Source organism: Bubalus kerabau, chromosome 1, assembly GCF_029407905.1.
Source record: "Bubalus kerabau isolate K-KA32 ecotype Philippines breed swamp buffalo chromosome 1, PCC_UOA_SB_1v2, whole genome shotgun sequence".
NCBI classification, from domain to species: Eukaryota; Metazoa; Chordata; class Mammalia; order Artiodactyla; family Bovidae; genus Bubalus; species Bubalus kerabau.
In genome coordinates this window covers 256,066,975-256,139,063 of record NC_073624.1, presented here as the reverse complement: position 1 = coordinate 256,139,063, position 72,089 = coordinate 256,066,975, and the positions used below count along the sequence as shown (strand labels likewise).

Genomic DNA, 72,089 nt, shown 5'->3' with positions numbered 1-72,089 from the left:
GATGAAGGGCTCAATTTGGACTTGAAGTAATTGCAGTATTTGGGTTTGTGTTCAGGGAGAATATTTAGTTGGAGGAAATGAAAGGACAGAAATGATGCCACTTGCCTATGTGGAAGGTTGAGTGTTGAGAAGCTAGTGGTGAAACAATGTGTTTCTAGATATTGAGGAGGGTTACATGACAAGTGAAGGAACTTGACTTGATTCCTAGAGGAAGCAAGTTCTATGGCAGAAACTTTAACAGAAAAGGAGGGCTGCAAATGGTAAACAAGTTTAGTGTAGGATCATGGAAGCACGGAGACCAGTTAAGAAGTTACTGCAGACAAGAGATTCTGAAGCTAGATTCGAATCTGAGGCAGTGGGAATGAAGAGACAATGCTGAAGATGCACTAAGGTGCTATCAGAATATGGAATTTGTTGAAGAATTTTATTAATAATAGTATTCCAACTCTGTTCAGGTTCCTTAAGGCTTTGAATGATCAAACATCTACACAAAGTTTCCTTTGTTTTCTTCCCCAGATAAGAGCCATAGGTTCAAGTTGTGCTGACCATGGCTGTAAGTCAGGAGAGAAATTTAGTGACAGGAGACTGCATAACCCAGAGAAGTTCTAGGTAATCTAGAACCAGGTGAGTGATCTGCTAGGAAGGAAGAAGATATGGTAACAGAAACTAGCTACAGTCTTCCTTTTTTCTAGGATTGTTTTTTTCTCATACCTTCCACTGACAAGCTCAACTCTTGGCTTAGATGATCGAGTGTAGGAGCTGGCTCATTAGTATCCCCTTTACCCTCAAGAGAGACAAAGCAAGGAGAAAAGTTTGTGATTCTACACAGGTCTGGGAGCTGGATGTGACATGCAAGTGGACAAGCAGATGAAGGGCTCACACCTTCTCCCAGAGCCAGGGAACCAAACGGTTTAGTGTCCTTTCCTCTGTCTGGAAGTTTGAAAAGATAAAGAATTTTTAGAGTTTGCAGTTCCAGATTTGATGGGCTTTATACACACAGTTTACGTAAACCTGTGTGCTACAGCTGGTCTTCGGGACATCTATGTGGACAGTAACTTTCATGAGGAGGGCAGGAGGCTCTTCCATCATTCCCTTAGTAATAAGGACCTTTGCTACCCTAGCTTTTCTATCTTTATTGTGGTATAATGGAAAAATAAAAAGGTAATATTTAAGGTACACAATGTGATGTTTGGATGTACATTATAAAATACTGGGTTTCCCTGGTGACTCAGCTGCTAAAGTATCTGCCTGCAATTCAGGAGACCTGGGTTTGATCCCTGGGTCAGGAATATCCCCTGGAGAATAGAATGGCTATCCACTCAAGAATTCTTGTCTGGAGAATTCCCTGGACAGAGGAGCCTGGCAGGTTACAGTCCATGGGATCTCAAAGAGTTGGACATGACTGAGTGACTAACACACTTATAAAATGCTTACCACAATCAAGTTAACAAGCATACTTGTCACCTTACATTACCATTTGTGTGTATGTGTTGAAAACATTTAAGATATACTCTTTTAGCAAATTTCATGTATATAATAATTATTCTCAACTAAGGCAGAAAATGAAGAGGAACTAAAAAGCCTCTTGATGAAAGTGAAAGTGGAGAGTGAAAAAGTTGGCTTAAAGCTCAACATTCAAAAAACGAAGATCATGGCAATCGGTCCCACCACTTCATGGGAAATAGATGGGGAAACAATGGAAACAGTGCCAGACTTTATTTTTCGGGGCTCCAAAATCACTGCAGGTGGTGACTGCAGCCATGAAATTAAAAGACGCTTATTCCTTGGAAGGAAAGTTATGACCAACCTAGATAGCATATTCAAAAGCAGAGACATTACTTTGCCAAAAAGGTCCGTCTCGTCAAGGCTATGGTTTTTCGTGTGGTCATGTATGGATGTGAGAGTTGGACTGTGAAGAAGGCTGAGCACCAAAGAATTGATGCTTTTGAACTGTGGTGTTGGAGAAGACTCTTGAGAATCCCATGGACTGCAAGGAGATCCAACCAGTCCATTCTGAAGGAGATCAGCCCTGGGATTTCTTTGGAAGGAATGATGCTAAAGCTGAAACTCCAGTACTTTGGCCACCTCATGCAAAGAGTTGACTCATTGGAAAAGGCTCTGATGCTGGGAGGGATTGGGGGCAGGAGGAAAAGGGGACGACAGAGGATGAGATGGCTGGATGGCATCACTGACTCAATGGATGTGAGTCTGGGTGAACTCTGGGAGTTGGTGATGGACATGGAGGCCTGGTGTGCTGCGATTCATGGGGTTGCAAAGGTTGGACACGACTGAGTGACTGAACTGAACTGAACTATAGTTACCAAAAAAAAAAAACAAAAAAACTAGAGTTACCATGTGGCACATTAAATCTCTTGAAATATTCATTTTGCATAATTGAAACTGTATACCCTTTGAACAACATAAGCTCCATCCTCCAGCCCTGGTAACCACCATTCAACTCTGCTTCTATAAGTTTGACTGTTTCGGATTCCATGTATAAGTATTTATTTTTCTGTGCTTGCCTTATTTACCTGACTGATGTTCTTCCGGTTCATCCATGTCACAAATGACAGGATTTCCTTCTTTTTTAAGGGTGAATAATAGTTCTCTCTCCCGCCCCCCCCCCTTTCCCTCTTTCCTCTCCCCACCCTGTCTACGTATTTATCTCAAAATTTCTAAGTTCATCCATAAATAGACACTTTGGTTGATTCTATATCTTGGCAATCATGAATAACATTGCAATGAACATGAGTGTAGATATTTCTTTGGGATACTAATTTTATTACCTTTGGACATATACTCCAAAGTGGGATTGCTGGATCATATAGTAGGTGTATCTTTCTTTAATTTTTTTGAGGAATCTCCAAATTCTGCATTCTTCATTATTTCATTATTCAGTGTAAATGTAACTTCTTCCAACAACATTCCCCTAGCCACTCCATTATTCCCCCCTCCCACCAAATTTAAGCTAGATGACCCTGTAGGTACTCTCCATAGCTTGATGTGCCGTCCCGTTAAAGCACTTATCTCTGGAGTATTCTTGCCTGCTGATTTGTCTGTTATCTTTTTTAAGCTCTAATCTCTTACAGATGTTAATGTATAAAACAGGAATGATGATATCTACTTTGCATGGTGGTTATAATGACTGAATGCGGAGTACAGAACCTGGAATGTAGCAACTACTTAATAAATAGTAGATATTATGACTACCATCACTGCTCCTGAGATTTGCTGTTCGGTTCAGTTGTATATGGAGATTGTCCTGTCCCAGGAAATAGTGCAAGAGGATTTGGAAACAGAACGTAGAGAATGAGGAATAAAGAAATTAACTGAAATAAATGGAAGGGTTGGCTACGGATTCTTCAGCTGCTTCTTCCACACACTTCATTACCAGTTGATAGAATTCAGTGCAGCAAAAACCTTGTGTCCATCGGGATGCATCATTTGGAGATGTTGGGCTTTCCAGCCCAGCCTGATATGGATGTCTCACTCTTGCGTCATGCCTGTCCCCACCCCTGTTTAGAAACAAATCACTTCACGTTCTCTGGCTTTCTAACCTTGACATAGGAAATGATGGATGTAGGACAGAAGTGACCCACATACAATCACAAAGAGTAAGGCTGAGGATAACACTAGAGCGAGTAATTGAAAACAGTCCGGCTCCCTTGGAAACCATCCGCGGCCTCCCGTCTCCCTGGCCTCTTTATCTTGGCACTGTCAGTTGCTGGCGGCTCTTTCTGCCAGCTCACTTCGGCTGGCACTGGCACACCACGCATCTGGCAGTCTTTGTCCCCATTACAGAGCTCCTCTTCGGAGCTGCCAGGCTTCAGACAAATGCTGCAGGGGGCACTTTGAAGCCTTTCCAGACATTTGGGTTTTCAGTTGGGAAGTTGGGTTGTTATCATTTACACTTAATCTACTCCCCGCTCCCCGCCCCCCAGCCCCGACCTGCTGTATTCTTGTTGTTTTTACAATTTTATTGGGTTAAAAAATATTGTTTTGATCTGAAAAAAATATTTGTCCCTATGTCACACACTGATGTATATCCCTAAAAGGAATAAGGTGGGCATATGTAAAATAGATACAATTTTAGCTAGACATATCTCCTGAAACATTTAGGCAGAAAAGATTAAAACCAAATAGCAAAAATGTCTTGTTGTACATGTAGTTTCCTATTTGCAAGCTGGTTTACAAATGTTGTTTTAATGTTGTTTTCCACAGTTGTTTGGAAAATAAACCAGTAACTATTCTCTATAAATAACACAGTCTGCCTCATTCTCCACTGCTGGCTTAGTCCCAAATACACACCCTTTAGGACTGACAAGGGGAGAATCTGACTCAGGCAGAAAATTGAACTGGTAATCGCTATAGCACATAGCTAACTCCTTCCCTTTTGATGATTTTCCCTTGAGCCTGGGAGCCTAGTGCACAGCATGGCTGTCCAGAAGCAGTACTACCCAGAGGACAACTGGACTCAGCGCTTCCAAGCCCTCTCCCCTCTACACCCAACCAATGACCAACACCCTGGACCTCGCACTTATCAGCATTCTCATCCTCCACTCCTGAACCAAAGCCCCTTATCTTCCTGAGGGCTGCGGGCTTGGTTCTGTGTGTCAACCTATTTGTCAATGAGATGCCTCCACTCTCCTTAGAAATGTTATCTGGTCAATTTTGAAAATATTTCAGGTGGGTTTTTCTATGAGCCTGCTTTAGACAGCTTCTTCTTTGAGCCCAAGCAGTTTTCAGGTAGCCAACTTCCTCACAAGTCACAGATCAGTCTGGGGTAAATTTCCAGGCTTATTCCTTTCACATTTATAGTGCATTATGCCTGATTGTCACAGCATGGGGCATGATCTGTACACAATTGAGGCACTTATGAAAGCTGTTAGGGGTTGTTGGGTTTTCATTTTAACTGTACCAATGTAAGAGCGCACTTTCAGCAATTGTCATTTATCAATGATATGCTCTCTGTTATCACAGGACCCTGCATACTTTTCTATTTTTTTCTATTTTTTGTTTTGTAATTTATTGGTGTAAATAGAATGATAAACTCCTTGAAAATAGCGACTTCCTTTTTTCATTTTTATTTCTATAATGCTTGGCACAGAGTAGATGCATAATGAATTTTTGTTAAATGAATGATGAAAAGCACAGCAGCATGAAGCCCCAAATAAGATCCAAATGACATGACACAACAAGTCCTCCCAAAGAAATAAAATCAAGTCACCCACAGTTCTCTTATATACTTCACTCTGTGAATGTTAGTGTAGAGTCTGTTTTAAGAATGACTATAAACAACTCCCTGCTTTCATAATATTTTCTCATTATTTATAAGATGCAGCCCTAAACTTCTTAGCAGACTGTGAGTTATCTTTGTTTAAATTTCTGGCAACTTCTTTATGACTCTTCTTTTGCGGAACAATTGCTATTGGTTCTAAACTGGAAAGAAGATGAAAGAAAAACTGTCTGAAGTATAAAATAATTGATTTATGACTACCTCTAAGATTGATTGTAGTGGGGGAAAAAGCTTAAATTTATAGGAAACTGACTTAATTGTACTCTTTCACAAAGTTTAACAATCTAACAAATGGCATCATTACAGCACAGTGTTGCATTAAGCTTCCTTTACCCTCCAGAGCTGGCTGAGAGACCTCTGTAGAAAATGGGCTCCATGCAATAAATGTACAGATGCATTTAAACATAAGAACTGCATCTGTTCTAGGCAGAAATCTCTGTAACAGTAATTGGCATATATTTGGGACTGGAGTAGCAGATGTTGCTTTGCAGTTTGAGAAATCAGCTGTAAAATTTGCTGAAAACATGAACCTTACTGCAATGGCTGGACTTTAAGTACCTGGCCAGCTCAAATAGAATCTGAAAGCTCTGGTCCTCTTTTTAGGTCCATCCATATATCTCTAACAAGGCGGTAGTCTGTGGGAATGTGCTGTTCTTGGCCTACAGGGCTTTCAAACATAATGAAATTGACAAAATTTATTTTTATGTAAATGTGGGTAGGGTATGAAGATATAGCTTGATTGTCTCACCATCATCTCTGAATGAATAAAAACAGAGATCAATGTGATGCAATATAGAGATAACTCTAAAGACTACCAAAAAATTGTTAGAATAAACAAATTCAGTAAAGTTGCAGAATACAAAGTCAATAAACAGAAATCTGTGACATTTCTATGCACTAATAACAAGCTATCATAATGAGAAATTAGGAAAACAATGCCATTTAGAAATGAACATGTAAATATCATGTATGAAATGAGTTGCCAGTCCAGGTTCGATGCACGATACTGGATGCTTGGGGCTGGTGCACTGGGACGACCCAGAGGGATGGAATGGGGAGGGAGGAGGGAGGAGGGTTCAGGATGGGGAACACATGTATACCTGTGGCGGATTCATTTTGATATTTGGCAAATCTAATACAGTTATGTAAAGTTTAAAAATAAAATAAAATTTAAAAAAAAAAAAAAAAAAAAAAAAAAAAAAGAAAAAATAATAAAATATTTAGGAATAAATTTAACCAAGGAGGTGAAAGATGCTGAACCCTATAAGACATTGATGAAGAAATTGAAGAAGACACACATGAATAGACCATATTCACAGATTGGAAGAATCAATATGGTTAAAATGTATTGCCCAGAGCAACCTATAGATTCAATGAAATCCCTATCACAATGCCAATGACATAGTTAGCAGAGCTAGAACAAATACTTTTAAAATTTATAAAGAACCACAAAAGATTCTGAATAGCTAAGACAATCTTGAGAAAGAAGAACAAAGCTGGAGGTATCATGTTCCCTGATTTCAAACTATACCACAAAGCAACAGTAATCAAAACAGTTTGATACTGGCACAAAAAAGACATACAGATTAATGGAACAGAATCAAAAGTCCAGAAGTTAAAACACTTATATGTACAATTAATTTACAACAAAGGAGGAAAGAAGACATATTAGAGAAAAATAATCTCATCAATAAATGATATTTGGATAACTGAACTATCACATTCAAAAAAATGAAACCAAACCATTGTCTTACACATATCCAAAAATTAACTCAAAATTGACTTAGTACTTGATTGTCAGACTTGAAACCATAAAATTCTAGAAGAAACATAGGTAGTAATACACTGATGGACTTCCCAGGTGGTCCTGGTGGTAAAGAACCTGCCTGCCAATGCATAAGATGTAAGAGATGTGAATATGATCACTGGGTCAGGAAGACCCCCTGGAGGGGAGGGCGTGGCACCCACTCCAGTATTCTTGCCTGGAGACTCGCATGGACAGAGGAGACTGGTGGGCTATAGTCCATGGACCACAAACAGTCAGATATGACTGAAGCAACTTAGTACACATGCAACCACATCAATACCAGTTTTAGCAATGTTTTTGTGGCTCTGACTCCAAGCATAAGGGAACCAAAAGCAAAAATAAACATAGGATTGCCTTGAATTGAAAAGCTGCTGCACAGCAAAGGAAACTATAATAAACGTGAATGGGAGAAAATATTTGCAAATCACATATCCTAAAAGGATTAATATACAAAATATATAAAGACCTCATACAACTTAAAAATAGCAAAAGCAAAAGCATAATAAAAATGAACGGAAGATCTGAATAAAAATTTTTCCAATGAAGACATATATATCCCCAATAGAAACATGAAAAAATGTTCAGCATCACATATCATTCAGATCAGATCAGTTGCTCAGTCGTGCTTGACTCTTTGCAACCCCATGAATTGCACCACGCCAGGCCTCCCTGTCCATCACCAACTCCCTGAGTTCACCCAGACTCACGTCCATTGAGTCAGTGATGCCATCCAGCCATCTCATCCTCTGTTGTCCCCTTCTCCTCCTGTCTCCATTCCCTCCCAGCATCAGAGTCTTTTCCAATGAGTCAACTCTTTGCATGAGGTGGCCAAAGTACTGGAGTTTCAGCTTTAGCATCATTCCTTCCAAAGAAATCCCAGGGCTGATCTCCTTCAGAATGGACTGGTTGGATCTCCTTGCAGTCCAAGGGACTCTCAAGAGTCACCACAGTTCAAAAGCATCAATTCTTCGGCGCTCAGCTTTCTTCACAGTCCAACTCTCACATCCATATATGACCACAGGAAAAACCATAGCCTTGACGAGACGGACCTTTGTTGGCAAAGTAATGTCTCTGCTTTTGAATACGCTATCTAGGTTGGTCATAACTTTCCTTCCAAGGAGTAAGCGTCTTTTAATTTCATGGCTGCAGTCACCATCTGCAGTGATTTTGGAGCCCAAAAAAATAAAGTCTGATACTGTTTCCACTGTTTCTCCATCTATTTCCTATGAAGTGATGGGACCGGATGCCATGATCTTCATTTTCTGAATGTTGAGCTTTAAGCCAACTTTTTCACTCTCCTCTTTCACTTTCATCAAGAGGCTTTGTAGTTCCTCTTCACTTTCTGCCATAAGGGTGGTGTCATCTGCATATCTGAGGTTATTGATATTTCTCCCAGCAATCTTGATTCCAGCTTGTGTTTCTTCCAGTCCAGCGTTTCTCATGATGTACTCTGCATAGAAGTTAAATAAACAGGGTGACAATATACAGCCTTGACAAACTCCTTTTCCTATTTGGAACCAGTCCGTTGTTCCATGTCCAGTTCTAACTGTTGCTTCCTGACCTGCATACAAATTTCTCAAGAGGCAGATCAGGTTGTCTGGTATTCCCATCTCTTTCAGAATTTTCCACAGTTTATTGTGATCAACACAGTCAAAGGCTTTGGCAAGGTCAATAAAGCAGAAATAGATGTTTTCCTGGAACTCTCTTGCTTTTTCCATGATCCAGCGGATGTTGGCAATTTGATCTCTGGTTCCTCTGCCTTTTCTAAAACCAGCTTGAACATCTGGAAGTTCACCGTTCACATATTGCTGAAGCCTGGCTTGGAGAATTTTGAGCATTACTTTACTAGCATGTGAGATGAGTGCAATTGTGCAGTAGTTTGAGCATTCTTTGGCATTGCCTTTCTTTGGGATTGGAATGAAAACTGACCTTTTCTAGTCCTGTGGCCACTGCTGAGTTTTCCAAATTTGCTGGCATATTGAGTGCCCCACTTTCACAGCATCATCTTTCAGGATTTGGAATAGCTCAACTGGAATTCTATCACCTCCACTGGCTTTGTTCGTAGTGATGTTTTCTAAGGCCCACTTGACTTCACATTCCAGGTTGTCTGGCTCTAGGTCAGTGATCACACCATCATGATTATCTGGGTCGTGAAGATCTTTTTTGTACAGTTCTTCTGTGTATTCTTGCCATCTCTTCTTAATATCTTCTGCCTCTGTTAGGTCCCTACCGTTTCTGTCCTTTATCGAGCCCATCTTTGCATGAAATGTTCCTTTGGTATCTCTGATTTTCTTGAAGAGATCTCTAGTTTTTCCCATTGTGTTGTTTTCCTCTATTTCTTTGCATTGATCGCTGAAGAAGGCTTTCTTATCTCTTCTTGCTATTCTTTGGAACTCTGCATTCAGATGTTTATATCTTTCCTTTTCTCCTTTGCTTTTCGCTTCTCTTCTTTTCACAGCTATTTGTAAGGCCTCCCCAGGTAGCCATTTTGCTTTTTTGCATTTCTTTTCCATGGGGATGGTCTTGATCCCTGTCTCCTGTACAATGTCATGAACCTCCATCCATAGTTCATCAGGCACTCTATCTACCAGATCTAGGCCCTTAAATCTATTTCTCACTTCCACTGTACAATCATAAGGGATTTGATTTAGGTCATACCTGAATGGTCTAGTGGTTTTCCCTACTTTCTTCAGTTTCAGTCTGAATTTGGCAATAAAGAGTTCATGGTCTGAGCCACAGTCGGCTCCTGGTCTTGTTTTTGCTGACTGTATAGAGCTTCTCCATCTTTGGCTGCAAGGAATATAATCAATCTGATTTCGGTGTTGACCATCTGGTGATGTCCATGTATAGAGTCTTCTCTTGGGTTGTTGGAAGAGGGTGTTTGTTATGACCAGTGCACTTCCTTGGCAAAACTCTGTTAGTCTTTGCCCTACTTCATTCCATATTCCAAGGCCAAATTTGCCTGTTACTCCAGGTGTTTCTTGACTTCCTACTTTTGCATTCCAGTCCCCTATAATGAAAAGGACATCTCTTTTGGGTGTTTGTTCTAAAACGTCTTGTAGGTCTTCATAGAACTGTTCAACTTCAGCTTCTTCAGCGTTACTGGTTGGGGCATAGACTTGGATTACTGTGATATTGAATGGTTTGCCTTGGAAACAAACAGAGATCATTCTGTCATTTTTGAGATTGCATCCAAGTACTGCATTTCGGACTCTTTTGTTGACCATGATGGCCACTCCATTTCTTCTGAGGGATTCCTGCCCGCAGGAGTAGATATAATGGTCATCTGAGTTAAATTCCCCCATTCCAGTCCATTTCAGTTCGCTGATTCCTAGAATGTTGACATTCACTCTTGTCATCTCTTGTTTGACCACTTCCAATTTGCCTTGATTCATGGACCTGACATTCCAGGTTGCTATGCAATATTGCTCTTTACAGCATCGGACCTTGCTTCTATCACCAGTCACATCCACAGCTGGGTATTCTTTTTGCTTTGGCTCCATCTCTTCATTCTGTCTGGAGTTATTTCTCCACTGATCTCCAGTAGCATATTGGGCACCTACTGACCTGGGGAGTTTCTCTTTCAGTATCCTATCATTTTGCCTTTTCATACTGTTCATGGGGTTCTCAAGGCAAGAATACTGAAGTGGTTTGCCATTCCCTTCTCCAGTGGACCACATTCTGTCAGATGTCTCCACCATGACCTGCCACATATCATTAGGGAAATGCAAATCAAAACCACAGTGAAATATAACCTCACATATGTTAGAATGGTTATTATTGAAAAGACAACAAATAACACATGTTGGTAAGGACATGGGAAAAAGAGAACACTATTGTGGAAATTGGTACAGCCACTATGGAAAGCAGTATGAAGGTTCCTCAAAAAAGCTTAGAACTACTGTATGACCCAGCTATTCTGAGTATTGATCCAAAGAACATGAAACACTAATTTGAAAAGATACATGTGCCCCATGCAATCATATATTGCAGCATGTTTTATAATAGTCAAGATATGGAAACAACCTAAGTGTCCATCTGGGGATGAACGTATAAAGAAGATGTAGTATATACACGCACTAGAATATTAGTCAGTCATAAAAATAATGAAATTCTGCCAATTTTGACAACATGGATGGATCTTGAAGGCATTATGCTAAGTGAAATCTGCTAGATGGACAAAGATAAACATCATGTGATTTCACTCACACATGAAATCTAAAAAAAAAAAAAAGACAAAATAAAATAAAAACAAACTCATAGAAGCACAGGTCTGAATAGAGATTATCAGAGGGAAAGGTGGCTGGGGGGGAATGGGCAAAATGGGTGAAAAGTGTCAACTGTATCAACAAATGGTAAGTAGACTTGTGTGCCAATCACTTTGTGTTGTATAAGAATGAATTATGATACTGTACACCTAAAATTTATATCAACAATGACAAAAATGAGTTCAGGCAAGAATAATACACATTTCCTGCACCACTTTGGTTTTCTTCTTTCATCCAGAAATTAAACTTTTAAAAATATATTTTAAAGTTGCCTCTTATTCCCCAGAAAGTTTCCCTTTGCTTGCAGCACAGCACATAGGGTTCCAAAATGTTAACCTCACTGTGGGAGAGCTGTGGGATCAGCATTAAGGGTAAGAATCACAGGAGGCTTTTGCACAGCCCTGCCTGATAATGTCACTTGCCAGCACCTATGGGAGCTAGAGGTGGTTTGTCCAAAAGAAAGTTCCAGGCTATAAAACACCTCCACCATCATTCCTAAAGTGATACCACTAGGATGCTCACCTCCAGGTCATTATACTTTATTTGGGAAAAAAGACTAAGCTATCTGAAAAATGATTAAATATTGAATAATAGACATAGTAAACACATCAAATTCTATCATTTAACTCTCCAATATTCTCCTTTTACTTCAGTTCAGTTCAGTCGCTCAGTTGTGTCCGACTCTTTGCGACCCCATGAATCTCAGCACTCCAGGCCTCCCTGTCCATCACCAACTCCCAGAGTTCACTCAGACTCATGTTCTTCGAGTCAGTGATGCCATCCAGCCATCTCATCCTCTGTCGTCCCCTTTTCCTCCTGCCCCCAATCCCTCCCAGCATCAGAGTCTTTTCCAATGAGGTGGCCAAAGTACTTGAGTTTCAGCTGTAGCATCATTCCTTCCAAAGAATACCCAGAGCTGATCTCCTTGCAGTCCCAGGGACTCTCAAGAGTCTTATCCAACACCACAGTTCAAAAGCATCAATTCTTTGGCGCTCAGCTTTCTTCACAGTCCAACTCTCGCATCCATACATGACTACTGGAAAAACCATAGCCTTGACTATTTGGACCTTTGTTGGCAAAGTGATGTCTCGCTTTTCAGTGTGCTATCTAGGTCCTTTTACTTAGGTCCTCTAATTTTTTATTACATTTTCCCAAAGTGTTTTCATATGTATTATTAATTTTTGCAGTAGTCTCTAGAATTATTATTACTCTTTATGATGTCACCATTGACCAAAAATGTTAAGTGATTGTCTCAAGATCACACAGAAAAGCAACAGAATCAGAATAATAAATACAGACCTCTAATAATGTGTATTTACGTACCTTCTTCCTCATTTTCCTCAAAGTAAACAACTTTATTATATAAAATATTATAGATATTATATGTTTTATTATATCATTGTAAATATTTCTAATTGTCTCAGAGATGACAGATTTGAATTTGGCAAAAAATTAAAAACTTGAAAATTTCTAGGATCTATGTTATCTAAGTTCTCTGTTTCATTCCATTTCCTCCCCTCATTCCCACCCCCAAATATCTCCTCTTTGCCTGTAAACTATTATGCATTGATCAGATCTTCTGATCGACTGACAGTGTCTTTTTGCTGTTATGGAAAGATAAGACAGGAATTTTTACAAGAAACAAAGAGGATGAATGAATCACAAGAGGGGCACAAAGTTACCATTATACTCAACAGATTCCTTCTTTGTTTTAGAGATGATAGTCTTCAGTGTAGAATAAAACAGATAGGCAGAATACAGGAGAAATAATGATTGATATATGGTAACAATATCTCATTCTATGACACTCTGATTCCCAGAAGGACAAGTTGGCAGAAGTTAAAGTAGAATAAGAAAGTAGAGGATAACACTCCTGGGGTGGGATGGGGATGAGAAGGTGCCCAGGAGTAATCTGGGGATAAGGGCTTCAGAAAGAATATAAATCACTATGTAATTCTTACTCAGATATATATCTTAACTATATCTCCCTTTAGTGATGATAAAGGGCCAAACTGACCACCTTCTTTCTCTGTTCATGACTTTTTTCACGCTTCTATACTGCAGTAGTAAAGAATCAACACACAACGCAGGAGACACAGGAAATGTGGGTTCAATCCTTGGGTTGGGAAGATCCTCTGGAGAAGGGAATGGCTACTCTCTCCAATTTTTCTTGCCTGGAGAATTCCATGGGCAGAGGAACCTGGCGAGTTATAGTCCATGGAGTTGCAAAGAGTTGGACAGGACTGAGCACGCATGCACTCCCTTCCCTTTCTTCCATATCAGCACTGGAAGATTTTCCTGGGAATGATTAGGTCGTCTCTTTTGCTCCTGATCACAAGGTTGAATCTTCTTGATGCTTTTTATACTAAACAACTCTCCTCCCCGGGAGTGCAAAGATAGAAGTTGCCCCCGATCACCTGGAAATAATCATATTGTCATACATTTTGTTCTACCTCTAAACAGAGCCCAGTGGATAAATGAATAGAAGGACAGTGGGCTGTGATAGTGAACTATAGCTCTTTGCATCTTTTACTTGATGCATCATTACTTGTCATAAACCACTACTATAATGCAAATTCTATGTAGACAGAGGCATTATCTCTCATGTTTTCTGTATTATTTAATTATATATGAAAATTTCCATATTTTTAAACAAATGTATATTAAGTTACATAGTGATAAAATAATAATTATAATAGTTATTCTTATTATTCAGTACATAGCTCAATGCCCATCGGAGAATATGAGAGTAAATGAGTGAATGAATGACCAAGGAAAATAATATAATATTCTATGGGAAAAATTTATAAGGATCTGGGTCATTCATTCATTCATAATTATATGCCTTTCAACTTAGAGAAACATTTTTTCTATTAAGGATCACAGTTTTGTGACTAAGCATTGGCTTTCATAATTTGTATGTGGAACTCTCTCCCTTCAAAAGACCCAAAGGCCAGTCTTGCATAAAAGCAATCTGTCAGCTTGCTCATGACTTTTGATCAGTTCCAGCAATACCACTGGGCTTCTTATTTTGGTAAAATATGCCTTTTCTAAATCATTGTGACAAGCCTGCAGTGAGAGAGTGTTTGCTGCTAACAAAGGAACAGTCTCCAAGACAGAGAGGGACTGTGCAAAGTGGAGGAGAATATTTGCATCCCAGGATCAAAGCCAATAGACTGTAACTGTACAATCATCTAATCCACTGAGCAGGACAGAGGTCCTGCTCTAGAAATTGGACAATGGTCCTAGAATACTCAATCACTACATATCAAATTTAGTGAGCTGGAATGTTCATTTTATTATTTATTTGTACACTTTATCTGGCTTCTTACAAAAAAAGATTTGTTAGAAAACTTTCATATCATGAGTTGAAAATTGTACCTGTTAGTACAGGAAGACAAAGACAAGGGTCATATTTGATTTTTTAAAATAATTTGCATTTATGTCTTATTTGGACATATTTCATGTGTTCAGTTCTGTTTAGTTCAGTTGCTCAGTCGTGTCCGACTTTTTGAGACCCCATGAATTGCAGCACGCCAGGCCTTCCTGTCCATCACCAACTCCCAGAGTTCACCCAAACTCATGTCCATCAAGTCGGTGATGCCATCCAGCCATCTCATCCTCTGTCGTCCCCTTCTCCTCCTGCCCCCAATCCCTCCCAGCATCAGGGTCTTTTCCAATGAGTCAACTCTTCGCGTGAGGTGGCCAAAGTACTGGAGTTTCAGCTTCAAAATCAGTCCTTCCAATGAACACCCAGGACTGATTTCCTTTAGGATGGACTGGATGGATCTCCTTGCAGTCCAAAGGACTTGCAAGAGTCTTCTCCAACATCACAGTTCAAAAGCATCAATTCTTCGGCACTCAGCTTTCTTCACAGTCCAACTCTCACATCCATACATGACCATTGGAAAAACCATAGCCTTGACTAGACAGACCTTTGTTGGCAAAGTAATATCTCTGCTTTTGAATATGCTATCTAGGTTGGTCATAACTTTCCTTCCAAGGAATAAGCATCTTTTAATTTCATGGCTTAGGAATGCAGAACATCTCAGCATGAAATCACACTGTGAAGACCTATACCTATCTTCTGATTATAATTTTTCCTTACTCCCATATATTTCATGAACTTTCATACTTATGTAAAGTACTAGCCCAAGATTAGCTATAAGCTTTAATATCTCAATTTGAAAGTTCAATTACTTGAACTGTGAAAAAGAATTATTTCAAAAAGTAAATGAGAAAACATGAAAAATTATGTATGTTTAATAACCTAATATTGGAAAGTATTTTAAAACATCAGTTAAATTTACTGAATCAGTATTGTGAAATGTTTATTGTAACTTGAATCATTAGTTTACCTTTTATTAGTTTATTGTGTCCATACACTTAGATGAAACCTCTTTTTGTCATATACCAAACTTTGTGTGAATCATTAGATTTTTATGAATGATATATGACTTTGATTTCCTAAGTAAAAAAAATTACTAAAAATATTAAACATACAAATGCAGAGAAAAAATAAGCCAGATTTTTCATAAAATCATCAAGCAAATTCAATGGCTTTTATGATTTTGCCTTATCTGCTTTAACTCATCTCCCTTCAATTTTTTCTAAAGTTTTTTTTTTTAAATCTCTACATCATGTCATTTTATCAGTATATAATTTAATATACATTTGTTAAAAAATATGGAAAATTTCATATATAATTAAAGTCCTAATAAAATTGATAGTAAATTATTGGTGTCACCTAAGAGTCTCTATTAAATTTTTCTTGTGTAATTACTCATCACTATTATTTCAATTTAAAACTTTTGGGAAAAAATAATTTAAATAAAGGCAAGGATGTTTCTACCAACACAAAAATTACTAAACTTGCTTTTAAGAAATTTCTGTTTGAAAACATGATGAAATTTGTTCTCTAAGAACTATTTAATATGTATTTGGGCCAGTACTTAAACCAGGTATCTTTTTAATAGTTTTAATATTTGGCTAGTTAAATGCCAATTATATCAGTATCCAGATTGTGTGTGTGTGTGTGTGTGTGTGTGTGTGTGTGTGTGTGTATGTGTGTGTCACTCAGTCATGTCGTGACTCTTTGCAACCCCATGGACTGTAGCCTGCCAGGCTCCTCTGTCCATGGCATTTCGTAGGCAAGAATACTTGAGTGGGTTGCCATTTCCTTCTCCAAGGGATCTTTCTGACCCAGGGATTGAAACCGCATCTCCTGCATGGCAGGCAGATTCTGTATCACTGAGTCACCTGGGAAGCCCCAGGTGGAGCTATGCTATGATGAGAATAATAAAGCATTTCAGTAAAACATGGTTTTATAACTATAACAAATGCTAAGGCTAGGACAGCAAACACTCAAACAGTTTGGATTTCTCTGGAGCACCAGAATTTTAGCTTTGTCTCCTGGTGAAGAAATTCTGTCCAGATTGGCAACTTTGCTTCACATAAATTAGAAAGCTTTTGAAGACTCAATAGTAGCAGCATTGACAAGTGTTTCTGTGCAAAGTTCATTATAAAATACAGTTCCTGCTTTTAAGAAGCTTAGAATTTTATGGAAATTTTTATGACTACCTTATTGTGATTCATGTAGCTATGGAGAATCATCCTTATTCTACCATGGATGAAACATTGGGGAAAGGTAATCTCCATTTTTATCTTGGCATTTCTGAGCTGTGATAGGTGGTGAAGTGAAAGAAGTAGAAACTCCTCATTGTTAAGACTTCAGTTCAGTTCAGTCACTCAGTCATGTCCGACTCTTTGCGACCCCATGGACTGCAGCATGCCAGTCTTCCCTGTCCAGCACCAACTCCCAGAAGTTGCTCAAACTTATGTCGAATGAGTAGGTGATGCCATTCAACCACCGACTTGATGGACATGAGTTTGAGCAAGCTCTGGGAGTTCAGACTTAGACATTGTGAAATATACCATTTAGGACACCATTTATAGTAAAAAGAATGTGTTCTTGTTTAGTATACAGGGTTATCTTTATGGTTTGGCAGGCCATACCTGCAATTGACTTCTATGATATTTAATCATTCATTCACTCAATCCTATAGAGTTCCTACTTTGTCCAGCAACATAAAGTGTATCCTAGGAATACAAATCTAAGTAGTCAAAGTCCCTAACTGCAAGTGGCATAGAGTCACTTATGGAAGACACCTGAATTAAGCAATGGTCATAGAATAATAAAAGCAGAAGAAAATCCTAACAAATAGTCTAGTTTCTTCACTTGAGCATATTATATTTGAAATAAAAGCACTGGATATAATCTTGTCTTCCAATCTTAGCCTCTCCTGTAATTAATATACAAACATTTCAAAATGGAAACCTCCACAAGTTTATAAAACACAATGAAGGGTATTTGTGGGCTGGAAGTTAGTTGCTTCATCTTTGATATTTCCTGATTCTACACCTGCCTGTAAAACTCTGTCCTTTCATTCACGTTCCTTGCATGGTGTCTGACATTTATTTTTAGTCTTACCCTTCTTGGTTATGGCTTCCTGTTGTATCTCAGCAAGCCCTTCCACCTACAGTCTAGACATGAACCACTTGAAGTTACTTCTAATTCTATGATTTACACATTTGGAAAAGAAAAGAGAAGAGACAGAAGGAGAAACATATGTCTTACATAAAAGTTAAAGTCTGTATATAGTTCTTTGCTGGGGAAGTTTTTATGGAGCAAGTTTGCAAAAGTATATGCTGTAAAATGAGAAAATCTTTTAAAAGTTTTAAATAAAAATTTAGAAAATAATTAGTAACATTAAAGTCATCAGTAAAACTGACTTAAAACAGATGAGAAAATTCCAGCATCAGGAAAGCTTTGTTTATCTGTCTATGTCATGAACAGTCTTGGGATCATTTATATGTATTTTGGGTTCCAATTAGTTTTAGCCCAAAGGCTTAAGGTTTAACAGCCAATTTTCACCATCACAAATTTTTATGACTTCTGTTCACCATTTCTACAGAGTTATGACAGTTTTGTGCTAAATGTGCTTTTTGCTTTCCTTCCACATTTCCTCTCTTGGCTTTTTTAAACGATATATATTGAAGAGAAGAGAATAAAAATGGATTAATATGAAATACTAATAGTAGTTTGCTACATGGTTAATATGTTAGAGTTTAGTTGTCTAGCATATATTGGATTCAAAAGAGCCAAGAGATTTCCTCATTCACTTCACATTTAAGAGTAACATTGGCAAGCTTTTTTTTTTTTAAATAAAAATGGCATCCTGATTATTTTAACCTGGGCAATACAAGTATCCAAAATACTGCTTTGCTTCATTTGTACAAGAAGAGGAGAAGGAAGTAGAAGAGGAAGAGAGTAGAGTTCACAAAGGAATGAATAAATGCTAATGAAAAGCTGGTTCTTCCTGGATTTTTTTTTCACTTGAGCATATTATATTTGAAATAAAAGCACTGGTTCTAATCTTGTCTTCCAGTATTAGCCTCTCCTGTAATTAATATACAAAAATTTCAAAATGGAAACCTCCAAAAGTTTATAAAACACAATGAAGGGTATTTGTATCTGGAAGTTAGCATGAGCCCAGCTAAGACTGAAGAAATTCCTGTAATCTGGGAAGCTCTGGCTGCTCATTGCAGTATAGATGCTGTGGACTAATTCAAACAACAGTAAAAATACATTTAATCAGAGAAGGAATAATTTATAGGTTTCAAAATTAAATCATGATTTAGATAATGTTAATACACATAAACAGAACATTTCATTCAAAAACAGCAGAATACACAAGTTCACAAAGAAAATTTTCCAGGATAGATCACATGCTATGTCACAAAACAAGTCTCAATAAAGTTAAGAAGACTTAAATCATTTCAAGCATCTTTTCTAAGATGGTATTAGACTAGAAATGGACTACAATGAAAAAACTACCAAAAACACAAACATGGGGAGTGTAAACAATATGCTACTACACAACAAATGGCCACAAAGGAAATCAAAGAAGAAATCAAGACATACATGAACACAAACAAAAATGGAAACACAATGATCCAAAATCTACTGGATGCAGAAAAAGAAATTCTAAGTGGGGAGTTTATAGTGATGTAAGGCTACTCTATAAAATAAGAAAAAATTAAATAAATAATCTAATGTTATACCTAAAGGAACTAGACAAGGAGGAATAAAAACAACCCAAAGTTAGTAGAAGGAAATAAATAAAAAAGATAAGAGCAGAAATAAATGAAATAGAGACCAGAAAATATCAATAAAACAATGAGATCTTTGAAAACTGTGAGTTCTTTGAAACGATGAATATGAATGATTGATCATTAGCCAGACTCACAAAGAAAGAAGAGAGAGAGTCTAAATAAAGAAAATCAGAAATGAAAAAGAAGTTACAACCAACACCACAGAAACACAAAGGATTGTAAAAGATTACTATGAAAACTATGTGCCAATAAAATGGATAACCTAGAAGAAAAGGATAAATTCCTTGAAATATATAATCTACAACTAAACCAGGAAGAAATAGAAAATTAAAAAAAACTAATTACCTGTAGCAAAACTGAATCAGTAATAAAAATCTCCCACTAAACATAAGTTCAGGACCAGACAGCTTTACATCTGTTTGAATTTTCAGTTCAGTTCAGTTGCTCAGTCGTGTCCGATTCTGCAACCCCATAGACTGCAGCATGCCAGGCTTCCCTGTCTGTCACCAACTCCTAGAGCTTGCTCAAACTCATGTACATCGAGTCAATGATGAAATCCAACCATCTCATTCTCTGATGTCCCCTTCTCCTCCTGCCTTCAATATTTCCCAGCATGAGGGTCTTTTCCAATGAGTCAGTTCTTCGCATCAGGTGGCCAAAGTATTGGAGCTTCAGCTTCAAAATTAGTCTTTCCAATGAATAGTCAGGACTGATTTCCTTTAGGATTGACTGGTTTGATCTCCTTGCAGTCTAAGGGACTCTCAAGAGTCTTCTCCAACACCACAGTTCAAAAGCATCAATTCTTCATTGCTCAGCTTTGTTTACCAAATGTTTAAAGGCAAGTTTGGAAGGAAAGTTATGACCAACCTAGATAGCATATTCAAAAGCAGAGACATCACTTTGCCAACAAAGGTCCAAATAGTCAAGGCTATGGTTTTTCCTGTGGTCATGTATGGATGTGAGAGTTGGACTGTGAAGAAGGCTGAGCACCAAAGAATTAATGCTTTTGAACTGTGGTGTTGGAGAAGACTCTTGAGAGTCCCTTGGACTGCAAGGAGATCCAACCAGTCCATTCTGAAGGAGATCAGCCCTGGGATTTCTTTGGAAGGAATGATGCTAAAGCTGAAACTCAAGTACTTTGGCCACCTCATGCGAAGAGTTGACTCATTGGAAAAGACTCTGATGCTGGGAGGGATTGGGGACAGGAGGAGAAGTGGACGACAGAGGATGAGATGGCTGGATGGCATCACCGACTTGATGGACATGAGTTTGGGTGAACTCTGGGAGTTGGTGATGGACAGGGAGGCCTGGTGTGCTGTGATTCATGGGGTCGCAAAGAGTTGGACACTACTGAGCAACTGAACTGAACTGAACACATATCTTTCTCAAACTGTTCAAAAAATTGAAGAAAAAGGAACACTTCTGAACTAATTCTATTAGGCCAGAATTACCCTGATATCAGAAACAGACAAAAGTATCACAAAAAAGAAAAATACAATCCAAAATCACTGATGAACATAGATGCAACAATCGTCAACAAAAATATAAGCAAACTGTGTTCAACAACGCATTAAAAGAATCATATACCACAACCAACTGAGATTTATCTCAAGAACAAAAAGGGGGTTTAATATCTGCAAATCAATCAATGTGAAAACACTGTATGAACAAATTGAAGGATAAAAATCATATGACCAATCTCAATAGACACAGGAAAAGCTGTTGATAAAATTCAACATCCATTTGTGATAAAATCTCTCAACAAAGAAGGTATAGAGGAAACACACTTGGATTGCAAGGAGGTCCAACCAGTCCATCCTAAAGGAGATCAGTCCTGGGTGTTCACTGGAAGGACTGATGCTAAAGCTGAAACTCCAGTACTTTGGCCACCTCATGCGAAGAGTTGACTCATTGGAAAAGACTCTGATGCTGGGAGGGATTGGGGGCAGGAGGAGAAGGGGACGACAGAGGATGAGATGGCTGGATGGCATCACCGACTTGATGCAGATGAGTTTGGGTGAATTCTGGGAGTTGGTGATGGACAAGGAGGCCTGGCGTGCTCTGATTCATGGGGTCGCAAAGAGTTGGACACAACTGAGTGACTGAACTAAATGAACTGATGACAAACACACAGCCAAGATTATACTCAATGCTGAAAAGCTGAAAGCATTCCCTCTAAGATCAGGAACAAGGCAAGGATATCAACTCTCATCACTTTTATTCAATATAGTATTGAGAGTCCTACGGACAGCAATCAGACAAGAAAAAGAAATAAAAAGCGTCCAAATTGGACAGGAAGATGTAAGACTGTCATTGTTTTCAGATGACATGATGCAATATGTAGAAAATTCTAAAGATGTTATCAAAAAACTATTAGAATAAAGGGATTCAGTAAAATTGCAGGATACAAAATAAACACACAGAAATCTTTGTGTTTCTATACACTTATAACGAACTATTAAAAAGTGAAGTTAAGAAACCCATTTAAAATTGCATCAAAAGAATAAAATACCAAGGAATAAATCTTACCAAAGAGATGAGAGACTTGTACATTGAAAACTATGGGATAAGGAGGAAAGAAATTGAAGACCACACAAACAAATGTAAATGCAAACATGTCTATGGACTGAAGAATTAGTATTGTTAAAATGACCACACTACCAAGGCATTCTACAGATTCAATACAATTCCTATCAAAATTCCAGTGGTACTTTTCATGGAACTAGAACAATAACAACAAAAAAAATCCAAAATTTGCATGGAATCACAAAGACCCTGAATAACTGCAACAACTTTGAGAAAGAAAATCTGGAAGTATAATAGTCCCTGATAAAAAGCTACAGTAAGGAAACTAACATGGTGCTATCTCAAAAACAGACACATAAATCAACTGGTACAATATAAAGGGCACAGAAATAAATCCCTGCTTACATGATCAACTAACATGACAAAGAAGGCAAGAATATACAAGTTTCTTTGATAAATGGTATTGGGAAAATTGGGCAGCTACATGTAAAAGAATCAAACTGGACTACTTTCTTACATGATAAAATAAACACAAAATTGATTTAAAGACTTAAATGTAACACCCAAGCCCATAGAAAAAACTGGAAGAAAACACAGGCAATATGCTCATTGACATTAGTCTTGGCAATATATTTTAAATATCTTTCTGGAACAAAAACAATTATAAACAAATGAAACTATATCAAACTAAAAGCTTTTGCACAGCAAGATAAACTATAAACAAAATGAAAAGACAGATTATTAAATGGGAGAATATATTTGCAAACAATGTATGTGATGAGGGCATCATAGTCAGCATCATTATCAGCAAGATGCATGTTAAAACCGAAATGAGATAACACCTTATACCTGTCAGAATGTCTATCATCAAAAAGACAGCAAATAATAAGTATAGGAGAGGATGTGAAGAAAAGAGAACCCTGTGCACCATTTGTGGGACTGTAAATTGGTACAGTCACTATGGAAAACAGTACTGGAAGTTCTTCAAAAAATTAAAAACAGAAATGTCATATGACCCAGCAATTGCACTTCTGGGTATTTCCCTGAAGAAAACAAAAACATTAATTCATAAAGATACATGCATCCCTGTGTTACTTCAGCATTCATTTTTACAATAGCCAAGATATAAAGCAACTTTAGTGTCCATTGGTAGATGAATGGATAAAGATGTGAATTCTGTATCTGTATAGATATATATCTATCTATATATCTAAGCTTTCTATATGCCTATAGGGTGGTATTTAGAGTTCCAAACATTTCTGGAAATTATAGGATTTATTTATTTAACAGTTAGTTGGTTGGTTTTCATTGCTTTACATACAAAATTCTTTACCTGGATCTTTTCTCTTATGATTTGTACATGTGAAAATATCAAGTCAGATCATTTTATTCCAATCAGCATTATACATAGGTGCACCAGGTGCTCTAACATTTTGTTCAGATATGTTTCAGAATGGTGTTGTGTGTAAAGATCCATCAGATAACGGGCTTGACCAGAGTGCTAGAACTGGGAAATAGTCAACGAAGGAAAGCTACAGAAGGATCAAAGAAGGATATACCCCCAAATATCTGCTGTTTCTTCTTTAAACCCCTTGTCCTCTACCTCCTTTCTTCCACTGACTGCCCCTCCTCACGAAGGCTGGCTGCTGGATAAGGAAATGGGTTCTAGGCAATCACGCAGTCTCCTCTATTCCATATCAGTGATATCCAGCAGGTTCTTCCTTTACTGTAATTCCTCTGTCCTCCAGCTTGTACAGATTCCTAAAAATTCCACAAAGTCCCTCTATTGACAGACAGACAACTCGAAAATTTCCTTCACATATATCATCCAAAATTTTAAGTAAGCTAAGTTTTCTACCAAAGGATTTAAAAATACCTTAATGGAGTCCTGGAAATGCAACTTAGTATGGATTGCAGTCAGTGAAGTCAGCTCTCCCCAGAAAAAATTAAGCAACTTTTGCAATTAAAGTGACTACACCATGAAACACAGGTTACAAATGTCTTTGCAAACCTAATCCAGAAAACCATCATATGTGTCTTTACAAACATGAAGAAACTCCAAAATTAGAACTCAACCTGTGAATACACATGTATCCTTGTACAGGGGTAAAGAATGATGAGTTGGAGAAAATAGTATTTATTTGCCATGCCACATTTTCTGACAAGCAGGATTGGACCACAGAGACAACATTTTTAATACTTGCTGAAGATGTAAGTTTAAAATCCTACCAGTTTTTTCTTCTCTGTTTCATTAATAAATGTTTTAGGACTGTAGTCAACAATGTTTTCTGTGATATACTTGCTACATTTTGGAAAAATAAAATTCTTGGCAAATAACTATTTAAAATCAACCAAAAATCACAAATCGAGGCTTTCTATACATTTACCAATAATTTCTGCTCTCAGAAGGAAACAAAATATAGTAAGAGGCATTTAATAACATGGGCTTCCCTGGTAGCTCAGACAGTAAAGAATTTGCCTTCAATGCAGGAGACCTGGGTTTGATCCTTGGGTTTAGAAGATCCCCGGAAGGAGGGCATGGCAACCCACTCCAATATTCTTGCCTGGAGAATCCTCATGGGCAGAGGAGCCTGGCGGGTTACAGTCCATGGGGTCAGACATGACTGAGTGACTAAGCACACACAGTAACATGAATTTCTCCTTAAAATGTATAATGTAAAATTCTTAAAATATAAACAAAACTGCCATTTTGAACTCCAAATAATCTTTACTACTGTGTTACCTAGATCATAAATATAAATATTTTGGGCAATTTTCTTTCAAACTCTAACCATGAAAAAGCAATAAATATACCTAATATTTCTGGAAACAGCAATAAGTTGAGGGTGAATTAAAAGGAACAAAATGGCACATAGTTCAGCTTTCATTGTCATTAACATGAAGTATGTATTTACACACATGACACTAACCAGCCCTGAGAGCGTGCTTTGATGTTAAATTAGAGATTTTAAAGGCAGCTGTGGATGAAAGGTGATAGCAAATAAAGATAGAGTGGTAATAATGTGAATAAAAATGTGCTTGAGTTTATCATTACATTGATGGATAGATTCTATTTTTGCTGGGAACATTCATAACACTACTTCTCTCTAAATAGTATAGGAAAAGAATTCTAGCTGTGTACTAGTGATTCTTAAAGTTTAGTATGCATCAGTGTCTCTTGAGGGCTTATTAAAACACAGATCCATGGGTTGCACTCTCAGAGAATTAATTCAGTAGCTGATGCTGCTCATCCAGCAACCCGGTTTGAGGACTACCACTATAGATGATACCCAAAGACCACCTTGTTCATCCTTCTGCCCTCCACAAGAGGTGCTGAACAAACAATGAATCAGGAACCATGGCTACCAGATCCTAACTGTTATCAATATATCATGAATGCTGTAATTTCAGAAGCAGCTCAGCTAAGGGGGAGGGACTGAGTCATGGGTCAAGAGCCTCAGGAGTGAAATGAAGGAGAATCTTAAAAGTGTCCCCTGGTCATAGGAACAGGTACAAAGACTCTGCCACTGAGAGTTATAACCTTCCCCAACACAACACAGGCCCTGCGTGTTGCTGTTTCAGGGAAACAGTTATTGTTGGTGCTCCTGTGGGTGTCACCGCTTTCCCAGCACTGCTGAAACTAAGACGAGAAGAGACTGAACATTCCAGAGAGACGGAAGCCAAGCAAAGGAAGGGCACGGGGTAATGGTGGGTGGAGAGCGGAGCAGCTTCATTTTATTCATCTAACTCTCCAGTACCTGATTATTGGTACACAAGAGACATTCAGTACAAGTTGTATAGAATTAAACGAGTGAAACTTTGCCTTTGTTTTTTTTCTTGAAACATTGTATGATGTTGGGAAAATCACTTCATCTACTTCAGTCCTTTAAAAAAAAATTATAAATGTGGTCTGTTCATTGTAGGATATTTTGAGAATGAAATGAGATCATAAATGTATCTGTCTTTAGAAATAAGCCTAAAAAATGAAAAAATTAGATACATGTTTCTGTTAATCTTTTAAAAGATTCCCAGATATTAGTATTTCAGTAACCAAAACAATGCCAAATTTCTCACCGATATGCTTCTATTCAATAAACCATGTTAGAGTAACATATCCATTCCCACCTTCTTTTAGGAATGGGACTCCTCAAAGGTACTTGCAGTAAAAAATTTAAATGTGTTTTATAAACAGTTTTTGTTTTCCCTAAAAATTTTAAAGTCAGTATCAAATGAATTGTAGGACATCCAAGTCTTTAGTTCTTTGTTCCTTTTTGATTTTTCTGTCACATTGGTATTGTTGATTGTTCACTGCTTGAAATTCTCTCCTCTCACTTACACCAGTTGTGTACTTCCTTTGAGGTTTCTCCTTTCTCTCTTTCACAGTTCTGAAAGAGACCATGTGAAAAACTGTGACCATCCTTTCTCAGTTCCTCTCCTAGTTTTCCTTCTGCCACCCACTCTTTAATGCAGTTTCTAAACTTTTGTCCTTAGACAGCTGTAGTTCTCATTCTGTATACTGTTCTTGGCAATCTTATCCTGTTATGGACTAAATGTTTCTGTCCCCTCATCTCCAAAATCATATGTTTAAGCCCTAACACCTCAGTTCAGTTGCTCAGTTGTGTTGGACTCTTTGTGACCCCATGGACTGCAGCATGCCAGGCTTTCCTATCCATCACCAACTGCTGGAGCTCACTCAAATTCATGTTCATTGTGTCAGTGATATCATCCAAATATCTCATCCTCTGTCGTCCCCTTCTCTTCCTGCCTTCAGTCGTACCCAGCATCAGGGTCTTTTCAAATAAGTCAGTTCTTCGCATCAGGTGGCCAAAGTATTGGAGTTTCAGCTGCAGCATCAGTCCTTCCAGTGAACACCCAGGACCGATTTCCTTTAGGGTGGGCTGGTTGGATTTCCTTGCAGTCCAAGGGACTCTCAAGAGTCTTCTCCAACACCACAGCTCAAAAGCATCAGTTCTTTAGTGCTCAGCTTTCTTTATAGTCCAACTCTCACATCCATACATGACTACTGGAAAAACCATAGCTTTGACTAGACAGACCTTTGTTGGTAAGATCTCTGCTTTTTAATATGCTGTATAGGTTGGTCATAGCTTTTCTTCCAAGGAGCAAGCGTCTTTTAATTACCTGGCTGCAGTCAACAACTGCAGTGATTTTGAAGCCCCCCAAAATAAAGTCTGTCACTGTCTCCTTTGTTTCACCATCTATTTGCCATGAAGTGATGGGATCGGATGCCATGATCTTTGTTTTCTGAATGTTGAGTTTTAAGTCAGCTTTTTCACTCTCCTCTTTCACTTTCATCAAGAGGCTTTTTAGTTCCTCTTCACTTTCTGCCATAAGGGTGGTGTCATCTGCATATCTGAGGTGATTTATATTTCTCCCGGCAATCTTGATTCCAGCTTGTACTTCCTCCATCCCAGTGCTTCTCATGATGTACTCTGCATATAAATTAAATAAGCAGGGTGACAATATAGCTTGATGTACTCCTGTCCCGATTTCTAACTGTTGTTTCTAACTGTTGTTTCTTGACCTGCATACAGATTTCTCAGGGGGCAAGTCAGGTGGTCTGGTATTCCCATCTCTTTCAGAATTTTCCACAGTTTGTTATGATCCACACAGTTAAAGGCTTTGGCATAGTCAATACAGCAAAAGTAGATGTTTGTCTGGAACTCTCTTGCTTTTTCGATGATCCAATGGATGTTGGCAATTTGATCTCTGGTTCCTCTGCCTTTTCTAATCCAGTTTGAACATCTGGAATTTCATGGTGCATGTATTAATGAAGCCTGGCTTGGAGAATTTTGAGCATTACTTTGCTAGCATATGAGATGAGTGCAATTGTGCAGTGGTTTGGACATTCTTTGGCATTATCTTTTTTTGGGAATGGAATGAAAACTGACCTTTTCCAGGTCTGTTTCCAGATTTTCTGGCATACTGAGTGCAGCACTTTTACAGCATCATCTTTTAAAATAGCTCAACTGGAATTCCGTCACCTCCACCTGCTTTGTTTGTAGTGATACTTCCTAAGGCCCACTTGAATTTGCATTCCAGGATGTCTGGCTCTAGGTGAATGATCACACCATCATTGTTATATGGGTCATGAAGATCTTTTTTGTATAATTCTTCTCTGTATTCTTGCCACCTCTTCTTAATATCTTCTCCTTCTGTTAGGTCCATACCATTTCTGTCCTTTATTATGATTTATTTGGCTTTATTTGGAGATGAGGACTCTGATTAAGGTTAAATGAGGTCAGGAGGGTGGGACCTGATCTGATGAGATCGGTGTCCCTGTGGAACAGACACCAGAGACATCACTCTCCATCCAGAAAAGGCCTGCATACACCCAGGAAAAGCCATGTGAGGACATAGTCGAAAGCTAGGAAGAGAGCCCTTCACAGAAACTGAAGTTACTAGCACCTTAATTTTGAACTTCTCAGGCTCTAGAACTGTGAGAAAATAAATTTTTATTGTTTTTAGTCCATTTTGTCTATGATTTTGTAATCACAGTCTGAGTAGACTAAGGCACCACCCATGGCTCTAACGTTCATACCTACACTGGTGGACAACCAGTTCTCCAGTCTAAGCTCCAGGTGAGTATTTAGTCATCTATTTACAAGTCTTGAGTGATGAACAAGCAGCTCGTACTCTACATATGCAGACAGAATTCAATTATCTCCCCTTAAACCTGTGTATCTGCCTGTGTTATTTATCTGTGTGAGTATTATTTATCATCACTTATTCTGTCACCCAGAGCTTCCTTGGTGGCTCAGGTGGTAAGAATCCACCTGCAATTCAGGAGACCTGGGTTCCATCCCTGGGTTGGGAAGATCTTCTGGAGAAGGGAATGGTTACCCACACATTTTCTTGCCTGGAAAATCCCATGGACAGATGAGCCTAGCAGGCGACAGCCCATGGGGTCACAAAGAGTCAGCCACAAATAACTAAGCACACATTCTATCACTTAAGCAAGAAAATTGGGAATTGTTCTTTCTTATGTCTTCCCTATTCTATGATCCTTGAAGGCAAAAACCATGTTTGGGGCCTATTTGTTTCTAGAATTAGAATAAATACATGTCATTCCATAGGCATGTACATGTGACTAGATTAATTAATAATGGTACACTCTGCCACTTCGTCCGCTTTAAATCTTATATGTTTGATCAAGTCAGACTGACTATGTACCATTTCTGATGCCCCATGGAAACAAATTACAGCATCTTCTTATCCATCACCAAGCATTTGTCTCTGCTCAACTCTCTCCAGATACACTGTAATCCCACTAGTTTTATAACAAGACGGTTTAAACTCATAACTGCCCCTAGTTTTTAGTCTTATGTTTCTCCTTTGAACTTGCCATCTCCCCTGTTATTTTATTTTTCTGGCTTAGACTCTCTAAAGATCTTATCATGGAATCCAAACTCTAGCTATTTCTATTCTTGGCATTTTACAGGAATTCTTTCATTCTAGCTCTGGTCTTGAGCACCCTTATTGAACAGTCTTGAACAGCCTTACTCCAATGCTTTGAGGTGGGGGATGGATAGACTTAGTAGTCATTTACTGAGTATTTCCCACGGGCTTAGTGCTAAGCATTTTACATAGAGCATTGTATTCATTTCTCCTATTAGTCCTATAAGGATATAGTTATTATACTCATGAGAAAATGAAAGTTTAGGGGAATTACTTAACTTAGTCAAGGTCATACAGCTAACAAGTGACAGAACACTGATTAGAATCAAGCCAGTCTTAAGCATTATGCTTTAAAACACAATGTATTTGAGATTTGTCGATTGTCATTTTAGTGGGTTGATTCTGAGCATCAGAAGTATAATGTGAACCCAGCCGAGAGTACAATTATCAAAGCTGTTTAAGTCACCTGTGTCATACCTGTTCATATGTTGATTGCTCAACTGATCTGCAGTGATCATTAAAACGGGCTAAGAGCAGAAGCAAAAAGAATATTAGTTCTGTGAGTTTGTGTAGAACACAAAGTACAGTTTTTCAAAGAAATAGAAGAGACTGTCTCTGTCAGGAGTGATTTAAAAAGCTTAATCACCCCTGGGCATTGCATAGTGCTTCTCTTTATGTCTTCAAAAGGAATGTCATGGCCTGAGTCTTCTGTCCTAAGTACAGCTGTGGAACATATAAAATAATTTGCCTGCCGTAAAAAGCCCTGGTTTGTAATTGCAAATGTAATGGATTAACCAAATGCCACATATATGACTCTTAAAGGAGTCCATTTAAAATAATAACCTATTCAGGAATAATCACTTAAAGTGTATCCTTTCTAAGCTTCTCCTGGAGGAAGAACACTTAAAATAGTTTAACAAGAGTGTTGTAAAAAGAAAATTTACAAACTGCTTGTTTTATCACTGTCTTTTACAGTTGACTGTTCTTGCAAATGTATCAATGTTATTAGGTTAATTTTGTGCTTTATACTAACATATTTAATAAGAGGAAATGAAATTGTGTCTTAAAGAGATACTTCTCTTTGGTCAAACTTGGAAGTAACTGTGCAGGCTGGTTTCTCTGAGGGTCAAGACCTTGAAGAAGGCCAAAGGGACACTGTGGAATGCCATGGAGAGGTGAGCTGAGGGGGACCCCTAGCAAAATTTTCTCCTTTCCTATGAGCAATCATGTATCTGATGCCTGATTGTCACGTTACCTTTACTCTGTTAATAGCTCCTTTTCCTCTGCCGCCTCTATCACCCTTCTACCATCTGATTAGCAAATTAAAGAATACTATGTCGAACAATGAGTTTTACATGTATACATGGATTATACGTAAAGAGCTTGAAGAAACACACTAGGATACGTCATATAAAAGATTTGGGGGATTTAAAAATTATCTTATGTAGTTTTTTAAATTTATGTTAAGCCTTGTTGCTGCTGCTAAGTCACTTCAGTCGTGTCCAACTCTGTGTGACCCCATAGACGGCAGCCCACTAGGCTCCTCTGTCCCTGGGATTCTCCAGGCAAGAACACTGGAGTGGGTTGCCATTTTCTTCTCCAATGCATGAAACTGAAAAGTGAAAGTGAAGTCGCTTAATCCTGCCGGACTCTTAGCGACCCCATGGACTGCAGCCTACAAGGCTCCTCTGTCCATGGGATTTTCCAGGCAAGAGTACTGGAGTGGGGTGCCATTGCCTTCTCCATAAACCTTATTAGTAAGAGTTAAATGGGTATACTCAGTTAAACGTGAGTTTGTCTCCATAAAGCACTCTCAATATAGGGCATATACAAAATGATGAGACAAAATGGCTGATCGGGGTGATGTAAAGATAGAGAATTTTTATTTTGTATTAAAATATTAAATATAAATTTAAGGCCAAACAAATTAATTTTCAAGAACTTTTATATAGTGAGAAAATCACTTAAGGATCCTGTAAGTGGCACCAGGGTTTAGTATAAGAGTTCCTCGACAGGGTTCCAGGAAACCTCTCTCTGTGCCCACAAAAGGGTTGTGGACTTTAATGAGAAAAGTACACAGATTTTATTTCACTAATTTCCAACTAAAATTTATCACTGCTTTCAATCACCAAAATAGGAAAAAAAACTATCAGTATCTGAGGTCTTGCCAACAACAGAAATCACAAATATTTTCTTATGTTATGGTTATGGCAAATATATTAAAATACTGTTATATTTATTATTGTGAAACTATGGCAGTTATTAAATGCAGCACTTGATCTTAATCATTAATAAAGAAGCACATATATTACTATTAGGATGAACTATATAAAATTGTAAATATTTGCACGTTTTTCTTACCCAAAACACCTGACAGTTTTATATGGTTCAGCTGAATATATTATCATTTTGTTTTAAAAATATTTCTGTTTCAACAGAATTTTTTGGTATTTTATGCATTTTATTTTAGATATAAAAGCATTTTTTTTTTCCTGTAAAGTGTTCCAAAGGCTCTTCAGAATGCCAAAGGGTTCATGGCAGAAGTTTAAGAATGCTGTGGTCAAAGATTTTGGCCTTTGATTCATACAGATCTTTTTTTTTTTTTTTATCTCAAGAGATCATTATTTTTAGAATAAGTTTATGAAACCAGTATCATTTAGACATATCCACATATTTGTCTTTTACTTCATATTCATTACTTCCATGTCCTTTGTTTTTTTAAAAATTTTTTTTATTTTATTTTTTAACTTTACAATATTGTATTGGTTTTGCCATATATCAAAATGAATCCTCCACAGGTATACATGTGTTCCCCATCCTGAACCTCCTCCCTCCTCCCTGCCCATACCATCCCTCTGGGTTGTCCCAGTGCACCAGCCCCAAGCATCCAGTATCGTGCATCGAACCTGGACTGGTGACTCATTTCAAATATCTTAATTTGACTGCCAGTTTTATCCTTTCACAGCTGTGACTTTGAGCAAGTTATTCAGCTTCCCTATGCCTCGGTTTTCTTGAGTAAGATAAAGGGGAAACTACAGGGATTTCATCCTAGAACTAAGGAAGATACCACATGTTCAGTGAGGAACATTACTCAGGAATCATGTTACTGCTCTTCCTATTTTTATCAGTCATATTCATTGTTTTCCTTCTTGTTTTAAAAAACTCAATAAAGGTGTTACATGTGTGTGTGCATGTACATTTAAATGACTTCATAGTTATTATGGGTTAGACTGTATCCCTGAAAAAGGTATGTTGGAGTCTTAACCCCACATACCTCTGAACATGATCTTATTTGGAAACAGGGTCTTCACAGAAGTAACCAAATTAAAATGAGATTGTTGGTATAGGCACTCATCCAATATCTTTGGTGTCCTGATAAAAAGAGGCAAAGGGAGTCGTGGACACAGAGACAGACATGCACAGAGGGAAGACGATGTGAAGACACAGGGAGAATGCCATCTGAAGACCAAGGATCAGAGTGATGCATCTACAAGCCAAGGCAAGTCAGAGATTCAGGCAAAGCTCCAGGAGCTGGGAAGAGGTGAATTAGGATTCTCCTATAGGATTCAGAGGGAGCCGACACCTTGATTTCAGACTTCTAGGCTTCAGAACTGAGACAATCAATATTTTAAGCTTACCAGATTGTGGTATTTTGCTACAGTAGACCCAAGAAGCCAGTAAAATAATATTTATAATTATTTTAAACTTCTCTAGTTTTATGTATGGCTTAGTACATCTTTTTGAACATAATGCAGTTTTGAATACGATGCACTTCTTCATTCAAATATGGACCCTTTAGGCTTTTTTATTTCCTAACAAAAATTAGAAATTAACACCAAAGAACTCATAATCACCATGATTTTTAGAATCATTATAAAGAGGAACCATGTAATGTGTAATGACAACTGAATTATCTTGATAAATAATCATAACAAAGGCAACATACCAATGATATTTTATTCCTCATTGAAAAGAGTAATATACCAATATTAATTTGTCATGAAACACTGCCCATTTAAAATGAGTTTTAAGATCACTACCTGCATTGACTGATGCCATTCAAAGGCTATGCCTGGAAAAATAAGCTGAAGAACCAATTTCTCTCAGCTCTAGAAGAGTAGCATTGTGATGAAATTGGTGTTTCGCCTCATATAGTGTTGTATCCTCCATGTGATTCTAAAGGTCAGAATGGGTTGCAGGGAATTACTTGTCTCCTGTAGTGCTCCATAAACAAAGTCACTAAAACCTGAAAAGGCTTCTTCGATGTAAGTTTTAAGAAAACAATTCTATGTCCTGATATCTAAGATATACATCCACATGAGAAAAAAAAAATCAGTTTCTGAAATGTGAACATAATTACCAAGTTAAGACATATACTGCTGGGTACTAATGCCTGATTACCTTAGCTACAGGTAAGGGAAGATTGATCCGCCTGGGGCAGGATTTGAGTGTCCTTGAATTTATCAAGACAAAAATCAGCTATTCAAAATATTATTTCTTTTATATGGCACTTTTGTACAGTTACAGCAAAGCTATGTTTTCCCCCTTTCTTTTACTTAGGACATAATGTTTCCCCTTTGTGCTTATTTTGATGTTCTCTGAACGTAAATGAAGAAATGTACTGCATGCTAAAAAAAACACACACACATAATTGCATTACATTCATATTTTTATCCAGACAATTTTCAGTCCAAATAAAAATAAGATCCCTTCCCATTCTAGTATTTCATGATGCTTTGTATGCTATTCTTGGTAAGAATTCATAAATAAACAAAAGGCCCCAAAATGTTGATAAAAAATGGTTTTAATCTTCAGTAGCTTAAGAAGTATTTTTAAAAATCTGTGAGTGATAATGTCAAAGTACTACCTGAAAAAATCTAAAGGACTTCTGCTTCCACTCATGAAGAATTAGCTTCTAAAGGAATTGTCCTTCTGCTCCAAACAGTTAGAAATGCAGGGGGGAAAAATGAAGTAATTGCTTTCAAACATTGAACTATAGACAGCCCTGGAATGTGATTTCTCAAAGATTTCTGAAATAAAGGAAAGCTGAGACCTTATTACTGCCCAACTCACACCCTGCCTGACAGCAGTTTCCAGGGCACAGTTAAGGGAGGAAAGAAACCCAGCCAGGCTGGAGATCTTACTGCACTGAACAGAGAGAGGTGAGAGCAGTGGGGCTGAATTCTGGAGAGGAAAGAGCTGAACAGAGAAGAAGTCTCAGAGACCTGGAGAGAGGGCCTTGTCCAGTCTTGGGCTGAGTAAGAGCATGCACAGAAGCAAGGTGGAACTCCTACAGACAGAGGAAAGCATAGGACAAACATTCCCAAAGTCACACACCCCTTGTCCAAATACAAGGGGCGTTGAGCAGAGTCTTCCGAAGGGTCTCACCTTAGTAGTGGTGCTAATGTATCCCTAGAATAAAGGCTGCTCTGAACCTTTGCCTATGTGCATGTTCAGTCGCTCAGTTGTGTCTTTGCAACCCTGGGTTTCCCTGGTAGCTCAGCTGGCAAAGAATCTGCCCGCAATGCAGGAGACCCTGGTTCGATTCCTGAGTCAGGAAGATCCCCTGGAGAAGGGACAAGCTACCTATTCCAGTATTCTTGGGCTTCCCTGGTGGCTCAGACAGTAAAGAATCCACCTACAATGTGCAAGACCCAGGTTCCATCCCTGGATTGGGAAGATCCCCTGGAGGAAGGCATGACAATCTATTCCAATATTCTTGCCTAGAGAATTCCCATGGACAGAGGAGCCTGGCAGGCTACAATCTATGGGGTCACAAAGAGTCAGACACGATTGAGAGACTAAGCACAGCACAACTTTGCAACTGTATGGACTGTAGCCTGCCAGGCTCCTCTGTTCATAGGATTCTCCAGGCAAGAACTGGAGTGAGTTGCCACGCCCTCTTCCAGAGGATCTTCCCAACCCAGGGACAGAACCCATGTTTCCTGCAGTGTGTGGCAGGTGGATTCTTTACCAGGGAGCCACCTGGGAAGTCCACTCTGAACCTTCTCTTAGAACTTAAAAAAAGCCTGAAAAGGATCAGAATGATTCCAAGTAACTTAAATATGTTCCAGAACAAATTCCAATACTCTTTAAAGGACTAGAACAAAATTTAGCACTCAAAAATGTAAAATTCACATCTGCAATCTAAAAAAAAAATTACCACGGTTACAAAGAAATGGAAACATATGACTTCAGGAGAAAGAGAGTCATTCAACATTAACAGGCCCAGAAATAACATGAAATTATTAAACAAATTTCTTTAAGGAGAAGTTATAAATATCAATATCATCTTCCTAATGAGGCCTACCTAGGCCATCCTATTTTATTTTTAATTAAAAAAAAAATTTTTGGCCATGCCATGTGGCATGCAGGATTTTAGTTCCCTAACCAGGGATCAAACCCACACTTCCTGCAGTAGAAGCTCAGAGTCTTAATCACTGGACTGCCAGAAGTTCCATGCCATCATATTTAAATATTTTAAGACTCCTGTCTTCTACCCCATCATTCTCCTGCCAGTTCTCCTATCCTAATTTCCTAGTCATTTTTTATATGTACTTTTTATTTATATTATATTAAAAAGTGAAATGCTTTTTATTTATTAAATTTATTTAAAATTTCTTTTTATTTTCTCTTTAATTAAGTCATGCATGCATTCATTCAACCATCCGTTTCCCCCTACCAAAATTTAAGCTCTGTGAGAACCGGGATCTTCATCTGTCTTATTTACAGATATAACTCCAGAGCCTAGAACAGTGCCGGGCATGTGGTAGGAGCATATTAATTTGTTAAAGGAAAAGTCATTCATCACCTTTTATATTAATGGAATCATGCTACATTTCTTGAAGCTCTGAAGGAATTAGAAAATGTCATGCCTGACCGTAGTGTCAGTGTTCAGTTGCACAGCATGTGGTTATAGAATTGAAACTTCTTCTTTCTTGGGAAATGCAAATAGAAAATCTGGTCACTCTCATCTCTTTTCCCTACCAGTTTAAAATGACTTGAGTTGCTTCTGTAACTCAGGATTTGAAGAAATAACTTTGGTTTACAAATAAAAATATTGTAGAAATACTAATGCAATGTAACTCAATGGAAATTGATTTTTGTATGGTTTCCTGTTTATACTCTATTTCTTAAAAGAATTTAAGGATACTAAGAACAAAATATACATAATCATTTTTACCATATATTTATATTTATAAAAAAAGTCTTAGTAATTGAAAATGAGTGAAATTTAGCCCATAAGGAATCTAGGCCTTAAAGACTTTTAGATGCCACTGGTATTTGGAAATTAGCAGAGTGGTCTACATTAATTGTAACATGGATTAAAACAAATAAAAAACAACAGGAACAACAATTAGAATGCCATTATGAGGAAAAAGGGGCATTGAATTATCTGCTAAATTTGTGCATGAAAATGTTTTATAGTATATTTAAGATTAGAAAGAGCTGAGGCTTGTGTCATCAAAAAGACAAGAGATAACAAGTGCTGGTGAGGGTATGAAGGAAAAGGAAACTCTTGTGCATTGTTGGTAGGAATGTAAATTGGCATAGTCACTATGGGAAACAGTTAGGTAAACTCAAAAAATTGAAAATAGAAATACCATTTGATCCAGCAAACCTTCTTTTCGGTGTATATACAAGGGAAATAAAAACATGACATTGACAAGGTATCTGCCCCCAAGATCACCAAAGTATTATATCATAATACATAATAACAGCCAAGATATAAAAATAACATGAGTGTCCATCAATGGATTACTGGAAAAAGAAGATTTGTATACATACACAATGGAATATTATTCAGCCTTGAGAAAGGAAATTCTGCCATTTGTAACAATATGGATGGAACTTGAGGGCATAAGTCAGAGAAAGAAAGAAAAATACTATATGACATCACTTATATATGGATCTAAAAGAAATTGGAATTCAGAGAAAGAGAGAATAGTATTGTGGTTACCCGGGACACAGGGATGAGGATGATAGAGAAATGTCGGTTAAAAGTTTTAGACTTCTATTAATAGTTATAAGATTAACAAGTTTAAGGGATCTAATATACAGGCTAGTGATTATAACTAATAATACTACCATATATTTGAAAGTTGTTCACAGAGTAGGTCATAAATATTCTTGCAAGAAAAATGAAATAATTATAAGATAGGGTGGAGGTGTTAGTTAACACCATCAGATCAGATCAGATCAGTCGCTCAGTGGTGTCCAACTCTTTGCTACCCCATGAACTGCAGCACGCCAGGCCTCCCTATCCATCGCCAACTCCCGGAGTTCACTCAGACTCACGTTCATCGAGTCAGTGATGCCATCCAGCCATCTCATCCTCTGTTGTCCCCTTTTCCTCCTGCCCCCAATCCCTCCCAGCATCAGAGTCTTCCAATGAGTCAACTCTTCGCATGAGGTGGCCAAAGTACTGGAGTTTCAGCTTTAGCATCTTTCCTTCAAAGAAATCCCAGGGCTGATCTCCTTCAGAATGGACTGGTTGGATCTCCTTGCAGTCCAGGGGACTCTCAAGAGTCTTCTCCAACACCACACTTCAAAAGCATCAATTCTTTGGCGCTCAGCCTTCTTCACAGTCCAACTCTCACATCCATACATGACCACAGGAAAAACCATAGCCTTGACTAGACGGACCTTTGTTGGCAAAGTAATGTCTCTGCTTTTGAATATGCTATCTAGGTCAGTCATAACTTTCCTTCCAAGGAGTAAGTGTCTTTTAATTTCATGGCTGCAGTCACCATCTGCAGTGATTTTGGAGCCCAAAAAAATAAAGTCTGACACTGTTTCCACTGTTTCCCCATCTATTTCCCATGAAGTGGTGGGACCGGATGCTATGATCTTCGTTTTCTGAATGTTGAGGTTTAAGCCAACTTTTTCACTCGCCTGTTTCACTTTCATCAAGAGGCTTTGTAGTTCCTCTTCACTTTCTGCCATAAGTGTAGTGTCATCTGCATAGCTGAGGTTATTGATATTTCTCCCGGCAGTCCTGATTCCAGTTTGTGTTTCTTCCACTCCAGCGTTTCTCATGATGTACTCTGCATATAAGTTAATAAGCAGGGTGACAATATACAGCCTTGACGTACTCCTTTTCCTATTTGGAACCAGTCTGTTGTTCCATGTCCAGTTCTAACTGTTGCTTCCTGACCTGCATACAAATTTCTCAAGAGGCAGATCAGGTGGTCTGGTGTTCCCATCTCTTTCAGAATTTTCCACAGTTTATTGTGATCAACACAGTCAAAGGCTTTGGCATAGTCAAGAAAGCAGAAATAGATGTTTTTTCTGGAACTCTCTTGCTTTTTCCATGATCCACCGGATTTGGCAATTTGATCTCTGGTTCCTCTGCCTTTTCTAAAACCAGCTTGAACATCTGGAATTTCACCGTTCACATATTGCTGAAGCCTGGCTTGGAGAATTTTGAGCATTACTTTACTAGCGTGTGAGATGAGTGCAATTGTGCGGTAGTTTGAGCATTCTTTAGCATTGCCTTTCTTTGGGATTGGAATGAAAACTGACCTTTTCCAGTCCTGTGGCCACTGCTGAGTTTTCCAAATTTGCTGGCATATTGAGTGCAGCACTTTCACAGTCTCATCTTTCAAGATTTGAAATAACTCAACTGGAATTCCATCACCTCCACTAGCTTTGTTCGTAGTGATGCTTTCCAAGGCCCACTTGACTTCACATTCCAGGATGTCTGGCTCTAGGTCAGTGATCATACCATTGTGATTATCTGGATCATGAAGATCTTTTTTGTACAGTTCTTCTGTGTATTCTTGCCATCTCTTCTTAACATCTTCTGCTTCTGTTAGGTCCATACCATTTCTGTCCTTTATCGAGCCCATCTTTGCATGAAATGTTCCTTTGGTATCTCTGATTTTCTTGAAGAGATCTCTAGTCTTTCCCATTCTGTTGTTTTCCTCTATTTCTTTGCATTGATCACTGAAGAAGGCTAGCTTATCTCTTCTTGCTATTCTTTGGAACTCTGCATTCAGATGTTTATATCTTTCCTTTTCTCCTTTGCTTTTCACTTCTCTTCTTTTCACAGCTATTTGTAAGGCCTCCCAGACAGCCATTTTGCTTTTTTGCATTTATTTTCTATGAGAATGGTCTTGATCCCAGTCTCCTGTACAATGTCACGAACCTCATTCCATAGTTCATCAGGCACTCCATCTATCAGATCTAGGCCCTTAAATCTATTTCTCACTTCCACTGTATAATCATAAGGGATTTGATTTAGGTCATACCTGAATGGTCTAGTGGTTTTCCCTACTTTCTTCAGTTTCAGTCTGAATTTGGCAATAAGGAGTTCATGGTCTGAGCCACAGTCAGATCCTGGTCTTGTTTCTGCTGACTGTGTAGAGCTTCTCCATCTTTGGCTGCAAAGAATATAATCAATCTGATTTCGGTGTTGACCATCCAGTGATGTCCATGTATAGAGTCTTCTCTTGTGTTGTTGGAAGAGGGTGTTTGTTATGACAAGTGCATTTCTTGGCAAAACTCTAGTCTTTGCCCTGCTTCATTCCGTATTCCAAGGCCAAATTTGCCTGTTACTCCAGGTGTTTCTTGACTTCCTACTTTTGCATTCCAGTCCCCCATAATGAAAAGGACATCTTTTTTGTTGTTAGTTCTAAAAGGTCTTGTAGGTCTTCATAGAACCATTCAACTTCAGCTTCTTCAGCATTACTGGTTGGGGCATAGACTTGGATTACTGTGGTATTGAATGGTTTGCCTTGGAAACGAACAGAGATCATTCTGTCGTTTTTGAGATTGCATCCAAGTACTGCATTTCGGACTCTCTTGTTGGCCATGATGGCCACTCCATTTCTTCTAAGGGATTCCTGCCCGCAGGAGTAGATATAATGGTCATCTGAGTTAAATTCACCCATTCCAGTGCATTTCAGTTCACTGATTCCTAGAATGTTGACATTCACTCTTGCCATCTCTTGTTTGACCACTTCCAATTTGCCTTGATTCATGGACCTGACATTCTAGGTTCCTATGCAATATTGCTCTTTACAGCATCGGACCTTGCTTCTATCACCAGTCACTTCCACAGCTGGGTATTGTTTTTGCTTTGGCTCCATCCCTTCATTCTTTCTGGAGTTATTTCTCCACTGATCTCCAGTAGCATATTGGGCACCTACTGACCTGGGGAGTTCCTCTTTCAGTATCCTATCATTTTGCCTTTTCATACTGTTCATGGTGTTCTCAAGGCAAGAATACTGAAGTGGTTTGCCATTCCCTTCTCCAGTGGACCACATTCTGTCAGATCTCTCCACCATGACCCGCCCGTCTTGGGTTGCCCCACAGGCATGGCTTAGTTTCATTGAGTTAGACAAGGCTGTGGTCCTAGTGTGATTAGATTGACTAGTTTTATGTGAGTATGGTTTCAGTGTGTTTGCCCTTTGATGCCCTCTTGCAACACCTACCGTCTTACTTGGGTTTCTCTTACCTTGGGCGTGGGGTATCTCTTCAGGGCTGCTCCAGCAAAGCACAGCCATTGCTCCTTATCTTGGATGAGGGGTATCTCCTACCACCGCCCTTCCTAACCTTCAATGTGGGATAGCTCCTCTAGGCCCTCCTGTGCCCGTGCAGCCATGGCTCCTTGGACGTGGGGTTGGTCCTCCCGGCTACCGCCCCTGGCCTCGGTCGTGCGGTTGCTCTTCCCTGCCGTCGCCCTTGGCCTTGGGCTTAGGGGTGTGGGGTAGCTCCTCCGGCCCGTCAGCCCTGGCCTCGGGTGTGGGGTAACTCCTCTCATCGCCGCCCCTAGCAGCAATCATTTTGCAATGTATAATTGTATCAAAATAACATGCCATACACCTTAAACTTATACAATGTTCTATGTCAATTATATCTCAATAAAGTTGGAAAAAAATTTTTAAAATATACAGTAGGACAATTACAGTAAAGATTGGTGATATATTCTACCAAATTAGAAAAAAGTAAGTGATAATTATGACAGAATAATGAAGGGGTATTTTGAGTATGAAAATTGGTTCAGAGCTTTGTAGCCATGGTTAACAGGGAGTACAATATATAATTACTCTTATATTAAAAAAAAACACTAACAACAACAAAAAGAATATAATATTGTCTATGGGGCAAACACTTAAATCCTGGAATTAAGTTCCAAGAAAAATTTTCCACTAGAAATCCTTACTGAGTATTATAAGGGATATTAAACTCAAGTCCAATTCTGTAGGTGTAGAAAAGTCTTCATATGTCTATTTCTTGAGATAAAATTTAGTAGAAATTGAAGCTTAACTTTAAATAGTAACTCAGTGAAGACATTCATATATGGAGCTATATTACTGATGAGATGAATTAAAGAAAGGATATTATTATCTAAAATATCAAACTAGTTTTTTTATATAGTATTTATAACAGTGGTATTTTGACAGTAGCCAGGTAACAGTCAATTCAAAAGCTGAGCTTCATAAAGAATGAATATTTTCTATAGCAACAATCAGAAAAATATTGATGTTTTATATATGAAAAAAATTAAGTCAGCCATTTGTTCTAAAAGGTGAAAAGACTGATTTGCATTCTAACCTTGAAGACAGGCCAACCCCCACTGCAAGTGAGATGCAGGTGGGCAAGAAAGTAAAGCCAATTTTTTCCTAAACAGCCCTTTCAATTCGTTCAAATGGCTAGGCACAATAACAGCTTCAAAGCTATGCTCCATAAAGTTTGAGTAGATGATTTTGCTTTGACAAATTTTAAAGGCAGGTGTTACCAACCAGTTGTCTGTACTAAAAGATAATCTTGATATGACTTCTGCAGAATGTTAGGTTTTGAGTAACACTGCAACTTGATGAACCAGTCAGAATGAATAACTTGCTAAAGCTAACTCTGAAGTAGTTGAATTTAATGGTTCTTTCAATAAAATGACATTTTAATGCAAATTGGACAATGCTTTCCAGAGTATTCTTTTGAAACACAGAGTCTGAGTATTGAGTCAATGAATGAAATATATCTCTGAGGAAAGTGAATCACTTTGATCAGATTCAGTATACAGTTAAGCCAATATAGGAAGAATGCTACCTTAAATTTCCTTGGGAATATGGGCAGGTTAAAACAAATACTTTAATAATATAATTATCAATAATAACATTATATCCATATTATGTCTAACTATGAGCAGTTATAAATTTAAATTATCAATAGAATGCTATTGTTAATAGTATAAAAATATTAAATACATCAGATCAGATCAGTTGCTCAGTCGTGTCCGACTCTTTGCAACCCCATGAATCGCAGCACGCCAGGTCTCCCTGTCCATCACCAACTCCCGGAGTTCACTCAGACTCACGTCCATTGAGTTAGTGATGCCATCCAGCCATCTCATCCTTTGTCGTCCCCTTCTCCTCCTGTCCCCAATCCCTCCCAGGATCAGAGTCTTTTCCAGTGAGTCAACTCTTCGCATGAGGTGGCCAAAGTACTGGAGTTTCAGCTTTAGCATCATTCCTTCCAAAGAAATCCCAGGGCTGATCTTCAGAATGGACTGGTTGGATCTCCTTGCAGTCCAAGGGACTCTCAAGAGTCTTCTCCAACACCACAGAGGCAATAAATTCAATAAAATATGTCACTCCTGTATTAAAATGTACAAAACTCTGCTGAAAAATTTTTTTAAAAACTTAAGTAAATGGAGATAAAGAGGAACCCTTCATGGCAAATAGATGGGGAAACAGTGGAAACAGTGGCTGACTTTATTTTTCTGGGCTCCAAAATCACTGAAGATGGTGATTGCAGCCATGAAATTAAAAGATGCTTACTCCTTGGAAGGAAAGTTATGACCAACCTAGACAGCATATTAAAAAGCAGAGTCATTACTTTGCCAACAAAGCTCCATCTAGTCAAGACTATGGTTTTTCCAGTGGTCATGTATGGATGTGAGAGTTGGCCTATAAAGAAAGCTGAGCACCAAAGAATTGATGCTTTTGAACTGTGGTATTGGAGAAGACTTGAGAGCCCCTTGGACTGTGAGGAAATCCAACCAGTCCATCCTAAAGGAGATCAGTCCTGGGTGTTCACTGGAAGGACTGATGTTGAAGCTGAAACTCCAATACTTTGGCCACCTGATGAGAAGAGCTGACTCATTGGAAAAGACCCTGATGCTGGGAAAGATTGAGGGCAGGAAGAGAAAGGGACGACAGAGGATGAGATGGTTGGTTAGCATCACTGACTCAATGGACATGGGTTTGGATGGACTCTGGGAATTGGTGATGGACAGGGAGGCCTGGCGTGCTGAGGTTCATGGTGTCACAAAGAGCCGCACACAACTGAGTGACTGAACTGAACTGAAAGAAGAACCCCAAATTACAATTCTCCCCAATTTTATTTATAGATTTAATTTCAGTTCAGTTCAGTCGCTCAGTCATAGCCAACTCTTTGAGACCCATGGACTTCAGCACACCAAGCTTCCATGTCCAACCAATTCCCAGAGCTTGTTCAAACTCATGTCCATCGAGTCGGTGATGCCATCCAACCATCTTGTCCTCTGTTGTCCCCTTCTCCTCCTGCCTTAAATCTTTCCCAGCATCAGGATCTTTTCCAGTGAATCAGGTCTTCACATCAGGTGGCCAAAGTATTGGAGCTTCAATTTCAAAATCATTCCTTCCAATGAATATTCAGGACTGATTTCCTTTAGGATTGACTGGTTTGATCTCCTTGCTGTCCAAAGGACTCTCAAGAGTCTTTCTTCTCCAATACCACAGTTCAAAAGCATCAGTTCTTCAGCCCTCAGCTTTCTTTATGGTCCAGCTCTCACATCCATACATGACTACTGGAAAAACCATAGCTTTGACTAGTCAGACATTTGTCAGCAAAGTAATGTCTCTGCTTTTAAATATGCTGTTTATGTTTGTCATAGCTTTTCTTCCAAGGAACAAGTATCTTTTAATTTCATGGCTGAAGTCATGAAATGATTTGGAGCCAAAGAAAATATAATCTATCATTGTTTCCATTTTTCCCCATATATTTGCCATGAAGTGATGGGACTGAATGCCATGATCTTAGTTTTCTGAATGTTGAGTTTTAAGCCAGCTTTTTCACTCTCCTTTTTCACTTTCATCAAGAGACTCTTTAGTTCCTCTTTGTTTTCTGCCATAAGGGTGATGTCATCTGTCTATCTGTGGTTATTGATATTTCTCCTGGCAATCTTGATTCCAGCTTGTGCTTCATGCAGCATGATATTTTGCATGATGTACTCTGCATATAAGTACTCAGCAAAAACAAGATGGGGAGCTGACTGTGGCTTGGATCATGAACTCCTTATTGCAAAATTCAGACTTAAATTGAAGAAAGTAGGGAAATCCACTAGACCCTCAGATGTGATCTAAATCAGAATCTTTCCAATTATACACTGGAAGTGACAAATAGATTCAAGGGATTAGATCTCATACACAGAGTGCCTGAAGACATATGGATAGAGGTTCGTGACATTGTACAGGAGGTGGTGATCAAAACCATCCCCAAGAAAAGAAATGCAAAAATGCAAAATGGTTGTCTGAGGAGGACTTACAAATAGCTGAGAAAAGAAGAGAAGCTAAAGGCAGAGGAGAAAAGGAAATATACCCATCTGAATGCAGAATTCTAAAGAATAGCAATGAGAGATAAGAAAGTCTTCTTCAGTGATCAGAAGCAAACAATAGAATGGGAAAGACCAGAGATCTTCAAGAAAATTAGAGACACCAATGTAACATTTCATGCAAAGATTTAATTTAATCCCTTTCAAAATCTCAGGAGATCTTTTTTTGGAGAAATTTACAAACTGATTATAAATTCATATGAAAATGCAAAAGACCTAAAATAGCAGTCTTGAAAAGAATAACAAATTTGGAAGACAATCTATTTTATGTAACAATTATTATAAAGAGACAGTTATTCAAGTTATTGTGGTATTGGCATGATGATAGACCAACATATCAATTGAATAAAGAGTTCAGAAATAGATCCACAACTATATGGTCAAATGATTTTCAACAAAGATGCAAAGCATTCTTATTAAAGAAAATGTAGTCTTTGCAATGTTGTTGACATGTTGGAAAATCTGGATATTCATATACAAAAAGAAAAAAAAATTGAAACTGGATTTTTCAGCATAAAATTATTAATTTGTAATAGAACATAAATTTATATGGAGAACCTAAAACTATAAGACTTCTAATATAAAACAAAGTTTAGGTCAGGAAAAGCTCCAAAAGCATGGTTCAAAAAAGGAAAAAAAATGATAGTTGGAATTTGACAATATTAAGAACATCTTCTCTTTTAAAGACACTATTAAAAGGATGAAAATATAAACCACAGACTGCAAGAGACTATTTACAAATCACATATATGTTAAAGGACTTGTATCCATAGTCTACAAAGAAATCTAAAAATTTATTAACAAGAAAATAATTTAAAGAAAACATGGCAAGAGATTTGCACAGATATATACCCAAAGAAGATACATGAATGAAAAATAAACATGTGAAGTGATGCCCAGCATCACTGATCATCAGAGAAATCCAAATTAAAACTTCAGGGAGATACCACTACAACCTGTGAGAAATTGCTAAAATTAAGAAGACTGACCATACCAAGGACTGGTAAGGATGGAGGAACTGAAACTCATATACTGCTGATGGGAATAGAAAAATAATACAACTATTTTAGAAAAAAGTTTAATGGTTACTTGAAAAGTTAAACAAACACCTACCATATGACCCAGCCATTACACTGTTTCAGATATTCAAGGAGTCAAAATTTGTGCCTCACGTACACTGTTTCTCAGGAACTTAACCAACGGTAGTCTTTAGTATACTGAGAACATAACCCAAAATGTAGGAAAAAATGGTCCAGGAAATAGGGGTCACATAGAGGAGAAAGGTACAGTTAGCAGTAAAAGGAAGTATCAGGAAAGTAGCAGGTATACAACAAGCAACCAGTCAAACCTAGAGTAGAAAGGTGATATCTAGAGGAAAAAATTGACAGGTTATGTGAGAGGTTTAACAGGGTGGGTAATTTTATCAAGGGACAGCTAAAGGAAACTAAGACATAAGAAGTAAAGGGAGAAAACAAAATAAGTTTAAAAAATGGGGCATTGATGCAAGAAAAATGAAAAAGTGACTAATGAATGAAAAATAATCATAATATACTAATTGCCTCAGAAATTAATAATATTTGTAATTATATTAATGAAAAACTAAAATTAACCAAAAATTATGATAAACTTTTATAGGAAAGATTGAGTAATGGGAAAATTGTGTAAGGGGGCTAAATAATTGACTATATAAGTATTTGTGCAAACTGACTCAGGCAAATAGAGTTCTGCATTTTTAATGGACACAGAAGCTTCCAAAGAAGACCAAAGTGGGTAAAGTTTAGCTACTATTCAACATCTTCAAACTAGCCTCTAATAAAAAATCAGTCTCAGAACAAATAATATCATATACATTTTCACCTATTACATAAACATTCATCAGCAAGCAGGTACATAAACAGTTATACCATTTAGAAAGTCTTTGTTCTCATCCTTTTTAGTGTTCTGACCACATCCAGCATGAAGACTGTATCCAAGGCAAATAAGAAAATGTTTCAAGACAAGATACCCTTAATCATAAGATTAGCAACTGACAACCAGAATCTTCTCAAACTAGTTCATTCAGAGAACCCTCTAGAAATTAAGTCTAGGATCAACCCTAAAGCTATAAACTCCAGGTTTCTTTAGATTATTTCCATGTATGGGTAAGGACGCCCCTGAAATATTTAAGCCAGTCCATGTATCTTGAATACTGGTAATTTTGTGATGAGCTATCTTTCAAATTTCCATTTACAAGCCACTAATTTGCTTATGGAAAATCATTTTTTTTAACATTCATTATGCTAATTATAAAAAACTGTGGGATAGGGGGAAAAAAACAAGACAGAAGCATTTGTAGTGATGGCCTCTGGAGGGTAGGTTTCCTGATTAGAATTCTAGCTGTGTCTAAGGTATGATTAGAGTTAGTGACCACACACAGGGTATAATTAAGCCAAAATAACACACAGACACACACACACACACACACACACACATACACGTCTCTTTCTATGCTGAAATATTTTAAAGTACTATATAGATAGCATACTGAAAACAAATAGCTGTCTAAAATAAATAAAAGAACTAGAGATATAAGCACACTATTTAGAAAGCCGAATGTAAATACCAGAAAATAGACAAAAGAGTAGTTATCCCTGGAGATTGAGGGGTGGGGTGATGTGTGGAGTAGGGCAAGGAGCAACCACTGATTTTCATTTTAAGTCTTCTGGTAGCATTTGAATAACTTTAAAGCAATACACATGTATTTCTTTGCTAACCATAAAATTAATTTGAAAAAGAAAAAAAGTTAAAAAAAAAAACACCCTAATAATAGGAATCCTCTCTTGGGGAACTGAGAGGAATTCCTTCTTCCCTAAGTGGGAGAAAGGGATCAAAGCTTCTCATTTCTCTTGTTTCAGAAAAACATTTCAGTTGTTGCTGGGATCCGCTGGTGGATGTAGGCACGTTTGCTGTTCCCTTTTGAATAAAAGATAAAAGATGTTAAGAAGGTAATAAAATTAAAATTGCATGCTAAATGGAATATAGATGAAGTACTGAAAGGAACATGCTTTGTTTCCAATCAACAAAATTCCACAAAGGATTCAAGACCTTGGTGTAAATTAAAATGAATAAAAGTAGTTAGAAAATTCACTATGCTATACATGACTAGGTTAAATGAGGATATTTATGAGGAGAACTAAAGCGACAGGATTCAGCGGAGTCCAGGGCAATCCCCGGCTACAGAACACCCACTCTGTGTCAGGCATTGTGCCAGCTGCCACAAGAGAGATCAGTGATGATAAAGACACATCCCTGTTGTCAAGGTGTTCATATCCAGTGGAGGAAAAACAAACACAGGTCAGTCTGTTGATGGATATTATCCAAGATATAGAATATGTATGCATGTGTTGTTCAGTCGTGTCCAACTCCTTAGGACTCCAAGGACTGTAACCCACCAGGTTCCTCGGTCCATGGAATTCTCTAGGCAAGAATACTATAGTGGGTTGTCATTCCCTTCTCCGGGGGATCTTGCCAACCCAGGGATCGAACTTGGGTCTCCTACATTGCAGGCAGATTCTTTACCACCTGTGCCACCATGCTGCTGGTACACGTGCTTTCTTATAGGACATTTCCTCTGCTAGGAATGACCAAACTTATTTTTGGAAGAATTAACATCCACTTAGCAAAATTCTTCAAAAATTCTAACTCGAATTTTGCTCATGCTGTGAAGTTCTCTTTGACTTCCCTCACTGATTTAGGTCCCTCTATGCTCCTCTCCCTCAGCCCATATTTCCATCATTATATTTACCTAACTAAGCTGTAACTGTTGCCTTGCTAGACTATGTTTCCTACACTGAATATTCTTTGAGAATAAGGATTGTTATTATTTATCATTGCTAAATAGGAACATAATGCTAGGCATACAGATGCTCAGTTAATGTTTGCTGAATCATTAGTAGGAAATTTATCCTGGGGGATGCTGGTGAAGACATCTTAGATGGGGGGATACCCAAACTGAAATTTGCAGCATAAATGGGAAGGCATTTTAGGCAAGTAACGCATGTATAAAACACATTTTAGAGAAAGGGAGAATGAGTTCAAAGACAGAGTGATTGAAACACCATGGGGTATTCAGAAGATTGCTGTAATTCAGAATGGCTGAGAGGGAAAGCTACTGGAAATAAAATTGAACAGATAGTCAGGAGTCAGATCACAAAAGACCTTATGCTACATTTATATGGACTTCATCCTGTAAGGTCATTGAGAAATATTTGGGGTTAAACAGAGAAGTAATAAAAAGTGTGACTTTTCCCCACAAATAAAACAGTTTATCCTTTTTTTTAAAATTAAATACAGTACACATTCACTGTAAAAATTTAAAACACAGAAAAATTATAAAGAAAGAAGATACAAGAAAGTATAAGGAAAACGTTTTAAAATTTGTATCACCTTATGTACCATCATTAACATTTTGTTGACATTTCCATGCATCTCTTTACATTTGCCCTATTGACAGGTGTGTAACATACACACATACATATTACATAAACTGAATCATATAAGATACTCCATGTTTATTATGTAAACATTTTATTCTCTTTTTCTCCTATTTTAACTTTTTTACTTCTTTCCCCTTCTCTATCATTTCTTCTCAGCATCCTACTGATGTTAACATATTGACACATGCTGATAATCATATATACATAAGACTTTTGCCATTATTTGAGAAAAATGAACTCATATCATATACTATGTTCTTCATATAGATTTTCCTACTCAACAATATATTCTAAAAATCCCTCAACTGGTATAGATCTTACTAGTCTTTTTAATGGCTGAATACTGTCCTTGTAGAATGAATGTACTGCAATTTATTCAACCATTTCCCTATTGATGGGCATTCAATGTGTCTTCAGTTTTTGATACTGTCAACTACATGGCAATAAACTTCCTTATAAGTATATCCTTATTCTTGTTGACTGGTGTTATTTCATAGACTGGGGCTTCCCAGTCTGGTAGCCCAGTGGTAAAGAATCCACTGGCCAGTGCAAGAGACATGGGTATGATACCTGGGTCAGGAAGATCCCTGGAGAAGGAAATGGCAACCCACTCCAGTATTCTTGCCTGGAGAATCCCATGGACAGAGGAGCCTTGCGGGCTATAGTCCAGGGGGTTGCAAAGAGTTGGATATGACTAAGCACCTGAGCACAGCACATTTCAGAGATTAAATCTTCAAAAGAGGGATTGATGAGTTGAAGTATAGTTTACTTTTAATTTTAATGGGTATTGCCAGATTTCTTTCTAGACATGTCTGTCATAATTCATTTTATACCAGAAATGCATGAAAGTACCTTTTCCCCACATACTTGCCACCTATAAGTAGCATCATTCTTTTCCAGTTTTTGCCAGGCTATTAAGTGCGAATAGTGTCCTATCATTACTTGAGTTTGCTTTTTTCTGACTCCTCCTAGGATAAGGAATCATTTTACCATGCACTGGGCATTTGAATTGCTTTACTGTCAATTGCCTATTAATATTCTTTGCCTATTACTCTCTAGAGTTGTTTTTAATCAATCAGTCACAGCCCTTTCTAAAGCATAGATATTAAAAATCCTTTGTGGACAAGTAGTTTAGAATAATAATTATGACGACTGGAAGACAGACTGAGTGTGGGCATCAATGGAGGCAGGAAGATGGCTGAGAAGACTATTGAAACTAAGTCCAAATTAGGGTGATGAGTACCCAGACCAAGAAACTGGCAGTACTCATGGAGAGCAGGAGGAAGAGATACAGAGATTTCCATTAGGTATCTCCCAATCAGAGATGATTCATGACAGAGCCCTCACACTTCACCTTCAGTCTCAATTTCCAAGGAAGTTGCATTACATGCACTGTGATAGCAAAGCTGTGACTCCAATAAAAGAATCAGAAAACCCCTACTCTCATTCAGTTTGAAGTCTTCTTTCAAGAACCAAAGACCTTGCACTCCTTGCTAAGTTCCTTGATAATAATTAAATACATTTGTGACTCTGTGCCACTGAAAGACGCCAAGTTATCCTTTTAATATCAGATTAAAAACCTATGAATTTTTCAGTGGTTTTTTGAAAAATATGCTTTTATTTTGATTTTTTTAAAGGTCAATCACTCATATGTCTTGTGTCATAATCCTCTGATAATCAGAAAATTTAATTTCATAGTTATAATGTTCCACTTGAGGATTATGTCACAAAGAAGCTTCCTGGTGGGACTAACCACCAGTCATGGGTTTCTAGTGAAATCCTAGGTAATCTTTTCAGCTAATAGATTCTCTAACTATTGTAATTGTCATTGCCAGCATTATTTGATAGTGGAAAGCAGTAACTTGAAGTTCCCTCATACTTCTATGTACTGTTTGATGAATGAGTCACTCAGAAATGGAAATTTCCAAATGGCATTAATATAGATAACAAAGATGTTTAGAAGAAACATTTAACCTTTTGGGTTGAGATATGTATGGCTATACATAATGAGTCCTTAAAAACTAAAAATAGAACTACCATATGATCCAGTAAGCCCACCTCTGGGCATATATCCAGAGAAAATCATAATTAGAAAAGATAATGTTCCCCCAATGTTCATTACAGCACTATTTACAATAGCCATGGAAACAACCTAAGTATCTATCAACAGGTGAAGGGATAAAGAAGATGTAGTACAATCTTCTTTATACATATACATATAATATACAATATACCACACTGTATATTGTGGTACAATATACAATGGGATATTACTCAGCCACAAAAAGAATGAAATAATGACATTTGCAGTAACATAGATGGACCTAGAGATTATCATACTAAGCGAAGTCAGACAAAGAAGACTATCATATGATATCACTCATACGTGGACTCAAATTTTAAAAATGATACAAATGAACTTACAAGACAGACACAGACTTAAAGATACTGAAAAGAAACTTATGGTTGCTGCTAAGTCGCTTCAGTCGTGTCCGACTCTATGCGACCCCAGAGACGGCAGCCCACCAGGCTCCCCCGTCCCTGGGATTCCCCAGGCAAGAACGCTGGAGTGGGTTGCCATTTCCTTCTCCAATGAGTGAAAGTGAAAAGTGAAAGGGAAGTTGCTCAGTCGTGTCCGACTCTTAGCGACCCCATGGACTGCAGCCTACCAGGCTCCTCCATCCATGGGATTTTCCAGGCAAGAGTACTGGAGTGGGGTGCCATTGCCTTCTCCAAAACTTATGGTTAACAGAGGGGAAATGTTGAGCGGGATAGATCAGGAGTTTGAGATTAATATATACACACTGTTATATATAAGAGAGGTAACTAATAACCTGCTGTGTAGCACAGGGAACTCTACTCAATATTCCATAATAACCAATATCAGAAAAGAATATGAAAAAGAATGAACATATGTATAGTTGAATCACTTTGCTGTAACACCTGAAATTAACACAACATTGTAAATCAACCATCCTCCAATAAAATTTAAAAAACAGAAAACAAAAAATTTGGGGGGCACTTTAAAAAAAAAGGTGCTGTGAAAATTCAAAGAATGATTTATTCATATGCTTTGAAAGAGAAGAAATAGCATGATGAAAGCCTGGAAAATTCCAAGAAAACAGCCAATCACTTATGTACCAACTCTAGAAAAAAGAATTTTATGTATATTCTTAAAAGTAAATTTTACTTTTATAAATCCAGTCATCATGTATCCCATTATTTTTATCTTATTTATTCTAAAAAGAGTTTACAGTATTATTCAAGAAATTAGCATATCATCAAACTCTATTATAATACTTAATTTTCTTTCTTTCCTAAAGTGCTTACGATGGCCATTTAATCATTTAATCTTCATAACTGCACCCCGTGGAAGGTATATGTTGTTTTAATTTTTTTCTTTTCAGTTGAGGAAGCATCACAAAATGGGTATGTTGCTTAAAATCACCTAGCTAGTAAGGGGCAGAGCTAGGAGTTGATTTAGGCTATCAGCACTTGTTCACTACACTAGAACATCTGACAGTAGCTATGCTCTCGGTACTGTGGAAGTTTCTTTCTTAGATTATCACTTTTCACTGGGCGTGCACTGAGGCATTACCATAGCCACCACAGATATGGTAGTAATGTTCCCTGAACTGTTCAATGACCTGTGACTTCAAATAAAACTCTCACCCCCTTCAAAAATTCAAGGAAGTAGGATAGTGCTATGCAATGGTATTTCAGGGATATTCAAAAATGTTTCTAATGCCTGGTAGAAATTCAAATAAACGTTTGTTCCACTTTCTATGGCTCTTTCTCCAAGCATACCTATAGAAAATATGGTTGTTAACATTCATAATCATGACGTGATTCATCAACATGATGTGTTCTACAAGACCTCCTGTGAGACAAATGACACAACATCATGTGTGGCATGCAGGGGCCAGTGTTGTTTTTAAAGTTCAATACTTGAAAATGGTAAAGAAATGCCAAAAAGCCATACCTTTTGACCTTCAGGTCATTATTCACAAGTGAAGAGAAGAATTTCGATTTATGTTGACGGAAAAGTTCTCTCTCTACAACAGTGCCAGCTCAGAGCCAGAAAACCACTTGTGCCTTGAAGCTGATCTTCGTTTTATGCTGGGTAGCAGAGAGAAGAATAACAAAAAGCCAGTCAAGCTTCATTGAGCACATTTATTGTTCAGTGACAAAACTGAAATCCCTTTGTTCTAACAGATGACTTTCCATTGAACTCTGAAAAGAGTAAGCAATTACTTGGTTCATGCTATTTAGCAGAGTGAAAGCTTGCCTAGTTTATTTTAAACTTCCAGATTTGATCTGTCACACTAGAAATGATAATACCCCTAAGCAATTATGGCATTTGTCATTTGTTGCTCTATTGTATATTTCCCTAAGCTCCAAATGAAAAATAAATCTCTTTTGAGTGCTCCATGTATAAACCATTTGGTAACAGCTCAGCAGTGATGAGGCCTCCCTAATAAAAGTGATTTTGAACTTCTTTTCCCAATTTTTAGCCTAAAACTCGTCACAAAATAAAATCCAGTGGCCCAGGAGAGAGTTCAATGTGCTTCAGATAAATGGATAACTTCTGATAGTCTTCCAATTAGTTGCCTAATTCTACTCTTTTCAGGAAACCAAAAGATTTGCCTGTGTTATTTGGGGAATTTATTGTATCTTCTTATTTTATCAGTCTGGTGGGGAAATTGGTCATTTTTGAGGAAAGTTTATTTTCCATCTAAAATTATGGTTTAAACATTTTTTCCTGATATAAATTATTTAAATTAAAGCTCCCTTTACTCACTAAATGTATAATAACTACTTCTCTTTTGAATGTAGGGGAGATAAAAAGGAATTCATAAAGTTCATTCACTTTGTCCCTGAAACAGAATTTGTAATCTAGTCTGATAAATGATTGATATAGAAAACCAGGACAAAATAAATCACTCCTCATCCCAAAACAAAAACACACAAAGAAAGCTTTATTATTAGAAAAAGCAAAAATGTCAGAATTTCATTTCCTTCAAAGATAAGCTATTTTAAAATACACACAGGCAACTGAGAAAGGAGATGTGTCATGCAGAATTATCAGCTATAAAATAGTTAAAAGCTGAGATTTTCTACCAAGAATTATGGCTTTAATTCTAGAATCGTAAACCTATAGTTCCTATTACTGTACATTTTTAAAATACTCTGACAATGTATTATGTGCTACCTTATGCCTTGATGAATTCTATCCGCATCCTGCCTTCTGCTTTTCCCTGATTTATGTTACTCATTGAAAGTTTGGGCCCTTGGTTTAAAAAGATTTGATTAAAAAAGCAGGAAAAAAAATAATTTACACATATTTATGGGCCTCTCTGGTGGTGCAGACAGCAGAGTCTGCCTGCAATGCAGGAGACCCAGGTTCAATTCCTGGGTCAGGAAGATCCCCTGAAGAAGGAAATGGCTACCCACTCCAGTATTCTTGCCTGGAGAATCCCATGGACAGAAGAACATGGTAGGCTACATACAGTCCATGAGGTCGCAGAGATGAACACGACTGAGCAACTAACACTTTCACTTTTCACTTCATTTGAGTTGGCGCTTTCATACATTCGTTTTTATTTCTTTCCATTAGAAACCCCAAGTCTTCATTAACCACAACAAATAAATTGCTTGTATACCTCAAGTCCGTTTTGCTCTGGACACTGAAAAAAATCCAAGATCTAAAGTTCCCATTTTCAAGCTTGAGTCACAGTTGTGTCTATCACTTGCTATCTATTAAATATAGGGCTGAATGAGCTTCTGCTTACTCAAGATTGTGTATTTTCCTAATATAATGGTATTAATTATTTTGTAGAACTAATATTTTCCAATTTCTCCTAGATTAAATTTTTTGTTGGTCATAATAAGAGTTCCTCTCTTTTTAACTGAATATTTTCTGATTTCTTAGGCATCATTTAGATGATCTAGAATATAAGAAATGCTGTTAATAAATGACTGGGTTCATGTGTTAATGATACTACTAATACTTCCTCCTAAGACTTTAGCTCAAAGGAGGGCAGTTATCCTGAGTAGAGTCCTGAAAGTACATCAGGGTTCTCCTGGTTTTACTGTCACTCCTGAAATCATTTATCTTTTCCATTCAAAGCTGATAACACTGTTTTGATATCTTATGCAGTGATAACATTTGTAATGAGTTTCTAAGAACTTACATCCACATGACTAAAGATATAATTCCACATATCACATGTATAAAGAAGGGGTTCATATATACTATCTAATATTTAATAATATTGACTCAAAATTAATGAAAGTGATCTTAACACCTGATTTCTTCATGTTACATTATTATAGTATTAAACAATCATACTATATAATTAAATATAAATTAAATTGTTAAATTGGCTTCCCAGGTGGCTCAGATGGTAAAGAATCTGCCTGCAATGCAGGAGACCCGGCTTTGATCCCTGGGTCAGGAAGATCATCTGGAGAAGGGAATGGCAACCCACTCCAATATTCTTGCCTGGAGAATTCCATGGACCAAGGAGCCCGGTGGACTATAGTCCATGGGGTTACAAAGAGTCAGACATGATTGAGTGACTAACATTACATTATTAAATTATATTATTTAGTAGTAGATAATTACTACACAGTAAATGGGATAAAGGACACAGTTAATAATTTTTAAAAGTATTAGTTTTATAAAAATAAAAAACTATATTTATATTTATTTAAATATACATTATATAAATTTTATAAAATATATTTAAAGCTTATATTTATATATTTATTAAGAAAGTGAAAGTGTTATCTGCTCAGTCATGTCTGACTCTTTGAAACCCCATAGACTGTAGCCCATCAGGTTCCTTGGCCCATGGAATTCTCCAGGCAAAAATACTGGAGTAGGTTACCATTCCCTTCTCCAGGAGATCTTCCCCACCCAGAGATTGAATCCAGGTCTCCTGCATTGCAGGCAGATTCTTTACTGTCTGAGCCACCTGGGAAACCAAGTGAAAATTCACAACATTTAACCTTACCAAGAAGAATTGCACTCTGTTACCACTCTGAGAACAAACAGCTTTAAGTACTGGATGTTTAGAACATGGTCCTTCCTTAATATTACCCTCATACAAAAGGCTAGTAGAATTCAAATAACCAGGCAACCATCACTTCCAGCAAGAGCTATCTAGCTGTCTCTAAATTAGGTCTGCCTTGTGATTAACTCTAGGTCAATCTTCCAGGGTAAGCAACTGAATAAATAATTTAGAAAGAAGATCATCTGATCCCTATATGCCATAATGGGCTGCAAAAGTGGGGACAAGAAAAATAGAATGGAAGAGCAATAGTCGAGAGCTAATGTTAGCAGCTCTTAACTGGGGGTAAGAGCCTCAGGGTACACTTTCAGTGTTACAACTTGGGAGGTGCAACTGGGATCTAGTGGGTAAAGGTCAGGAGTCCTACCAAACATCCCCAAGGTCACAGGGAAGGATTGATTTAGAATCAGCTCTAGATTTTAAAAGTGATTTTTTGTTTTGTTTTGTTTTGTTTAAATTCTAAGGGCAACATAAAGTTAATTTAGCTTATATGGAAAATCAAGGGAATGCCAATGGGATTATACTACTAAGACTCTGACCTTCCATTTCTTCTTCTATTGTAAACAGTCTGGTGAGCAGGAATTGATCTTTAACTGTATGAGCATACTTCTGGTGAACCCTCAAAAAGGTCATAAACAAATGACAAATACACTTGTCCATAATCCCCTAATAACACAATTAATGTCAAGAAAAACAATAAAACATATGGTTTGTAAAATAAAATGGATGGCTGGGTTTAAATATTACATGGACTATGCAATGCATTAAGATGTGTTTATACACATTGTTCTTTAGAGCTAGATTGTTTTTCTAATATTTAACAAGAATTTCTGCAAAAAGATTCTAATTCCTGACATGTCTGCAAAATAATATCCTCAAACATGAGAAAGACTTGGAGAATTTGAATAATTGCCATGAAAACAACGGATTTTTACATTCCCCCTTTCAAATATTTTATTTGAGAGGAAAAGAAAAATTTAAAGGCCACTGTTTCAATAAGTCAGTTCTCTTTTATTTCATACTCAAGTGTGTGTCATATGCTTTTGGAAAAGAATATTCAGTGATGACACAATGAACGTTATAAACCAGATAGAAAGCTAAGCATGTAGCTAGGCAAAGTGAATGAAATTTTGTAGATGTTAGATCTTATCTGTCCATAGATACTTTATAGAACTCTCTCTAAAATAACTCGTTCACAGCACATTGGTTGAGTTCCTTGCACCTGGAGAGCGCTACAGCACCCAGGGGAGAGCAGACTGATTGAGGAAAGTGAAGGCAAAAATAAGAAAAGAGAAGATAACCTCTCATTCCTTTCATATGAAGGCTGAATAGTACACCTATATCTTTTGTGCAAAATAGAAAAGCCAAAGAGTAGCTTGAAGCATCACTGGAGTTTCAATAGGGTAAATTCAATTCAAGAAGAAATCAACGAGGAGAGTTTTAATTTCTTTCCTTGTATCTGTCTGGAGTTTAAGAGAGTAATAAGCAAAATATTTATTAACTGTTTTAATGAAACACAAGAACTTCTGACATTTTGAGTTCATATTTCTGTGGTGCTTCAGTTTTTATGGTATAAATATTTATAACCTAGTTCAATGATCAAAAGAGATGAAAAATTCATTGTTTAAAGAGAATTCAGGAGTCAGAGTTATGCTGTGAATATACTTTTACACATTTATTCATTCAACTAACATTTGTTAAGAACATTACGTGCTGTGCAAGTGATACAAAGAGCACCAAGTAAGATGTCTACCTTAATGAATATTTCTAGGGATTAAGGTGATGATACTAAGAAGGTCCTTTGTCTCTCAGAGAAATGAATCAGCACAAGGGTTCAGGTTTTAATATAAGAGAAACAGGTTAAGGAGGAGTGAATCCTTTCTCATGTTAAAAAACACCCTGGGTTGGTTATGAAGGTAGTGTCAGGGGAGTGTAATCTCGGTTCTGTCTGGTCTCAGCAAAAATTTGAAGCGAGGGACACTAAAGCCCTTGGCGAGTCACAGCTCTTGGACAGTGTTATAGCTCCCTTAGTTTTATTTAGAAAATAAAGGAAAACACATCCTCTAGGCGTGGGGGCATGGTGACCCAAAGGACTCAAAGATAAGAGAGAGAGGGAGAGAGGGAGAGGGAGAGAGGGAGAGGGAGAGAAGGAGAGGGAGAGAAGGAGAGGGAGAGAACGTGCGCGTGCGCAAGAGAGAGAGAAGAGACAGAGACCCCGGGCCCTTGGCTCCTCTTTTTGTGTGTTTTTTCCTCCCTCTGAGCCTGCCCTATGTAAACTGGGCGGGAGTGCTGTTTGTTCCACCTGAGGTCCTCACTCAGGTCCTGGACCTTCCTTTGTTCTATTTTCGCGGGCTTTTCCCTTCCTTGTCTTTTAGCCACCTGCTATTCTGGTCTCCTGTTTCCTATTCTAACTACCCAACACTAGTATCTCTCAGTTTCAACCCACGGTTCTTGTTTTGTAGTTCTGTTTTTGTAGTTTTGGAAAACGAGGACTGGGAGTCAGGAAACTGCTCTTCTGTTTGTGTGAGGGACGCTAGAGGGAGTCTGGGAGAGCGGATGAGAGAGGGGGCTGCTCCAGGCAGCTCTCCGCTGGCTCGCTCTTTTCTTCCTGGTTCCCTGAGTGTCACTCCAGTCGCACTTCACCCCGGCAGCAGCAATTCCAGTTTCTGTTTTCTACCACTTTAAAAAGCCAGCCTCTTGCTTGCCCTCCTTAGAGTCATCAGCGCTAGCTGGCAGCTCTCAAAGTTCTGAGTTCTGCAGCATTCTTCTCCCAAACATTTTTTTCCCCTTAACCTGATAACCACTTTCTTGTTAATGTATTTATTTTAATTGGAGGATAATTACTTTACAATATTGTAATGGTTTCTGCCATACATCAGTATGAATCGGCCATAGGTATACACGTGTCCCCTCCCTTCTAAACCCCCCTACCTCCCCACCCCTTCCCTCCAGGTTGTCATAGAGCAACACCTTGGGGTGCCCTGAGTCACCCATCAAACTTTTTAAAGTTTTATTAATTCCTACTTCTCCTTGTTCCCAGAGCATTAAGGGAGGATCAGGAGGGCTAGCTGCATCTTCTAAAGTTTATGTTCACAACACACTACGTTTTCTTGCCTTTCGGTCTTCAATACTTAGTTCAAAATTATTTCTATGAAAATCTTTGTTAAAATAATGAGGGGTTTTTGACTGCATCCCAACTGTTACATTAAGTATTTACTTGACAAAAAGCATATTAAGTTGACTTCTATTTAGGTTTCAAAAATATTAGTCATTATCAGGGTCACAGTAACCTAATCTTGCCTTCAGAAATATTCAATTCAGAGCACTAAAATTCTTTTGGTCTGCAAACCTTTGATAGTAATTATTTGTGCAATATTATTTAAGTACTCATACTTGCCATAAGTGCATTAATATTTGAAAAACATTTAGAATAGCATCTAACACATAGAGAGGAGTATGTGTGTATATTCACACATGTACATATATATTTACTATGTAAATGAAATAAAGGATAAAATATTTTACCACTCTTCTGAAAATAGGTAGATATACTCTAAAATTCCATAACTATTCTATATTTACTACATTGAGTCTCCCAGCACTCATTCAACAACAAATACTCATTGTTAGAAGTCTCTGTTTTTATGGGTCTTATGGAGAGAATGTCTGCAATCATGCAGCAAAATTTTGGCTAATTCTTACATCTTCACTGCTGCCCATGGTTCACAGTACTATACAGGGTATGGCAGCATCGCCATCGTCTAACTTGCAATGACCTTATGTAAGCATACTCTGAATACGTCCATTCAGATCACATGCCGGGGGTGGAGAGTATCTTCCCGTTTGCCTGATTTGATCCCTGTAAAATAATCATGCTTCACGCTTCTAAAATGAAGTGTATAATCTGCTCTAACTATCATAACTTACTGGATATTTTATTTGATTAGAACTGAAAAAAGTCAACATTACTCTGGACAATATGTGGACAAAAATTTATAATAACTCTGAGAAGATATTAATATTTTCTTCCAGAAGTTAGCTTACTGAATGACTGCTATCCTTGTGTATGAGACTGGTGTTTTTATACTTATACATCTGAGATCCATAGGAGAGCTTTATCCTCCTGAAATATGAAATCAGTGAGAATTTCTGGTACTTTTGTAGGTTCATCTATGAATATTGTATATGCATGTAGTAGTAAACATACTCTGGGCAAAAGGGATTCCTTTAATTTTCCATCCAAAAATATAGTTTTCCCATAAATAATATTACTTTTTAAATTCCTGAATAACATGCATTGGTTAATCTGCATCCAAAGTGAATAACTACTTGCCCCAGAGAAAATTTCTGAATTCTATAACAATTATCTCTTCCCCTACATCTATCTCAAGTTGGAATTGGCTAGATTCTAATAAGCTTTGAGTGTTTGCAGCAGACACCATGGAACTCTGAAATCAAGGGTTCCTAACCTATACCATGCTCTATTTATCACATTCCCCACAGCTGCAGTTTTTCTAGGATTCTATTAAATAGAAGAACATAAACATTCCTGGAAAATAGTTTGTGAGCCCTGTTGTGTGTTCTGTCAGCCCTTAACATTTTTCTCAGTTGTTTAGTTGCATGAAAAGAATTTCTTCTAATTTTCAGACAGATGCATATAAATACATCAAATCTTTAGGAAATCACCCTGCAGATAAACTGATTCCCATGAATATAGCAAGTTATAGGGCCTCCCTGATGGCTCCATGGTAAAGAATCCACCTGCCAAGCAGGAGAGGTGGGTTCAATCACTGGGTTGGAAATTTCCCTTGAAGAAGGGAATGGAAACCCATTCTTGTATTCCTGCCTAAAAATCCTCAAAACACAGGAGCCTGTCAGGCTACAGTCCATGCGGTTACAGAGTCAGACACGACTTAGCGACTAAACAACAATAGGTGTACATCCTGCTACTGAATTTTTCAGGTTGATTTAGAGTTCACCATAATAATATGTGCCCTGATTCTCCCAGGAAGCCCAAATGTTCTCCAAGATACTTTAAAATGCCAAGCCTTAGACACTAAAGACATTCACTAAATGCAAAAGGAAAAGAAATAAAGGCTTTTAATTGATACTAAAGATGGAATGTAATATTTCTTCTTCCATATGAAACTCAAAAGAAGTAAGCTTTTCTTGTGGGTTTGAAAGAACTATCAAGAGTGAGACAAGATTCTTGATTCATTTGTAGAAAAATATTAATTTTAATTTTTATTATCTGAGCCTAGACTATGACATTTAGCTAAGGACCACTTTTATTTTAGTCATCTATGAAGAATCCACTATGTGTCAAGCACTTAGATGTCATTGTTACTTCTGATGAAAGCAGCAAAGAAAAGTCAACTAAAAGCAAAGAAGGAGTGAGGAAGGAGAACTCCAAGTTTGTTTGTTACAGACTGTTTTGTTAAAACAAATGGGAAATTTTCCAACTATATAATCCAAACTTGTTTATACAACTACTCTGTTAGAATTTACGAAAATCAAGTAAATTCACCAAATATTTCACTGTAAGTTACAGTATTCTCTTTATTCTTTCCATACTCTGCATGTGTCTGTGAGAAGAAACCATGTGCTCCAATAAAAATGATTTATGAGTCATTTATAATAGTACCCAAACCCATAGAAGAAAGTGAAAATCTGGCTTAAAACTCAAGAATGAAAAGACGAAGATCACGGCATCTGGTCCCATCACTTCATGGCAAATAGATGGGGAAACAACGGAAACGTGACAGGCTTTGTTTTTTTGGACTCCAAAATCATTGCAGATGGTGACTGCAGCCACGAAATTAAAAGATGCTTGTTCCTTGGGAGAAAGGCTACAATAAACCCAGACAGCGTATTAAAAAGAAGAGACATTACTTTGCTGACAAAGGTCTGTCTAGACCAAGCTATGGTTTTTTCTGTAGTCATATATGGATGTGAGAGTTGGACCATAAAGAAAGCTGAGCACTGAAGGATTGATGCTTTTGAATTGTGATATTGGAGAAGGCTCTTGAGAGTCCCTTGGACTGCGAGGAGATCAAGCCAGTCAATCCTAAAGGAAATTAACTGTGAATATTCATTGGAAGGAGTGAGGCTGAAGCTAAAGCTCCAATACTTCCACCACCTGATGCAAAGAGCCAACTCATTTAGAAAAGACCCTGATGCTGGGAAAGATTGAAGGCAGGAGAAGGGGATGACAGAGAACGAGATGGTTGGATGGCATCGCCGACTTAATGGACATGAATTTGAGCAAGTTCCAGGAGATGGTGAAGGACAGGGAAGCCTGGTGTGTTGCAGTCCATGGGGTCGCAAAGAGTCGGACACAGCTGAGCGACTGAATAACAACAAACCCATAGAAATAAGTTAAAGATATAAAACATCTTTCAGATATTATAAAGACAAAGTAGTCTTGTACTTATTTTGTATATATCAGAGAATGCTGCTGCTGCTGCTAAGTCGCTTCAGTCATGTCCGACTCTGTGCGACCCCAGAGACAGCAGCCCACCAGGCTCCCCTGTCCCTGGGATTCTCCAGGCAAGAACACTGGAGTGGGTTGCCATTTCCTTCTCCAATGCATGAAAGTGAAAAGTGAAAGTGAAGTTGCTCAGTCATGTCCGACTCCTAGCCACCCCATGGACTGCAGCCCACCAGGCTCCTCCATCCATGGGATTTTCCAGGCAAGAGTAATGGAGTGGGGTGCCATTGCCTTCTCCGATATCAGAGAATAAATTACCCAAATAAGCCATTAGCTTATTTTCTCAAATTCTGTGTATGAGAAACCACTAGGTGACAGTGTGACTTCATAACAAAATGAGTACACCTTTTCTGAATTCACATTAACCCTCAGATTTGAAAGTTTAGCATTTAGGCTTAAGGTCTGTTTACTTTTGGAGACAAAAAATACCACTTATAGAGTTGCTTCTAGGTAAGAAAAGCAAGAAGATTAAAAGGTTAAAATAGGGCTTCCCTGGTGGCTCAGCGGTAAAGAATCCACCTGCCAGTGCAGGAGACATGGGTTTGACCCCTGATCCAGAAAGATTGCACATGCTGTGGAGCAACTAAGCCTGTGCATCACAACTATTGAGCTTGCACACTGCAACTGCTGAAGCCTGAGAGCCCTAGAGCTCGTGCTCTGCAACAGGAAAAGTTACCTCAATGAGAAGCCTGTGAATGGCAAATAGCAACTAGAGAAAAGCCTGTGCAGCAATGAAGGCCCGGCACAGCCAAAAATAAATAAATAAAATTATAAAAATAAAGGTTGAAAGATTTGCTATTATCCATGCTGACTCAATTTTTTTTCTTCATAGTATAACAGGATTTTCAGTAAGAGATGCTTTTCATCATGCAGCAGAAAATCTCCTACGTACAGGTTTTCATTATCTCAGGTGTTGTTGCTGGCTTCTAGATTTTTCCAGGTGGTTCTTCATTAAGTTACTCATTCATGTCTCTTCCTCAACCATCTAAATTTTAAAACAAAGTAGCATTTCACATTTGTATATTTATTTTACAGAAAATGAAAAAGACATTATTTTTGTTTAATTATATATACAATTTGGGGAGATAATCAAGCAGTTATACCACATTATTGAAAGATGTTGGATATGTGGCTTGATAGTTAGTATAAGCTTTTATAAGGGATCCAAGAGACCCATTCAACTATTGTGCTGGAGTTCTTTCCCCTCCCAAAGCATTTGAACTATGATTTAAACTATGGAAATATTATCTATGTTAAAATAGTCATAGTCATGTGTAATAAAGAATTTGGCTGGCCTTTGTCCCTTGTTTTTAGAAGGTAGGCTCTAAATTGTTGACATTTCCTGAGTCACTGGGATGTCTTTTTATTCATAGCAGGCTCCTAAAACAGTGCCTGATAGCTTACACTAATGAGGTGACTCATGGTGGGCCCCTTCGTAGTTTACACTAAAATAGTTAATGCTAGTGATGGATGACTCAGTAAGATGAGGGGCTGACAATGTCAGAAAGACAAAGAGTATAATTAGATTATTGGGGCTTTGAACATGTGTCATTAACTCTACTTCTGTGGGAGGAAAAAGAGCAGCAGATTGAGTTCAACCATGTGGCCAGTGGTTCAATTCTGCCTACAGAATGAAACCCAATAAAACTCTGGACATGGAATTCAGGTAAGTTTTCCTGGTTGGCAGTAGTGAATATTGTCATACATTGAGGTGCTAAGAGATCATTGCTTCCTGAGGACATGTGTGGAACCCTCTCAGATTTCATCTGATGTGTCTGTTTCTTTGGCTGGTTTTAATCTATATCTGCAGACAAAAGAATGTTCCCTGCCATTGATCCATCAGCCACTGCAGCACCCAATGGTGCATCCTGAGGAGAATTCAGGATGGAGAAAAAAAGAGATACTGGCTCTAGATAGTTAAGATGCATATCAAAGAAATAATTTCATTCAGCCCAGACTCTATGCATCTTCCCATACATAGATAAGCTCTAAAATTATTACCTTGCTATGCCTACATGTTTTTTGTGATTAGCAGTAATCTTTAGATGTTCGACTACATGAGGTTTTTAAATTTCATTTTATTTTTAGTAAAACTCTTATATATCCTGGCTCCTTCTTTACTTTTTGGAACAATTCCTCAGAATTTTATGAAAGGCTGATTCCCAGGCTATGATGCTCAGAAAGATCACGGAATAAAACATAACTCTAAACTTTTAGGCTGAGCATTTTTTTCAGTTGATATCATTTCAGTTCAGTCACTCAATCGTGTCCTACTCTTTGCAACCCCATGGACTGCAGCACGCCATTCTGTCCATCACCAACTCCCAGACTTTATTCAAACTCATGTACATGAGTTAGTGATGCCATCCAACCATCTCATCCTCCGTTGTCCCCTTCTCCTCCTGCCTTTAATTTTTCCCAGCATCAAAGTCTTTGCCAATGAGTCAGTTCTTCACATCAGGTGGCCAAAGTATTGGAGTTTCAGCTTCAGCATCAGTCCTTCCAATGAATATTCAGGACTGATTTCCTTTTAGGATGGACTGGTTGGATCTCCTTGCAGCCCAAGGGACTCTCAAGAGTCTTCTCCTACACCACAGTTCAAAAGCATCAATTCTTTGGCGCTCAGCTTTCTTTATAGTCCAGCTCTCACATCCATACATGACCACTGGAAAAACCATAGCTTTGACTAGATGGACCTTTGTTGACAAAGTAATGTCTCTGTTTTTTAATATGCTGTCTAGGTTGGTCATAACTTTCCTTCCAAAGGACTAAGCATCTTTTAATTTCATGGCTGCAGTTACCTTCTGCTGTGATTTTGGAGCACAAAAAAATAAAGTCTCTCATTGTGTCCATTGTTTCCCTATCTATTTGCCATGAAGTGATGGGACTGGATGCCATGATCTTAGGTTTCTTAATGTTGAGTTTTAAGCCAACTTTTTCACTCTTCTCTTTCACTTTCATCAAGAGGCTCTTTAGTTGTTCTTCGCTTGGCATAAGGGTGGTATCATCTGTGTATCTGAGGTTATTGATATTTCTCCCAGCAATCTTGATTCTACCTTGTACTTCATCCAGCCTGACATTTCTCATGATGTACTCTGCATATAAGTTAAATAAGCAGGGTGACAATATACAGCCTTGATGTACTCCTTTCCAAAAAAAAAAAACAAACAAATTCTAAACACTGGTGGAGGACTCCAGGCACCCAGAAAGGAAGGATACTTTCCTATAAAATAAGAGGTATTTGAGGTTGACCAAAACCCAAGCTAAGAACGTGTGGATGTAGCCTGTGTATTTGTGGGTTTAGGTTTCTATAGCCAGAGGTTCTGTCTGATAGTGTTACATGGGAGGTGTGGGAAGTGGCCTTTTGCTGGGTGGGAGAATTCACTCTTCTTGACAAAAGCTAGAGCCAGATAAAACTTGTCTCACTTTTTCAATGTAAATAAGACAAGGCCAAAGTCTGCAATTAGTCTAACAGAATAATTTCTGTAGACCAATATAAATTGCTGACAATCACACATAGCATGGAAGTATTACCACAATATCTGGAAGGAAGAAAATCATCATATAAGACCAAGAGCAGAAATAGCTGTGACTGTGTTAAGTACAGTTTAAGTGGGAACTTTGAGTCCTGGTAGACTGATAGAGAAAAATAATGACAATTATAAAGACCTTCACATTAGGAAGAGTCATTTCACACCAACCAGTGTGGGATTAAAAGAGAAAAGAATTCACAGAAGATGAATAGAAGCTGTATAAGCAAAGGAGAGATAACTGAGCCAGAATAGAGTCAATTCTCAGTCACATTCAACAAAATTTTGTTAGCTATTAGTGAATAAGTTAGAACCAGAACTCTACTATTTTTTATTTATAGTTTACAGATATAACTTGTTCAAGTTAACTATATAATGAACTGTATAGTTAACATTCCAATTGGTCAGTCCATTGCTTCTCAATGAATCCTTTATGTAAGTCTCAAGCTTAAGATCCCTTAACTTGAAAGGCAAGCTGTGGCACAGGTAGAGTGCAAGAGCACAGTATACATGCTGTTTTTTCCTGCACATCTGGGCATTAAATATCTCATGGGCATAATGAAAAGTATGAGCTAGAATGATTACAATCTCCTTGTAATCACTGAGATTATGTAAATACATATCTTGCTTTGTTAAACTTGAACAGAAAATTGAGGGAAAGTACACAATTTTGGATGTTTAATTGTCCATGCTTAATTATTTTTGAAATTCACTATTTCCCCTGTCAAAAGTGGGAATGTACAAATCTTAATGTCAAAGAGTGCAGTTAGCTTGAGGTGTGCACCATCTTAGAAATGCACATCATTGCAGAGTATTATTATCCATCAGAACTGGCACAATTCTGTAAAGTTTGTTACTTTATAAATTGAAGGAAAAATTTGGTATAGGAATCCAGCCTTTGAGGAAAGATGGCAGTATCTTTTGAACTGTGGTGTTTGAGAAGACTCTTTAGAGTCCCTTGGACAGCAAGGAGATCAAACCAGTCCATCTTAAAAGAAATGTGTCCTGAATATTCATTGGAAGGAATGATGCTGAAGCTGAAACTCCAATACTTTGGCACCTGATGCGAAGAACTGAGTCATTGGAAAAGACCCTGATGCTTGGAAAGATTGAAGGCAGGAGGAGACGGGGATGACAGAGGATGAGATGGTTGGATGGCATCACTGACTCGATGGACACGAGTTTGAGCAAGCTCCAGGAGTTGGTGATGGACAGGGAAGCCTGGCGTGCTGCAGTCCATAGGGTTGCAAAGAGTCAGACATGACTGAGTGACTGAACTGAACTGATCTTTAGAGAACTGCCAAATGAGAGGCTCATTTTTCATATGTGCTTTATGTTTATGATCATGATCCTTCTCTTACAAGGATATCACTTTCCAGTCAGAGCAATGAGACTTCTTCATCCTCTAAGACCACCCAGTAATGATCTACCTTGTCTGTTTTTACTGAAGCTGGAGGCCATAATCTAGGAGTCGAGAAACTGGGTTCTTTTTTCTCAGTCTATTAGCAGATTTGCCATGACTCCTTGGGACTTCTTTTTTTCTTTCTGCCTGTTTTCTCAAATGCAAAGTTAAGATGATATTTTTTTCTCTCTTCTAAGCAGGATGTAGCTGGGAAAAGTCTTCATAGACTTAAGAAAGTCTTAGGTTCTTAGGAAAACATGTAGCATAAATGAAAGGTATCAATACTATTTCATTTTTCTCTAGTTTAAGGGGGAAATCCAGGAATATGGGCAACTAAGAAGGCGGCCTCAAGAGTAATTTGGTAAATGTTTTAGAAAAATAAACTGCTCACACTTGATCTTTGAGGCTTTAGGAGGAATAAATAGTAACACTCAGCAGGTGATTCACTAGAAGATCTGTTTGCTGGTTGAACACGGCAGGGCAGTCACAGTTTCGAGCTCAGGAATCTAGAGAGGAAGGCAAGGTGTGATTTTAATGAAGAGATGAAAAAGCCTGGAATAAAATGATGGTGAAAAGAATAAAGGGAAGAAGTAGATGTCCAAGATCTTAGAGTAACTTAAAACTTTATACCTCTATTTTGGAGAGGTCTGATTGCTAATATTCACTATGTAGAATAGCCAGTGTTTTTGGCTAAGAACTTAGAAGGAAGCAGTCAGTGGTAACTTTTTTGACAAATCTGATTAAAGAGAGATTTTTTTAAGGTATGCTTTTCATGGGGAATTAAGGAGGATTTCATTCCTACTTTCATTGTGTATGTTGGACCCACATTTTCTTTTGGTTTCAACCTTTATAATTCAAATATTTACCTCCTCATAATTTGTATTACCAATCTAATATTCTGCGCACTCCAATCCATTTGACACATTGTGACCAGAATAATCCCAATATTACAGCTCCTCCACTGAAATCTTTCAGTGATCTCCCATTTGTTACCAAATAAAGTACAAGTTCCTTGTTTAAAAATCTAAAGCCAATTACAGTTTGTTTCTAACTTACCTCTTCTTCATCTCTCACCTTTTCCCAATATAATATCTAAGGTCTGGTCATTATGGGTTTTTCTTTAGACCCTGATTAGGTTCATACCTTACTTACTTTGGACTTTACATATACCTTTTTCTCTGACTTTCATGTTTCTTTGGTCCTTTTTAAAAATAATTTATGAAAGCTCATCCAGGAAATTTCAGACCATGTCCCACCTCCTATCTCCACAATAAATTCCATGATCCCTCCATTTGAAGGACTTCCTTAGTGGCTCAGTGGTTAAGAATGCGCCTCCAATGCAGGAGATGCAGATTTGATCCCTGGGTCAGAAACCCACTCCAGTATCCTTGCCTGGAGAATCCCATGGATAGAGGAGCCTGACGGGCTGCAGTCATAGTGTCAGAAAGAGTTGGATGTGACTGAGGTGACTGAGCACACATGCTCCATTTGAAAATCAGCCCTTTCATATGAAACTAGCTTACAGCATTTTTCATGCCCTGTTCACATAATTACTTAAATTATACTTGATTTATTCATCATCTTTTCCCATTTATTTAGTCATTCATCAATCATTTATTGAACCTATATTATGTGTCAGACTAGCGCTATATTATGTGTCAGTCAGGCTACTGAGCCTATATTTGGAGAAGGAAATGGCAACCCATTGCAGTACTATTGCCTGGAAAATCCCATGGACAGAGGAGCCTGGTGGGCTACAGTCTATGGGGTCGCAAAGAGTCGGACACGGCTGAGCGACTTCACTTCACTGAGCCTATATTACGTGGGAAATAGAGACATAAGACCCAATATTTGCTCTTCTTGGTCTTGCAGACCACTGAGAACACAAAAATGTAAACAAACAATTAAAATGCACTGTGAAAATTGATACAAAGAAGTGATGCATCAAATACAATGTAAGAAGAATAGAGGGAATGCCTAATACTATAGTAAGTGGCATCTGAGTCTAATGAAAAGAACATCAATATAGAGTAGCAAAATAAAGTATCTTGCTAATTATTATGAAGTGTACGAAGTTTCCCTCAAGTCAGATTATAATCACCCCTTCCAGAAGAGGGAACAATCTCAGAGAATTTGCTCTTTGCTCATTGTCACAGCTGTTAACTAGCATAGCCAGGATAATATGTAGCTCTGTTGGAAAGATAAGTGGCAGAACATTGGGACAGGAAGGGGATGGAGGAGTGGTAATTGGAGAGAGAGATTCTACTAGGTACTAAAAACAAGCTATTTGATTTCAGAAATCAGATCTAACCCAAGTTTCTTTCTCATGTATTGTTTATATAGTAATATCTTTAATGCTGTTGAATGTAGGTACAAAGAAAATTTAGACTACACCAAGTTAAAGTCATTGGAATTTTAGTGAACTTAGTAAATAAAATTCCCTTTTCCCATGCAGGTTTGTAATAAATGCAAAAATTTGGTAATCTGTGAGATAGCTCTCCTCAGCTCTACTGCTCTGTATGGAATGAAAAGCTTTGACAATTTCAACCATTCAACATTTAACTTTTACTTTAAGGTATTACTGGCATTTTGTGGGGCTTGAAGTTTAGAGTCAAGGAGGAAGTGAAGCTGAAAGAACATTGCTAGTCACCACAGCTCAGTTCAGTCGCTCAGTCGTGTTTGACTCTGCGACCCCATGGACTGCAGCACACCAGGCCTCCCTGTCCATCACCAACTCCCGGAGTCTACCCAAACTCATGTCCATTGAGTCGGTGATGCCATCCAACTATCTTATCCTCTGTCGTCCCCTTCTCCTCCTGCCCTCAATCTTTCCCAGCATCAGGGTCTTTTCAAATATGGTAGAAACTGCAAACGAGTTACTCAACCCAGAAGCTACTTGGGATCTCCATTGTCTTAGGATAACCAAGAGATTAGTTTGAGGGTTCAAGGTAGAACCCTCCGGATGTGCACACTTTGTTTTATTTTTGGAAAAACCTTTCCAAAATATGCAGCCGTTTTTAGTGTGTGTTTTTTTTTTTTAACATTTATATCCAAGTTCTATTTTGTTACACATGCCTAGGCTCTTGTTTGTTTGATACATGCCTAGGCTCCAGAATTAAACTCAAAAGGTAGCTATAAAATATCCTATACTCTCTGATGGTTGAGAGACGGAATGGAAAAAGTCTTTGAGTATATAAATCATGGGATTTTATGACTATATTAGTGAATAAATATTGAAATTATACTAGAAGCACAGACACTTTATAGAGTAGTAAACAATGTCTTACAAATGTGTTGAAATCGCAAAGTGATTAATTTGTTGATTATGACAGATAGAATGCTGTTAGTTGCCTTGGTACAGTATTTAGTCTAATTCTCCAAATCCCTGTCCTTCCCCAAATAATATAGATATCTGAAATAATGGATAGAAATTGAGATAAGGGAGAATGATATTGTTACACTATTAGAATTAATACATTTCAGGACAAAGAAAATGGAAAATACAAAGGTGATTGTAGAAAACTTAAGGAGTTTTCTAAGCATAATTAAAAAAAAAGTGCTTAATAGTCACAAATTTCTCTCTGCTCTTTTCACATTACTTAAAAAAGAACTCCAAATTTCAGTATCTCTAATGGAAATAAATTTAAAATTTAAATGTGCAGAAGTAGAAATGACCTCTAGCCCAAAGCTAGAGATTCTGAGATATTCAGAGAGCTTCATTAAATTGTCAAGGCCATGTAAACCACGGACAGTGGAGCCAAGAGGAGTTTTAGGGTTTGAATTCATTGTTCTTTTCAAGAGTTGGTACTACTTTTCTGCCTTTAATAAAAATTAGTAGATGGAGGGCCTCTACCTCTCCTTGAACATGCTCTGCTATAGTAAATTTAATTCTGGTCTCTCATTTAATTATCTCAAAAAGGCCTCCCATCTCCCTTGCCTCTTCTGAAGTTAAAAAAATAATCATGATCCAGGGAAAAGAGACCTTTCACTTTTCTCCTCTGTGATTTTTTCCTTTTGACTTCTCCTCCAA

At 37.8% G+C, this 72,089-nt stretch overlaps 1 long non-coding RNA gene across 1 annotated transcript; it reads right to left on the bottom strand.

The window, feature by feature from the left end:
- Positions 1-47,598: 47,598 nt before the first annotated feature.
- LOC129638855 (uncharacterized) lies at positions 47,599-68,852 on the bottom strand. The gene is made up of 4 exons (XR_008708072.1): positions 68,451-68,852; positions 64,020-64,112; positions 53,544-53,680; positions 47,599-48,038 (listed from the first exon to the last, which is right to left on the bottom strand). It is a non-coding gene; the product is annotated as an uncharacterized LOC129638855 (long non-coding RNA).
- Between the last annotated feature and the right edge of the window lie 3,237 nt (positions 68,853-72,089).